Consider the following 72,089-nt stretch of genomic DNA (forward strand, 5'->3'; position numbering starts at 1 on the left):
AACATTCAACAAATGTCAAAAGGGAAGGATTGAAAAAATGAATGGATCAAAAAAACAGTCAATGATAAGAAGAGGCCATATGTGGATAACTCCGCCGGGTTCTTTCAATTGTAGTGCCGATGTACGTTTCTGTGACCGACCTATTACAGGTCTCACATTCCTCTGGGCACAAGTCTCCGTAAAGAACAAGGTGGGGAAGATCTGAAAATATTATGAAGTTCGAAGGTGAATTTTACCAACAAGTCAATGGAGTCAGCATGGGGGCAGCATGTGCCCCCAGTGTGGCATGCCTCTATATGGGCCATTTGTGGAGAAGCGTGGCTCAGTGGTTAGAGGCGGCAGACCCGGAAGCTGAGATCGACCATGGACCAGGGTTCAATTCCCCGCCTCGGCGGGTCTCGGGCTCAAAATTCCACGGACTCGACAATTCTCGCTCCGGTGCCTACTCGAATCACGGGGTCACACTCTGCAACTCTGGGCAATAGCTTGCTTAATCTCCACTACGGCCCCTCGCGGCGGGATGCCTGGCTTTCACCTTGTGGACACCCTGCCGGGGTTTCTCACAGGGGAATACCAGGACGGGTTCCCTAAGCAAGCGCCAGGATGCCCTTTGGGTGACAGGTTTGCGCTATATAAGTACACCTACATTTACATTTACATTTCGAATCTGTCAACATCTACAATGAACTGGCACCATTTAGCTAGAATGTTTTTTTATGGTCACGCTTCATAGACAATAGTTTTTTTGTCTGGAAGGGTGACCAGGAAGCCCTTAACAAATTCATTTTAAGGATTAATCTAGCAGACTCTAACCTAAAGTTTACTGCACACATCAGCAACCTTAAACTGGAGTTTCTAGATGTCTGGATTGGACACCAAGACCATCAACTAACAGTGTCCCTTTTTACTAAACCAATGGCAAGAAATACATTACTTCACTACAGTAGTTTTCCTCCCAGACATCAGAAAGATGGCATCGCTTTTAGCCAGTTTTTGCGACTGTGCAGAAACTGCACGTCTGTCCAAGATTTCATTACTCACTCCGAAATCTTGAAGAAAAAACTCTCGTTGAGAGGGTAACCCCCAAGAATCATTAAGCAGTCATTCAAACAAGCGAGATATTTCAATTGTGAAAGTATGTTCCAACCTCGACCTAGGGAGCAAGCTGATCAATTATTTTGTGTACTCAAACACTCCACATTCGATCAGAAGATCAGACAAATAATAACCTCCCAATGGCACTTACTGTATCTTGAAACCCAGGCACAGACTATAGGCAGACCCTTTTTTGCCTTCAAAAGGAACAAAAACCTAAAAAATTATCTGGTTAGAGCTAAGAACACCATGGAGAATCGGCTGTCCCAAAGATCCATCACTGGCTCCAATCCCATCACCGGAAACCAGAGGTGTGGGACTTGTCAGGCGTGCCCTAATGCCATGGTCATTGATCAGGTCTCCATCAACTACCATACGGTTGTACTAAAACAGATGACAAACTGCAGGAAGGCTAATGTGATCTATGCCATTTGCTGCCCTTGTGGCGTAGCATATGTTGGAGAAACAGGCAAGGAGGTCAGGTTTCGAATGAGTGAACATCATCGAACATTAGGACTGGAAAACAGCCCCCCTGGTCTCCCACTGGCATGATAAAACACACAGTGAATCACATCTTCGTTGGACTATTCTTGAAAAAATCCATAACCCTAAGGGCAATGACACACTAGCTATAAGGAGAAAGAGAGACGTGTTTTGGATTTACACTCTGAATACCGTGTTTTGGATTTATACTCTGAATACCGAAGATGAGGGCCTCAATGAGCACCTTCCCTGGGAGAATGCCATCCATTAAAAAACCTCCCCTAATCCTTCCTTGTCTGACCTTATCCTTGAATGGACTCCATGGCGTCCTTATTGGTCCCCTTTTTACCTTCGATGCCTATCTGTTCCAGCATTCCCCTCCTTTCATTCGTGACTTCGTATGGACTCTCTTTGCCTTAATTTGAACGTTTGCCCGCCCCCTTTTTCCCATTAAGCACTTCGTTCTCGTGTTTCCTTGGGGCCACATTTTTATTGAGTGCTCTTAGTGTAATTCACAGTCCGGGCCCACTCTATATCGGGTTACTTTCCTTATTACCTTTTAATTGTTTACTTCAAGTATGTTTGTCGATTCGGTTTTGTATTTTGAGGAGACCCCTTGCCGTGTTCTCCCTGTTTCCCCTGGTACCGTAATTTTTAGAGGATCCCTTTTCACTCTGGACGTCCTGGTCCAGCGCGTCTTTGCGTCCTCTCACGTAGCGTCCCAGCGTTTTGACTCTTCCTATTGGCTGGCCTATATATTGCCCTTCAGCCCCTGAGCGGCTTGGTAGCCTCCTAACGCCCGCGCTGGGACGCCGTTATCCCGTTTATCCTGTTTGAAGCCGCCACCATTGGTAAGTTTTTGCTCGCACTCTCATGACCCCATATCTGCTTAGTCTAGCCGCCTCCCCGGATTGACTGTTTTTTTCCTCATTATCTTTTTGTTTGCCTTCCTTGATCCTTAGAACTGACGCCCATGAGTATTTGCGTTTGAAGGATTTCCTTTGAGGCCCTGACTGCCTTGTTATCCTGTTGCTTATATCCAGTTAGACCCCTTCCTGCTATTTGTTTTGACGTTGGACCCACTCTCGACCGCTGGTAATTATCCGCGTAGCCTCATTTTGCATTTTGGCCATCGGTATTTTTTCCAACAGTTAGTCATTTATTTTCTTTGTCCAATCGTGTATTTTTGTGATTTACCGGTATCTTCCTTTCGAAGAGGTCTCACTGTTCTTGTTACCTTCTCGAGAAACCCTCTTTCACTGTACATATTTGGCTACGCTAGACCTCCTAGCCATTTCTGAATCATTTCCCGTGCGTTACCACCCGGGACTCAATTTTTTCCGTTCAGTTGAGCCAGTGGCTTGTTATCGTGGGGATCAGTTAGTGTACTTAAATATTTCTCTCTTTATTCATTTCTCGATTAACTTATATCACTATATTGTTCCATCTAGATCATGGGTACTCACAAACTTTCTCTAGGGGGCCAAATTTACAGTGTGGTTTGTGTCCGAGGGCCACATCGGTTGGGGAGGGGGCGGGGCTAGAGCAACAAAAAAAACTGTGACCATGAGGTTTAACACAGCTCCCTGCAGCAGACGCCTTCGTCCACTGAGCTACCAGACCCGGCATACACACCTCTCTCTCCTTTTCTCTCTCTCTCTCTCTCTCTCTCTCTCTCTCTCCCTCTCTCTGTGACCCGTCCTCTATCTCTCTCTGCCTCCCTCCCTCTATCTCCCTCTCTCCCTCCCCGGTCTCCCTCTGTCTCACTCACTCTGACTGTCTCACTCACTCTCACTCCCCCTCTCTCCCTATCTCTCCCTCATTCTGACTGTCTCACTTCCTCTCTCCTTCCCTCTTCCTCCCTCTCCTTCCCTCTACCTCCCTCTCCTTCCTTCTCCCTCCCTCTTCCTCCCTCTCCTTCCCTCTCCTTCCCTCCCTCACCCTCGCTCCCCTTCCCTCTCTCCCTCCCTCACTCCCCTTCCCTCTTTCCCTCTCTCACTCCCCTTCCCTCACTCCCCTTCCCTCACTCCCTCACTCCCTTCCCTCACTCCCTTCCCTCACTCCGTCTCCCTTACTCTCTTCCCTCACTCTGTCTCCCTCTGTCGCCCTCCTCCCTCTGGCTGTGTCACTTTCTCTGTCTCCATTTCTCGGTCTCCCTTTCCCTCCCTCTCCCTCTGGCTCTGTCTTCCCTCCCTTTCCCTCCCTCCCTCTGTCTCTGTCCCTCTATGTCCCTCTGTCATCTCACCCTGCCTGTGTGTCACCGGGCTGAGACAGCTTTCCCAGCCAGATTCCCCAGCGCGCACAGACACACAGCCCCCACCCGAGCACTTCACAGGTCTTTAAAAAGACCATTTGCATATGAATGGGGCTTTGTTGTATTTCACCTTCTCCTCGCTGGAATGAATCGCCCGGCCCCCACACAGCAGCAGAGTGTTTGCAGACACTCTTTGAAAACACAGTACGATGTCTCATGGTCCACGGGCCGCCACGGAAGGCTTGCCGGGTCACTGCCGGCCCGCGGGCGTTACTATGAGTACCAGTGATCTAGATAATCATGTGCCCCTAGGATATCGCTGTTTGGCATATTGCCTCTGTTTGTAAACCAGTATTTGTATTCCTAGGTAACCCTTGTATATTCTGTCGATTATCTTTTCATTGTCTGTCTACCTGTTTTTCATTTCTCATTAAGGCTATTCTAAGTTGCCACCTCGGGTATGATGGATTTTTACTTTTATCCACATTATTTCATTTTTCTTCCAAACACTATGGGGCCGATTAGGATGGCGGACGGACTTGCGTCCGTCCGCCACCCTTGAGGAGGAGGGAACGTCCGCAGGGGCTGCGGCGTTCCCTCCGTGCTGATTAGGATGTGACCGCCAGGGTGGCGGTCACATCCTCTATATTTAACATTGCGGCGGGTGCAGCTTCAAGCTGCACCCGCCGCAATGTTAAAAAAGCATGTGTTACATTTACATGCACAAAGCAGCAGGCACCGCACGGTGCCTGCTGCTTTGTGCACGCAAATGCAGGGGGGTACCATAGGTACCCCCCATGTGCACCCCCCACCCCCCATTCACCCAGGGGGCCCGCAACGGGCCCCCAAAGTGAATATCCGTATGCTTTTCCATGGCGGAAAAGCCGCCGTGGAAAAGCAGTTTTACACAAACATCATAATATGGCGGACGGTGTCTCATAGACACCGCCTGCCATGTTATAGCTTTTCCGCCGCGGTCGGAAGCCGACCGCAGCGGAAAAGCGGCGGACGGAATTCCAGACCCACCAGCCATCCTAATTTGGCGGTGGGTCTTTGGAGTCTCCGCCGCGGTTTTTCCGCATCCTCCGGCCCGGCGGAAGTGTCCGCCGGCCCGGAGGATGCGGAAAAACCGCCATCCTAATCGGCCCCTATGTCTGTCCTTCTGCAACTTGGTTTTTGTCACCTGCTTTGATTCTATTTCCCTATTGTGTATTGCCACAGGTCTTTTGGCTCTGTCACTATTTCTTTGGAGGATTATTTGTTAATCCTTTGTTTCTATCTTCTTCTTCACTCAGTACATTGGTCCCATTTTTATCCCTCTTGAATTATCCTTAATTTTGAACCCTCCCTCCCTTTCAGAATGCTTTGATACACTGATCAGATTTGGCACAACATTGTTCTGATTGACTTTTTTGAATAAAAACATATATCATGTATTCTTATGTTGCATTATCCATAATATTTTCAGATCTCCCCCACCTTGTTCTTTACGGAGACTTGTGCCCTGAGGAAGGTGAGACCTGTAATAGGTCAGACACTGAAACGTACGTCGGCACTACAATTGAAAGAACCCGGCGGAGTCAACCACATATGGCCTCTTCTTATCATTGACTGTATTTTTGATCCATTCATTTTTTCAATCCTTCCCTTTTGACATTTGTTGAATGTTTTGACATTACTGACTAATCTTTATAATATTCATTGGGGAAAAGCTTTGGACATTATTACCTGTGTCCCTGGAAGACTATTTTGCTTTTTTGGCCGTTCATTGATTTATGTGGTTATCGCCTGCAGTATAAAAATGCTTTATATTTAAACTTGAATGACTGGATCCCTTAGGATCAGGACGAGTGTGATTGTATGAATGTGGAATATGTGCTGTATGTCTGTTTAAACGCCTGAATGAACCTTGTGTGGGGAATTGTATTTTTGCTTCTATGCTTCTTTGATGCTAACTAAAGTGTATATACAATAATACGGATTAAAGAGTTCATTTATGGATTTATACCAAAGAAATTTTGTGCTTTGATTGTTTCCTATAGGGGGGAGTTTGTATCCTTGGTGACTTTATCAGCACCTTATTGATTTAATGTGGTTGGAGACACTTTTGTGTATTGTATTGCTTTACTCCACAGCGTCTCCACCTTTATCCTACCTCTGGGGCCCCCTTGCTGTACTGGAAATCTTTCTTGAAGCTCCCATGTCAGGCCATATCCTCCCAACTCCTGAAGTAATCCACACGAAACTCTGATGACCTCGCCAACTACTGGTCCTTCATTCACTTACCATTGTTATGTTATGTTAAACAATTTATACCGCGCACGTACACCGAGACGGTTTCTTGGCGCTCATAACAGACCTGGCGAGCCGGGGCGGAAGACATTACTCAAGAGCCAACTTAAAGAGGTGAGTTTTCAGGGTTTTACGAAACAGTTCGTAGGTGGGACAATGGCGAAAGGAAGAAGGGAGGGAATTCCAGAAAGTGGGGCCTAAAAAAGAGAAGCGAAGGCCGCCGTGTTTTTTGCGGCGGATCAGTGGAATGCAAAGAAGATTATCGGCAGAGGATCGAAGATTACGAGATGGGAGGTAGCACTTGAGTTTAGAGGAGATGAACTCAGGAGCGAGTTTGTGAAGGGACTTGAATAGGGTGCAGCCGAGTTTGAAGAAACACCGTTTAGCCACCGGGAGCCAGTGGAGGCTCCTCAGGAGGGGGGAAACATGCTGGTGTTTGGGTTGGTGAAACACCAGGCGGGCCGCCTGGTTCTGAATCAGCTGAAGTTTTTGAAGCTGGTAGGCAGGGATCCCCACATACAGGACGTTACCATTCATTGGCTAAATCATAAAAAACAGTCTACACACAACTTCAAATCACATCAACATCAAATATCACCTGCATGACCATCAACTAGCTTCATGTCACTCTGTAGCACAGAGAAATCTTAGACATAGCCATCCTAACCACAGATAAACACGAACCCTGCCTCCCAGTGTCAATGGATGCCTCTGCTGCTTTTGGCGCTGCTGACAACTCTGCCCTTATCCACACCTTAAGTCTCAAATGGTATTCACTGGAAACATCCTTCATCGGTTCTCCTTCTACCTATCCACCTGACACCACTTTGTTCATATGGGGCACTCTAGATCCTAGAATATGTTGATCACCTGCGGCGGAGTTCCCCCGGTTTTCACCTTGTAACCATCTTCACATTTTACCCGGAGCCCGAAAGACACATAAAAAATTCACCAACATGCCAGTGACACAAAAGTATATTTTAACGTCTCCTCTACTCCAAACATCCAGTGATTCAAGCACTGCCTGCACCTAATCAGGCCTGGATGTACAGAAACTTCTTGAAACTTAACCCCCAACAAAACAGAATTACTACTATTCGCCAAGAATAACAATCATCCTTGATGTTGCATTTTTAATCTTTTCGAAGGATTTTGCTTGACTTCGTGAAAGCCTTTTTTAGCCAAAGGATGTTCCCTTTTTTTAAAACTTTTATTATAATATTTATCAATTTGGAACTATGATGAGAGTTGGATTGGTGGATTGCATTTGTTAAAATAAGCCTGCTTTCTAAGAACAATGAAATAAAAATGAATTTGCATTTTTTATTGTATCTTTTATTAAATGTTTTACATTGTATCTTTTATAGTTCTATGGAACCTAAATAAAGGAAACATGATGATGATGATGATGAATAACATGTAACAGCTAGTCCAACTGTAGATCAATGACATTAATATGGATGAATTCAAGCCCGGATTTTGACAGAATGAAAAGTCACTCAGACTCCCCCTGGACACCAATCTCTCCATTAATCGCTAATCAAAAGAGGATGGCCCAGTACCAGCTGTCTCTACATAAATAAAGTGAAACCATTCCTACCAAAATGTAACTTCAGAGCTTGAGTCCTCAAGCACTTGAATTTGGGCGGTGGTAATGATCTGCACCACTTTTTACCAGGTTCCACATTGGCAACCTTATGAGCACGCTCCATGCTGCTGCATGGCTCATTAACTCCTTGGCCGCGGGAGTAATTCCCCCGCTGTGCTGGGGGCACGCAGAGCTCCTCGGTGCTCATGACAAGCTGAGCTCGTCACGGCCACACCAGTTTCTTTGGAAGGCTCAGCACAGCGGGGAAATTAGCCCCGCGTGCGAGTGTTGGAGCCGTTATGACGAGCTCAGCTCGTCATGAGCACACGGCAACCGTGGCTCATGACGATCTCAGCTCGTCATGAGTATGGGAGGGGTTAAGGATATGGCGAAATATGACCATATCATCCTCATCCTGATGGAACGGCCTTGACCCTTTTTGCTGGCATGCACTATCTTAAAATACACAGAAATCAGCCCCAGAACCATCAACACCAACCCTCCATCCAGCCCTACTGACAGGTGCATCATCTCTGGTGGTTCTCGGTACACCCGCAGTAAATAAAAAAGATAAGACAAAGCAACAGGCCTTCTTCATTTTTGCACCGTAAATCTAGGACAATATTCCTGTATCTATTAGGATTGCCCTAAACTTGCCTTGGGAGGCGCTGTGATTTGTTTGGTCCAGGAGGAGTATTTTATAGTCAAGATAAACAGTGGTGGTGGCAGGGCTGCTTTAGGGCGGTGAGACCGTACTGGGCACTGACCCGAAGCGGGGGGCACTAACCTGGGGGGGGAGGGCTGGGTTTAGCATTAACTTATAATTTAAAAGCACCCGCTTGACAGTTCCTTGTGCAACCAACTTTCAGCAGCAATAAAAATGTCAAGATAACTTTTGTGATTAATGCCCGTGCTAGAGAGAGATTGGAGTTTTCTCTAGTGGCAGTTTGGGCTCACCATAAAGTAGCGCGGAGGGTTAATATGTCTGTTGCAAAGAACAGATCTGTATTTTATGGGGATAGTTGAGTGGATTTGTAAAGTCGGCCTTTACCAACACTTTAAAACAAATAAAATATATATAAGAGAGGGGCTTTGGAGAGATGAGGGGCACTTTAGCTGTGTGGTAGTGAGGGAGTCTAAGGAGGAGTTCGTGGGGAGGGGTGCCCAAAAAGATTATCACACCAGGTGGAGTGGTGTGGCTCACTGGTTAGAGGCGGCAGACCCAGAAGCAGAGAACAGCCCGGGACCAGGGTTCAATTCCTGATGCGGCAGGATCGTGGACCAGCGTCAGCGGACTCGACAATTCTCTCCTCGGTGCCTACTCTAACCAGGGATCACACTCGGCAACTCTGGGCATTAAGCTTGCCTCATCTCTACAACGGCCCCCCACAGACGCCGGGGATGCCTGGTTTCACCTTGGAGATACCCAGAAGGTACCATCTCACAGGGAAAGCCAGGACGGGTTCCCCAGCAGTCTCCAGCGCCGGGACGCTTACGGGCAGCCATGTGCTTTACAAGTCCAACACATTTTCAGGAGCCACCAGTGTTAAAGCTGTTCCTGCGCGGTAGCCTACAGAAACAATGACTAAACACACTTTTATTTGGAGCCAGTTAGCTTCGTTGGAGGGACTCTGTTGCATGTCAGACCCCGAGCATGGGCTCAGCTTGCCCATGCTAAAGGAATGATCATTAAAACTTCTTGAAAGTTCAGGATTGACTACCCATTAAACCAGTGCTTAATTTGAGCCGGTGATACCGGCACTTTACTTGCAACACCTGCACATGGCGGCGTTGTTTGTTTTATTTTACATGGTGCACAACAACAGTTGCTTAATAATTAAATATATATTAAAACCACTAAAACCTGCCACCCAAAGCTATACGAATAGCTTGGGCTGCATGAATTAGTCATTTTTACTGTATATTTAAAGTCTGAATTGTCACACTTGTATGAGTGCGATGAATAGTTGTGTTGGTACTGTTGTTGGCAGCGCTAGTGTGGGCAGGGGCTTTACATTTTGAACTGTATGATAAATGCACCAGGAAGGGGTTTAGTACATATACCCTTTCTATAAGATGCATGTCAGTGTATTCGTTGAATCTTCCTAAAATGTCTGATGGGTCTGGTCTTTCTAGGCAGAAATGTCATGGTCATCATGTTTATCTATATTCATGTTAAACTCAACAGACGTGCATTATTGAATATTTAATGTGGCATCGCAGACAATAGCACTCTCATAGTGCACGATTTGACAAAGTCTGTGGTCTTAATCTTATTTTGTGAAAAGCCTCATGTTGTCCAATAGACCCATATAGCACCATTGATGTTTTATAAGCATTAAAGCCTGTTGGTGTGTGAGTTACCACATGGTACCTCAGAAAAAAGAAGCAGATTACATTTACATAGGTAGTAGCCCCCAGTGGTATTTATTTAAGGTACTTGAATTGCCCCCTTTTTAATGTGTGAGGTTGCTAAATGAGGGATTCCATTTTGTAATTACCTGGAATCATGCCCATATTTGTCAGTTTGAGGATAGCATTAATTTTATTGTGTGCATTAAGGTAAGTTTGTTTCCCTTTTAAAGGAAAAGCATAGTTGGGCATTGATGCATTATGTGTTATTTTCTGTCTTGCCTTGTTCTGACTTTCTAGCCCTCAAGACCTCCCTGGGTCAGCCTTGGACTGTTCTATCTCAATACCCTGAGAGTCAGGTACTATATTATGAACTCTTTGATAAATGCACTAAGAAGGGGGTTTACAATATGAACTCTCTAACAAATGAAGAAGGAAAGGGCTTTACTTTGAGAACTTTGTGACAACTGCAATAGGAAGATTTTCTCGCTGTGAACTCCTCGACAAACAACGCAGTGAGAGGTTATACATTGTTTAACATTAAGAGGTGCTGGGTAACAGATCTCTAATTCAGATGGTACTGGATATGTCTCATTTTCGTTGTGTAGATTTATAAATGTATGTTTAATATTTAGTTGTGTGTGATTTAAAGTACTTTTTATAAGTAACAACACTGGACATTGATTTATTAGTAATTATTGTCTACTTTGTTAAGTTTTTTAAAATGTATTAATCCCTGGCTTTACATTGTTTCACTAAACTGTTGTTATAAAATTCCTGATACAACAAAGTGGAAGCAACTCCCACGTTTCCCCTAAATTTCAGGAATGTATTGGTTCAGTTGCATGGTTGACAACCAACCTTTTTAAGTAGAATGCAGATAAAGCATATAAAACAGAGAGGCTAGTTATAGGGAATTACCGGACCTTCTTTTGGTCGCCACTGGCTTGTGTCCCAACCCCAGCCCCTGCTTCTATGACAAAAAATATTGATGTTACTATCAGAACAGATTTTACTTTCTGCCTGCATGGCAACAAGATTTGTAAATGTCAATGCCTATTGAGAGGTATAAGGAAAATTCTTACTTTCCTTTGAGTTTTAGGGAGAAGGTTGATGATCCAGGCAGCCGTCTCATCCTGTATGGATTAGAGGAATGCTGTCTTGCATAGCTGCTTAAACGTCTTATCTGTAGGGGTGGGTGAAGAATTCTGCTACGCTGGTGGAGTTTGTGGAGTTTTGTGCGCTCCGCATACGAAAAACTCTGCAAAGCGACGTGGAGTTTTTTCTCTCGTGTGGCTCGCCGACATTAAGTTGGAGAGTGTGAGAAATCGCATGCTAGATCACCTCCAGAAGAGATTTTTTCAGCAATTCACAGAGTTCAGTGTAGTGTGACTCCACAAACTCCGCCCAGGCCTACTTATCTGTCACCTTCAGACTGTGCAAATTTCAGCTGCCATGTCTGTTACTTACATTTTTTTAGGGTGCTTCTCTTAAATCACAGTTCGACTTCTTCCACAGGCTACCAGTGAATAATTTATAATGTCTGAAACAGAGCCCAAGTGGATTTTTAATTTAAAAAAAGTATTCTTAGGTTTCAATGCTATTTCCTGGTGAAATAAATACATAATTTTACACTAAGAAGTAGATATTATGTGGCAAAAAAGATATCCAGTACAGATTTTACCTTGATTTTTTCCTTTGCATTTTCTTCAAAGCTTTAAATATTTTGACAGGATCTCTGGGATACGTTTTATAAGATATCATCATCTTGGGGCATACTACCTTTGAAATAGAGTCAGAGAGGTATAACCGCTAGAATGCGATTTCTGGAAGAATATTTTTGATTAAGATCCATGGGATACAGTTTATTAGATTTGATTTCTTGCCAAATATATTGGGGCCAATGTCTTGGTGATATAATTTCAGGAACAATATCTATAAGAGCACAAACATAGGATCTAGTGGAAGAGTTCTTATTGCCTTGCTCCCCTTTATAAACCTTCTTAGGTAAGATCTCTGGTAAAAGAATTCATGAAAGATCTCGGCAGTAAGAGCTTGTAGATAAGATCTCTGGGACAAGACAACAGAGATAACCTCCGTACAATAATATCACTGTTTATGGTCTCTGAGATAAAATCCCTGGGAGATGATCCTGCAAAAATATCTGTATGAAAAGATTTCATGGATAAGATCTAAAAGGGGGTATGATCTCAGCGGTATCATTGTAGGATAAGATCTCCCACACAAAATCTTGTAGGGTAAAACTGTGGAACAAGATCTGAGATATGGTGTGTAGGATAATATTGCATTATGTTCTCAGGGATAGGGTATTGTGAACAAGATCTCTCTTTAAGACCCCTGGGACTAAAATCTCAGGGAGAGGACTTCTGGGATAACATGTCTTGAATTAAATTTTCGAGTTATGATTTCAGGAGAAAGGTCTTTAGAAATGACTAATAATTTTTGGACTCTGCTCTGATGCCAGATTCAAACAGATACCTGTCTTAGATTCCTGTACCTGGTGATCACCTTACTTCTCGGAAATACACTAATTAAGGAAAGTTCACCTGCAACATCCAGTTTAACATTCAGTCCATGTGATTGTGTTCATTATTTTGGCTCAACATTAAGAAAACACTCCAATTCACAACTATTCGTTTGTAAATATGTCAATATTTAATGTAGAAATTAATTCATTCATTTTGAAATGTACAGTGACGTGAGAAAGCAACATGATGGGTTATATCCGTCCCTCACGACACCAAAGTTAAATCCATCTTTCAGTGTTAGTTATTGTCATTGTGATCAGAGTCCTGCTTAGTAGCAGTGACCAGAAGGCACTGTTTACACACAGAATTTACTGAATGCCAGTGCCTGACCTCTAGAATTGTTCACGAAGATTGCACACTCCATCAGCATTGACCGGCACATGTAAGCAGTTACACATGTGCTTAACTCCATGGAGAGAACTCAGTCACCGTCTGATGTTACGTTCCTGGAGTGGTGTAACAATTTCAAGTTTGTGCATGGTCTCCAAGGTTTCGAAATGATGAAAAGGACTGATACCAAGTTCCTAGAGTGAGGTGAAACAGTGATGCCACTTTCCAGTAAAAATGGCAGATGTCAGGTTCTTGAAGTGATGCCAGAGGCTGACATTAACTTGCCGGACTAATGTCAGGTTGAGAGAGATTGTACAGATTTGAGTTTGTGTTATTGGAGTTTTGGGAGGCTGCTTCTATTCATGTGTAAGGAAAGGAATAAGGGAGTTAGAGGGTTTTATAGCTTGGCTCGCCCTCCAGTCATTAAAGTCAGAAAAAAAGGTTTCTGTTTCCAGATACCTGAGAGCCTAGCTAAAGAAAAGGACAGCCACTGCTCAATGTGGTTGGCTGTTGGAAGTAGTGTCTAGTGTATAACAAAGGAAAAATTGTTCCTTTTTTAGGTGTCCCCTCACTCACCGGGGTTGCCCCACGGTGACATGCTTCATCATTGGGGCCATCCCAGTCCTCTACGGGCTGGGGCGTGCTACGACTTGCGAAATTACGTAGGAGCACTTAATGGACTATGTGTGGTGCATGTGTATTTGTGGGGAGTGGACTATGTGATGAAATTAAAAGTTACCTGCCCAGTAGGTTCCTAATAAACTTTATTCTGGCCTCCAGGTGGTAGTATTAAAAACGGGGTAGGGAGATAGGCTATCCTAAACTTAATGTGTCCAGATGTTCCTATCCACTCCTAAGTCGACATGTTTCGTGCATACCCCAAGCACTTCTTCGGGACTACACAGGGACCAGCCCTGTGTTCGCCACTCCTTACTCTATCAATGAGATATTCGTAAAAAGTTATAAACTGCAGCAGACTCTATTAAGTGCATGCATTTATACCTACGTATTTTGTTCCCAAAAACACGTGGTTCTTTCTTATGAGACCTAACTGGGCCCCATGGAGTCGGAGGGGTATCGGTATCCTCGCAACTTTGTGCTCCGGTTACCTCCCGCTTTTAGGCACCTACTGTTTCCCCCATCCGGACCGGAGGGAGAAACAGTAGGTGCCTAAAAGCGGGAGGTAACCGGAGCACAAAGTTGCGAGGATACCGATACCCCTCCGACTCCATGGGGCCCAGTTAGGTCTCATAAGAAAGAACCACGTGTTTTTGGGAACAAAATACGTAGGTATAAATGCATGCACTTAATAGAGTCTGCTGCAGTTTATAACTTTTTACGAATATCTCATTGATAGAGTAAGGAGTGGCGAACACAGGGCTGGTCCCTGTGTAGTCCCGAAGAAGTGCTTGGGGTATGCACGAAACATGTCGACTTAGGAGTGGATAGGAACATCTGGACACATTAAGTTTAGGATAGCCTATCTCCCTACCCCGTTTTTAATACTACCACCTGGAGGCCAGAATAAAGTTTATTAGGAACCTACTGGGCAGGTAACTTTTAATTTCATCACATAGTCCACTCCCCACAAATACACATGCACCACACATAGTCCATTAAGTGCTCCTACGTAATTTCGCAAGTCGTAGCACGCCCCAGCCCGTAGAGGACTGGGATGGCCCCAATGATGAAGCATGTCACCGTGGGGCAACCCCGGTGAGTGAGGGGACACCTAAAAAAGGAACAATTTTTCCTTTGTTATACACTAGACACTACTTCCAACAGCCAACCACATTGAGCAGTGGCTGTCCTTTTCTTTAGCTAGGCTCTCAGGTATCTGGAAACAGAAACCTTTTTTTCTGTCTATTCATGTGTACACAGGAGGTACTGATTGTCTGGAGGTGGTGGTAGGGGCATGGACAGTTAAGGGATCCAGCTAGACTCAGAGTTCTGTCTTCGGTATTTTGTCGTCGGAATCAGCACTCTCTTCCTTCTGAAATTACCATCAAACAAAAACATAAATTAAATGAGGCAGTGTCTTATGTCCTCCTAACTGAGGCTCTACTTGAGTGAATGAGGATGGTCATGGTCATGAGCAAGACTTCACTGAAGCAGCTGATTGTCAGAATATTGAGAACAAAAATATCCTCCTGCATAAATATCATGCCCTAAACATACTTTTCAGAAAATATCACTCCTTTGAGTGCAGCCTTTGACTATTATCTCCAAACAGGCTATATTTTTGTGAACGATATTTAGACACTACATCTTTGTCAGACGATCTTTAGACTACGATATTTTGATACCATACCACTGAGGCGCATGAGGCCTGGGGGCAGAGGAGATGAGTGACACACCAGTGAAGCGAGTTATGCTATTGATGGAGAATGAGTGAGGTCTCAATGAAATGTGTGGGGATGGTGCTTTTAGAATGAGTGAGTCAACAGCTAAATGTGGGGAGGCCTCTTGATGTAGAGAGACTCCTTACAGTCGCTAGTGTTGAATAATAGAGGTGAATTTTCTTAAGATTAGTAAAATACAATAAGGCCCACAAGAGAGACACAGAGGCGTACTGGAGCTGTGCCTCTGATGAAGATCCAAAGCCTCTGCCCAAACATTCCATAGCACTAGTGTAAATAAGCTTTCCTAGCGTTCTACATTCTAAATTCTATAAATCATACGTAGTCAGCCAAGCAACAACTTTACTGTATATACAATACCTCTGACGGGGAATGGGTGAGATGCCACTGAAGCATGTGAGACAAAAGGCTGTAGAAAAGGAGAGGCTTACGCTGTTTTTCCCATCCAAGAAGCGCTGGCTGAAGTCTACTAGTCGCTCAGCCAACATTTCCTTGCTGTCCATCACTTGCTGCTTTTCAGTGTCCACATGAAAAATGGCGGCTGCTGGAAGCTGAGCCCGTGTCACATGGAAGTACGCCATCACTCGCTGGTTCCCCTTGACGGTGATGTCTACCAGTACACACAAGACCTGGCAGCAGGATGAGGGAGGTAAGAAAGGACTATTAGTTGGAAGCTGTAGAGCTGTGGAGGTGTAGAAGACTTGGGAACTAGGGAGAGGAGGGGCCAGACCAAATATACACAGAGGTGCATGCCAACATTTTGAAATTAGAAAGAGAGATTTTGAAAAATAAATCGGGGTCTGTATTTTCCCCATAGACTTTCATTGAAGCAGAGGAAAGTTCAGGCAGGTGACTTGAAATACAGCTGTTTTTAGCTTTAAAAATCAGGAGTCTCCCGCCTGAATACGGTCTGTTGGCATGTATGAGAGATATCTTTATTACCATTTATCACACAAATTACGGCACTTGTCATGTGACTTGTTTTCACTACATTGATTTAAGCATTGAATGCCATGTTTTACCATTTCAATGTAAGAGCTTAAGAGGAAGAAACAGTATGGTGAATGCTGTGAATATTGGGCAATATCTGTCTTTTTTTGGGGTTCTATGTAGGGATAAGTGTCTGGGGATTTACGCATACAAATTGCAGCAATGCTGATGTTATTAGGATTAGGTGTTTTTGATATTAAGCACCAATGTTTAGAAATGTACATTCCTTAACTTCTACCACATCTGGAATTTGCAATTTCTTGGAACACAAACCTGCTCGTATTTTCATGTTTGTGTTTTTTAGCAAGTAACATTCACAAATCAAACAAGAGGGCTCTCTTGCGAGCCCTAAAAACGACTTTTGGTGCCAGGGAAGTGTCTGTGAAATTGTGATTTTTTTCCCCACTTAATTTTCACAAAATGTACTTGCCCGTATCTCACTGGAAATTTGAACACAAGGGCATACCTCCAACTGAAAGCTGCACGCGAGAAACCAGCAGGTGACTTTTGGCTGTGGTTGTACTGTTCCTGCATGGCGTTTTCCTCTTAAACACGTCTCCCGAGGGCCAAGATCATGCAAACTTTTGCATCTGAGAAATTTCGTGAAAATCATGTTGTACGATTTTGTACGATTTAAAAAATAATAATTTCACTCAGGCTTAGTACCAGGGGCTGTATGGATGGGTCTTTGCACATGAATGGAGGTGTCACTGAACATGGATGCTGGTACCTTAAAATGATTTCCCCTCTACCCAAATCTACATTTGTACCCTTTACCCTGCCTTCTCTAATGCCCACTTAGTCATTCACTGACAAAGCTTAGTCCACCACTGGTTTACAGAGGTGGGTGGTGCCAGATTTAAAGAAATCCATATGCGATCAATTTACACAGTGTAATAATGCACCTACTCTGTGGTTATCCTGAAAATCTGACATGGCTCTGATGCACGAGGATGTTGGGCACGATTACCCTAACATCTACTTTTGCCAGACTCTTTTTCGTGACATTGAAATGCAGGAATAGCATTTATGCAATGGTGCTTTCCAGCCCTATCAACTTTAATATTTTGTCTGTGTCCCTGTCCCTTGAAACTAGCCGTGTCTCTCTGGCACTCTGAGCCCGGTGGAAGAAAGAGGGTATGGCTTTGCTGATAGCTCCAGTTGCCTTATGGTTCTGGACATAAGCCTGGTGCCTGAATGTAATGGCAAAGAGTGGCCTCCATACTGTGCAGTATAAAAATGTGTATCTTGAGCCACCAATTGTTTTACTCCATCAAATGGTGTAACGCATTACCCTTTATCAAAATTGTTCGCCTTCAAACACGGTACAAAAACCACTCTCATCAGCGTGCAAAGCACCAAAATGCACCTCAAATAGGACACACTATAAATACACATCCTTCCAACCAAGGGCAACTATTTTGTCTCATCAGGAGTATGAACTACTATATACATTTTACTATAACACAATATAGAAACTAAAATGTTGGCTGCCATCAAAGTTTAAATGATTTCAAACATGGACCCTTATTAGCAATCTCAATCAGGGCACTTAAGAAAATGCAAATATTTTATTTATAAGCAAAGAAATTATTTTCATGAACGTTTAAGTGCTTCGTATATATTTATGCTTTGGAATGTGAACAGCATATGCTGGCAACGGTTTATGTAACTAGCCAACGTCTGCCTTATTGAGAGTACAAACTTAATGATAAGTACAGAAAGGCCCTAAATTAAACTGACATGACTACATATTCCCAAAGTTAATTTACATAGTTTGCAAGATTGAGCATTAGAAACACAAGTCCATGTCTCTCAAAGACCCCACTAACATGCTCAACTTCTTCTAAACCAGCTCCTATGAATATGATGCCTTACCCCCATCCTTTATCAGACCCTCTCTGAGAAGCTTTCTCACCCCTACTAACCATCGTCAATGTCTCCTTCACTCAAGGCATCTTTCTTGAAGCTCCCATGTCAGGCCATATCCTCCCAACTCCTGAAGTAATCCACACGAAACTCTGATGACCTCGCCAACTACTGATCCTTCCTTCATTTACCATTCATTGGCTAAATCATAAAAAACAGTCTATACACAACTTCAAAATCACGTCAACACCAAATATCACCTGCATGACCATCAACTAGCTTCATGTCACTCTGTAGCACAGGCATACCATCCTAACCACAGATAAACATGAACCCTGCCTCCCAGTGTCAATGGATGCCTCTGCTGCCTTTGGCGCTGCTGACAACTCTACCCTTATCCACACCTTAAGTCTCAAATGGTATTCACTGGAAACATCCTTCATTGGTTCTCCTTCTACCTATCCACCTGACACCACTTTGTTCAAATGGGGCGCTCTAGACCCTAGAATATGTTGATCACCTGCGGCGGAGTTCCCCCGGTTTTCACCTTGTAACCATCTTCACATTTTACCCGGAGCCCGAAAGACTCATAAAAAATTCACCAACATGCCAGTGACACAAAAGTATATTTTAACGTCTCCTCTACTCCAAACATCCAGTGCTTCAAGCACTGCCTGCACCTAATCAGACCTGGATGTACAGCAACTTCTTGAAACTTAACCCCCAACAAAACAGAATTGCTGCTATTCGCCAAGAATAACAAGCATCCTTGATGTTGCATTTTTAATCTTTTCGAAGGATTTTGCTTGACTTCGTGAAAGTCTTTTTTAGCCAAAGGATGTTCCCTTTTTTTTAAACTTTTATTATAATATTTATCAAATTGGAACTATGATGAGAGTTGGATTGGTGGTCTGCATTTGTTAAAATAAGACTGATTTCTAAGAACAATGAAATAAAAAATGAATTTGCATTTTTTATTGTATCTTTTATTAAATGTTTTACATTGTATCTTTTATAGTTCTATGGAATCTAAATAAAGGAAACATGACGATGATGATGATGAATAACATGTAACAGCTAGTCCAACTGTAGATCAATGACATTAATCTGGATGAATTCAAGCCCGGATTTTGACAGAATGAGAAGTCACTCAGACTCCCCCTGGACACCAATCTCTCCATCAATCGCTAATCAAAAGAGAATGGCCCGGTACCAGCTGTCTCTACATAAATAAAGTGAAACCATTCCTACCTAAATGTAACTTCAGAGCTACAGTTTGTGTCCTCATACACTTGAATTTGGGTGGTGGCAATGATCTGCACTACGTTTTACCAGGTTCCACATTGGCAGCCTTATGAGCACGATCCATGCTGCTGCATGGCTCATTAACTCCTTGGCCGCTGTGCTGGGGGCGGGGGGGCGTGCACAGTTCCCCGGTGCTCTTGACGAGCTGAGCTCGTCACGGCCACACCCGTTTCTTTGGAACGCTCAGCACAGCGGGGAAATTAGCCCCGCGTGCGAGCGTTGGAGCGGTTATGACGAGCTTAGCTCGTCATGAGTATGGGAGGGGTTAAGGATATGGCGAAATATGACCATATCATCCTCATCCTGATGGAACGGCCTTGACCCTTTTTGCTGGCATGCACTATCTTAAAATACACAGAAATCAGCCCTAGAACCACCAACGCCAACCCTTCCTCCAGCCCTACTGACAAGTGCATCATCTCTGGTGGTCCTCGGTACACCCGCAGTAAATAAAAAAGAAAAGACAAAGCAACAGGCCTTCTTCATTATTGCACCGTAAATCTAGGACAATATTCCTGTATCTATTAGGATTGCCCCAAACTTGCCTTGGGAGGCGCTGTGATTTGTTTGGTCCAGGAGGAGTATTTTATAGTCAAGATAAACAGGGGTGGTGGCAGGGCTGCTTTAGGGCGGTGAGACCGTACTGGGCACTGACCAGAAGCGGGGGGCACTAACCTTGGGGGGGCGGGGGCTGTGTTTGGCATTAACTTATAATTTAAAAACTCCCACTTGACAGTTCCTTGTGCAACCAACTTTCAGGCAGCAATAAAAATGTTGAGATAACTTTTGTGATTAATGCCCCTGCTAGAGAGAGATTGGAGTTTTGTCTAGTGGCAGTTTGGACTCACCATAAAGTAGCACAGAGGGTTAATATGTCTGTTGCAAAGAACAGATCTGTATTTTATGGGGATAGTTGAGTGGATTTGTAAAGTCGGCCTTTACCAACACTTTAAAACAAATGAAATATATGTAAGAGAGGGGCTTTGGAGAGATGAGGGGCACTTTAGCTGTGTGGTAGTGAGGGAATCTAAGGAGGAGGTCGTGGGGAGGGGTGCCAAATAAGATTATCACACCAGGTGCCACCAGTGCTAAAGCTGTTCCAGCGCGGCAGCCTATAGAAACAATGACTAAACACACTTTTATTTGGAGCCAGCCAGCTTCGTTGGAGGGACTCTGTTGCATGTCAGAACCCGAGCATGGGCTCAGCTTGCCCATGCTAAAGGAATGATCTTTAAAACTTCTTGACAGTTCAGGATTGACTACCCATCAGACCAGTGCTTAATTTGAGCCTGTGATACCGGTACTTTACTTGCAACACCTGCACATGGCGGCGCTGTTTGTTTTATTTTACATGGTGCACAACAACAGTTGCTTAATAATTAAATATATATTAAAACCACTAATACCTGCCACTCAAAGCTATAGGAATAGCTTGCGCTGCATGAATTAGTCATGTTTAATGTATATTTAAAGTCTGAATTGTCACACTTGTATGAGTGTGGTGAATAGTTGTGTTGGTACTGTTGTTGGCAGCGCTAGTGTGGGCAATGGGTGGTGCACGTTTTAATGGCCTTCTGACAAGGGAACCAGAACTTATTTTTTTTACAAATTCAGAAATGCATCAGACACCCCTCCTACGTATGAAAATGGCGCCCACAGATACGCTGCTTCCAGGATATCGTTTATTGCTTCGAAAGAAGGGGATGTTTGTCCTGACAAGAATATATTTTGCATAACGTGGCGCAAACCCCCCACGTTTGTGAGTGAGGACAGGAAAGATGATCGGAGAGGGGACAGAAATGGAGAAAGTACTCCGGGGTCTCTTGCTCTACTCACTTTCCCCTTCAGGTGTTCCGCAGCTTCTCGAAAGGGCTTCAAGGCGTCTCGCTGAGTTTGGGAGGACTTGTCCATGAACATCAGAAGATGGACCCGCACCGAACTGTTAAAAAGACCGATGGCCGACTGCAAGAGACAGTGCAAGACGTGAGCAGTGACAATAGACACGGACTGCAACACACTGGAGGCCTGAGAGAAATATTCAGAAAACTATTAATACACAAAATTAACCATGGCTCCGAAGAGACGGTGCAAGAGTAAAACAGAGATAGACAAGAACAATCATAAAGAGACAGCTCCAGATGTGGGAGAGGACATATACATAAAATAAACCCACAGACACCAAGAGACCGTGCAAGTGAGAGAATAAGAGAAAGCCAGTGATTGGGTACTGCAAGACGAGAGACACACAATGGCAATTACAAACAGCAAAAGATAGCACAACATGTGAGAGAGAAACACACATATTAACAGGTGAGATGTAAACACTACACAGGCCACAGGTATGAAGAGGCAAACTTAGAAGTGACAGTTCTCAGGTCGCCACTGACGGCCCATCGCTCACTAGGTGACAAGTAGTTGTATAGTCCTGTGGGTGACAGCGGACACTTAACCAGCCCCAATAGTGTTCCTGCTTGGTGCATTTGCTGACACTTACGTGACACTTGGGGTAACGGCTGATCTACACAGCCGGCGCAGTAACCAACTAGGCTATCTGGCCAGATCTGATTACTCTACACTTCCATGTCCCTACCCGTAGCGCGGTCTCCATTTCTGGCAGTTATCTAAAACTCTGCAGATACTCAGACAGGAGCAATCGAGGGCTGGGCTTGGTGTCGCTGAGTTTGACTGCCCTGTACTTGCCTACCCCTGGGAGCATAGGCTAGTACGTGTCCAAACCACACCTCCCACTAGCCCCGGTGTGACCATCTGGCAGAATCTGTCCCATAATTGACATCCCTTGAGGTTTGGGTACAGACACAAAGGCCATACTGTATCTCTGAACTCTTATGTGAAGCAAGGACAAGATTATTTATTTGTTTACTTGCAGTTTTTTATAGCGCGAAAACGACCCGAAAGGATTGAAGCGCTTTACATGTACATGAGCACGAGTTACATTTCACCACAATCCCATTCATTTTTTTATTTTAGAGTTTTTAGCCACGGGGAAATGAAGTGGTATGCCCAGAATCACAGGCTGTTGAGCAGACAGACGGCGATACTGGAAGAAACCGATACCCCAGTTCCAAAGTCAGCAGCTCTGTCGAGTAGCACAAGACCGCCCCCTAGCGTGACCGAGGGAGATGTTCTCCACTTGTCACTGATGATTTACGACTGGCAATTTATAATCTGGGCCTGGCCGGAGGGGGTGAAGCAATTAACAAGAACCCGCGGAAGCCCATCCACTACTTATGTTGTTGTTTGGGAGGGGATACCAGGCGGTATTAGAAGTAACACCTGACCCGCCCCAGGGCATCAAGTGCTTGAGAACAATAAAGTCGTCAGCATTTCCCTGGGAGTGACAATCTCCCTGGCTTCCTTGGGTTAAGGCCCTATGAGGTAAAGTTCGACTCCATGTGAAGATTCCCTGCCTTAAGCCTGTATGGGCCCATCCTTTAAATGGGCCGTACTGTCCGGTACTGAATACCGGCACTTTTCTATTTTGAGAGGGACAGTACCTGCAGAAAAACATAATACTTTTAATTGGAGAGTACCGGCACTTTTCAGAAACAATCAGGCACTCTGGGACAGCGTATCTATTCTGCACTTCTGTTTCCATTTCAAGCACTGGTAAGGACCTTGGACAAAACCCCTCAAGTGCTCAGAGCTCTGTTACCTGTAGGACACCAGATAACACCACAACCTGCATGGAAAATTGGACCCGAACTTGTATGCTGTGTTGCAGGCAGCTACGGCACTCATCCCCATCCATCTTGCTAGTGCACAATGGGAGGAGCTTAAAATGTTCCCGTAAGTTAGCTCTTCCCTCACGTGCAGTGCCCTCTCCCCCACAACCCCACACCACAAGCCAAAACAAAGCCCCACACCCAGGGCACACGTCCTAAAAAACCGAAGTGGGGGACGCTGACGTCACAACAGGAAGTGTTGTCACAAAAGGTGGCTTGCACTCAGTTGCAGTTTATAGTTATCTAGCTCCCGGTAAAATAAGTGGGGGGGGACGCCGTCCACCCGCGTGGTACCCCGACTCGAGCCCTGCTCACCCAATTGCCACCTGCTCATTTTTGCACAGAATGGAAAGAACACAGAGAAATGGACCCTGTATTCTTGGTCCATGTGCTATTTCCAAACCAAGAAAAATAACATGTAATCCTGTTTTAGGATCACGGTCACTGGAATTATGCGGCAAGAGAGGACCAAATTATGCAGCAGTGGTGACTTCATTTTGCAGCAAGAAAAACCAAATTATGTGATGTACTGTGGCACATATATTGATAGTATTATTTCATTACTTTGTCATTTTTACACATGTAAGCACTGTCTGAACAAAGATTTCACCCCATTAGTACCAATTTTGCACCCAAATACAGCAATAAGCAACAGGCAGGTGGCCAGTCAACCTTTACAAAGGGCTTTCCACTGCGCGGCGACACATGATACTTTCTGTTTTAGCAACTTTTGACCTGTGCGAGCTGGAAACAAGCTTTTTTTGTTCAACTCTGTAGATTACACAGCAGATGATGTATTATGTGTAGGGCTTCCGGTTTTATGGTATTTATTTTTTCGACATTTCCGTCTGAATTTATCCATATTTATTTTTTGCTAATATTTACTGTATTTATACATTTTTATTTTGTGTTTTCTGTATAAATGAAGCTTCAATGGGTATTTTTCCACATTTATTTTAGTAATAAATGTATACCCACATTTGTATGCCCAAAAAGGTTTCAGCAGTATACAGTGCAATAGCGTTATCTGAAAACACTTGCATTGTAGAATAGCATAATTAACTGTAGATCTGCACTTAATTGGGAAATTTATGGCCTTTTTTTCATTTCCCCTACCTCTCAATCTGTACTCCTACTGACCTAGCACTCATGATCGACAGTAGAAAAAGTAATCCAAAGAAGACCTATTTTCCATATTATTCTGTATTTAAAAATAAATATAGAGAGGAAAAGAAATAGTTTTCTGTCTGTATTTATCTGTAAAAATCAGTAAAAACGGAAAACTGGGAGCCCTAATTATGTGGCATTTGAGCGAATCCACAATTATGAGGAAAACACCACAGCTGTAAAATCACATAATTCCAGTGGCCCGGATAGAGATGCAGAATTACTGACTGTAATCAGTGATTTTGGTCCCCTGTAACATTTCACCAAAGCACAGGAACTCATCAGAAGGGCTTTAAAATCCAACCCAAGCCAAGAAACAAACAACCGTCAGACACGTACATGCATATAATACTCAGACCCGCATATAACAATTTCATAATTGAACAATACATTAGTCTATTCCAATCTTGCTGCCAACATCCTATATGATTTGCATCTAAAGTGGAAAACCCCCTTTTTAGGTTTCGCCTACGCAGCGCGTATGCGCTGCTTAGGAATGGACCTTTTACCATCGATCAGCATTTTGGCTAAAAGCGAGCACGTTTTGCATTGCTTTCTATTGCAACCCGTGCACGTTTTGCATTTCCCTTGCGGGAGTGAGCAGTGGTGCCATCTGTTAGCAATTATTGCGCCTTGCTGCTCGCTCCCGCAAGGGAAACGCCAGCAGCACGCAGTGAGAGCTGCGCTGCTTAGGAGGGGACCTTTTGCAATCGACCAGCATTTTGGCTAAAAACGTGTACATTTTGCATTGCTTTCTATTGCAACCCGTGCACGTTTGGCGTTTCCCTTGCGGGAGAGAGCAGCGGCACCATCTGTTAGCAATTATCGCGCCATGCTGCTCCCTCCCGCAAGGGAAACCCCAGCAGTAGGCACTGAGCGTTTGTCATTTGGTGAACGTTTGCGGTCCATTTAATTATACAGGCATGGCTGCTTTTATCTTATCACTCGCAGGCTGTAATTCTGAGTTTCTTCGTATGTAATTATTCTGAACATTTCTCGTGCTAAAACGGGCCGGCTCCATGGAGGAGGGCAATGCTGCCATCTGAGCTCTGCGAAATACAAAGGACGAAGACTAGAGCTGCTGCGGCGACCTGGTTCGAGCGAGGAGTCCAAGTGGTGTTCGGCATTCTCGGGGGTGGTAAATGCGCTTTGTGGATTTGCTCACCCCACTTTACAAGAAACAGAACCATATGCTATTACCTAGGGGGACTGAGCTTGGTTAGAGGATCATGTCTTGTATGTAATTACCGGTCCCCAGCAGTGGGAGTGCCCAGCTGCAGTTCAGGACTATAACGGTTTATCAGCCTGCATGCGGCCTCGCTTGTTCCTCAGACACCGGTATGATCATGCGCACACAGCTATACCATTTCAAAAACTAAGGAACTCACGCGTTATTTACAAAGCCTGCCACACTGCGATAAAAGGTCACTGCTCCAACACATCATTAGTTTGTGAAAAGTTACAGCCTTGGCAAAATTGAATATTCAGTTGTATTGTCTGCCTTTGTTATTGATGTCAGAGCGCCTTTGGTGCATGTGGTTTCCAAGTATGGGTCTGCCCATGTCTCCCTTTCCCGCGCTTCCCGTCATCTCCATGTGTGCCCACAGCTCATCCACCTTTTACCTAATCTTTTCTGCCTTACAATGAAGCCTAATAGACGAACGTCCTTCTCAATACTGCGCCTAGGCCCCGCCAGGGCTCCCCCCACATAAAATACCCCTATCCCATCATGCTTTTCCCAAAATTAGCCGTACCGTTTCAACTGCGATCAGCCACCCGCCCCCTTGCACTTCAGCATGTAACCCTTTTGGAATCCTTTGCACTTCATTTTGCAGCCCCCCCCCCTTCTCCAGCTTGTCTTCCTTTAAAATGCTTTCTAAAATTAGCCATTGCCGTTCAATGTTACATTTGACCCCCTTAAAGCAGTGACCGCATGCCACCTCAAAAAGCAATCTGGAACTGTAGCACACTCGCCTATACTGCCATTAATTCAGCATTTATTTGTTTCACAAACCTAATGTTTTCTTGGAATCTAAATAGTATCTTGCTGTTCTGCAAATTAATAGAACTCATTTTATTACACTAACATGATCGGTAGTGCTAATTGGTAGTAAGTAGCTTACTTACCCCAAGTGATGGTCCTAGGGGTAGAGGGTGGGCACTTGGACTAAGGCGCTAATTGGTTCAGAGGTTAATGATTGGCTATGAGGGAGGGAACGGCAGGGGATCATCAGATAGATACAGATTCCCCAATACCATTAGAATGGATACATTTAAAGGAGAACAAATGTTTTACTGTTTTCTGTTTGTTTTCATTTTGCAATTTTTATGTAGTACCAACTCGACCTAAAGATATTGGAGCGCTTTACGTGAGCACCAGTTACGTTTCAAAATGATACATTCATTTTGGGAAGGCAGGAAGAGATTACGGGGCATATGTCTCAAGCCCTTTTCCCGTTCGCAAACGGGCCGATTCTCAGAATCGGCCCGTTTGCGAACGGGAAAAGGCCTTTTGGGATGCATCATCCCAAAAGGGCATAGTAAATTAGAGAATCACTAAATTTGCGATTCTCTATTTAAGGAATCGCACATTGCGATTCCTTAAATGCAATGTATGAAGCACAGAAAAAGTGTGAATTGGCCTTAAGGAATCGCAAATTACCACCAACTTCAAGTTGGTGGTAATTTGCGTTTTCTTTGAAAAATGCACTTTTTTGCACGTTTCAAAGTGCCACATGTGCACACATACATATTTCAGGGGTGCAACCGGGTGTCCTTTTGACACCCTGGCACTCCTGAAATTGCATTCTCAATTTGCGATTCTCTAATTGCGAATCACAAATTGAGAATGTCTTCCCATTCATTCCTATGGGCGTCCTAGCCCAAAGGAATGAATGGGAAGGTAGTCCTTGATTGCGATTCGCAATTTGCTAATCGCAATTAAGGAATGCCAAGGAATCACAAAATATTTGTGAATTTTTTATTACACCCCATTTTGCAATTCCCAAATAGCGATTCTCTAAAAATCGCTATTTGAGAATCGCAATAATGGTATTTGCTACATATGCCCCTACGTGATTTGCTCAGAATCACACGAAGCGTTTTTGTTTTTTGGCAGATTTATATAGTGCGAACACGCCCCAAAGGTATTGGAGCGCTTTACATGAGCACCAGTTACGTTAGACAAAGACAGATGTTGAGCAGACGCCGAGACTCAAACGGGTTCCCTCAGTTCCAAAGTGGGCGGCTCTGGCCATTACGCCTGCTTGGTGACAGATTATCAGGGGGCGCACCACTGCCATGCCAGCCGCACCCTAGGGGGCTGTATGTGTCTAGCACGGTTCGTCAAAGGAGCTCACAACCAGAAAATAAAAGGCTCCAAGAGAGACACAATCTTGCGGTCATTTCAAACATGCACAAACGGTCCATCAATCCAGAGACTGCTGAAGCTTGATTAACCAGGATACACATGACTGTCAAGTAGGTTGTGAGTGACAACTTCAGGCTGTCTTTTTAGTCAACCGTGGGTTGCGTTCGGGGACTTGTTATTTCACTTTTGTCCGCCACAAGAATGAGCTAAAAATCCAACAAATCATAGCGCTATTTGGCGGAAAAACGTGACTTTCAATCAATCAACTAACTGCACTTTTATAGCTGCAACCTGTGGTTCTACTGTAAAACTCTACAGTAATTGGTAAGCAGTAGACTCCTCAGGGCCTGGTGTCACTACACCTGCTGCTACACCCTAACTTGACTGTATGGCATGAGAAATGCACGGTGCATTCTGGTATGTTCTCCATGATGAGGGCTAATCCCGAATTAAAGCCATTACAAACATATACAACTTTGGGTAATTTACATAAATTCAGTTTCTTTGTTTATGGTGCATAGGCTAGTTAGTCGAACAAGTCCCTTATTTGAAGAAGCAAACGGTAGCCGTTAGGAGCGGGGAAATGTGGTCGGTCGGGAAACATCACTTACAACGAAACTTTTACAACGCACTACCATTACAACGCGGTCATTACAACGCAAACTATTACAACGCAATGCGCTGGGGGGCGCTCTAGGATAGGGAATAGGTTAATTTACTATCCAATAACCTTCCCTAGTGTCCACGGGGACTGGAGTTGGAATAGTAAATTAAACTATTCACTATCCAACACCCAAAAGCGCTATGCGTTGTAATGGTATGCGATGTAAAAACCGCGTTGTAAAAGCATGCGTGGTAAAAGCATGCGTTGTAACGTCATACATCCGGGTCGGACACAGAAGATATGAATCCGGTTCACCTCAGATTTTCCACATTGATATCTCCGTAGTCCAAACCTTTGACTTTTGTTTTGCCACTTCGATACCTTTCATTGATCCACGAGAACGTGTGGCATTATATATTGACGCGCACGTGTCAACCAACATTTTCAAAGTAGAAATAGGGAGATTTTGAAAAAAATAAATCAACATACATCGTAAATTACCCTAAATAAATAGATAAACCTGCCAAATCAAAGGGGTGGATTTCCCCCATTGACTTAAATAAAAGGAGACCGCCAGAATAAAGCCTTTTTGACTTTAAAAATCGGGACTCTCCCGCCTCAGTCATGCTTGATTGCATGTATGTTGTGAAGGTATTTATACAGCTTTTCTGTGTGCTCTGCCATGCCTAAAGCGCTTCAGACTGCACCATTTATATCGCTTTAAACCTCTCTCTCGAGATGGAGTAACTTCCGAATTGAGTCGGGGTCATAGCGCCATTCACAGCGCTTGGTTGAAAGAGTGATTGTTATTCCAATTTGGTCTATAAGAGACATGTTGGAGGTGCTGTTTAAATATTTGTCACTGTGCATACACATTAACTGTTACGTGCTGGGGATTGTGGGTCCTGTGATGGTGAAATGCTGACCTAATATATCTTTTCGGTAAAAATACCCCGTGGTCGGTGAATAGTTTTGATTGGGGTAGTTGTCAGCGTACCTACTTTTGTCCAAAATTGGCCGTATGTACAACGAGGGTCAGATCACCTGAACGTGGGTCGTTGCAGTAGTTCCTTTCACCAAAAATATTATTGTGGCAGAAACAACACCAACATACGTTTTGTCCTCGCACTAAGTGACATCACATTAAGTGATATCCCAATCTTTGTCCCCCAAAAATGGGCATTGAGTAATTTCTGGTGTTAGCCAAAACTTTTTATTTTATTAAAATTATGAAAATATTAGATTTATTTTTAAGGAATTTCGGCCCCTTGGTCTGTTGTGTTGTTCACATTTTTCTTTCTCCCACTAAAGTATACAGCAAGGGTTCATGGGTCTTGCCATTTTAGTCATTTACTCACTGTGAGTGGGGCCATTTTTACCCCATCACAAGGAACACTTCCGCACGCAAAGTTGTTCCTTTCATTGCCAGGGGCTACTGTGACAATGCTTTTTAAGACTCACATTTTTTTTTCTCAGTTTCTCAAGTTCTGGCCGCTCCCACAACAATGCTTTATAAAAGTCATGGCAAAAACAAAAAAGTATTGCAAACCCTAAAGGCAGACGTCCAATGCCTGAGCAATTGTCTTTGCCAATACTTTTTTAACAGATTCATTTTTAACTTGTATTTAACCCATCAATAGTCTGTTTCGAATGCCCATTTGCTTTCTTGTACAAATTCAAAAAAAGAAAACTCAAAATGAGGATCCACCTTCCCAAAAGCCTCTCTTGTCTTTACAGAAGAGCTGCTATCGATTTAGATAGCTTGAGGGTCGTGTCCATTGCCTGGAGCATAACCTTTTTACTATATATCTACTTTGCTGGCTTCTATCCTTCCACTGATCACTTTTAGAGAACTAAGCTTAAGTACTCCAAGAAAGTGCATGCGTTTTCCAGCTACCTCCCTCTTGTGCTTCTCCCACTGACAAATACCTGCCCATGCACTCTGTGCTGCTATCTCCCTTGAGTTGTAAGCTCTCTTGTGTGCTTCTACCATGCCAAATTTACTCCCTCACCGGTACTTTTTTTGCCAGTTTGCTGTTTCCCTGGCTGCTTTGTTGCTGGCTCTCATGTTCTGCTTTTCCCCTACCCCTACCTACTTCCTCTACTTCCTATTGTTTCTGAACCTATTCCTATGTTGCCCCTGACACCCACTATCTTAAAAAAAAAGATGACATGTATTTATTTATTTGTGGAGGATCAGGCAGCCCATTGCTGCTGGCATCTCTATCTTAAACAAGCATTGGCATAACCAATAGGTCTCGCCTTTGGGACCTTATAAGTGTTTAGCCATGCAACAGTTGATGTTGTTGCACCAAGGATATTGTGCTGCATAACTAAATACTTATAAGGTCCCAAAGGTGAGACCTATTATCTATGCCAATGTTTGTTTATGTTACTTGTTAGGAAACTTTACAGAGCACACTTACACCAAAGGGTTTCTTGATGCTGTGACAACCAGGAGGGAAAGAGATGGCTCAGGGTACTCAAAAGTTTGCTTAAACAGCCAGGCCTACGAAAGCTTCTTGAACCTCAGGAAGAAAGGTTCCAGTGTGACCGATAAAGGAAGAGAGTGCCATAAGATGGGGGCCATCATGGAAAAGTTCCTGCCCCTGCTCTCGGAACTTAAAAAGAGGGAACCTCAACTGGTTGGCAAGAGAGGATCTGAGAGCTCGAGTAGAAACATATCTCTCAATTTTGCTTGCTACAAAGGCTGCAAGTCCTGTGCATGAGACCGCTTTGTGAGGTGTGAGGTGAAAGGGTATCTATGCCATAATGCGTAACTCACCTGCATCCTGCAGACACCAGAGAGCTGCCCTTTCCTGTAGCCCTAGCAAGTCACTCACTTTCCTCCAAACTTAAGGTACTGTTTCTGCCACTCTGTGTGATCTTGGAATAGTGTGGCACTACTTGGTTGATGGAGAATTATAACATTCTTAGAGCTGGCTAACTGCAAGATTTCTGATAGAACCCCACCTATTACAGGAGAGCTGTTGCAAGCAGTCTGCTAATGGATCTGTGACAAAATATTGTGTGGAAAAATAACGGAATACAAATATATCTTGTCAAAAATATAATTGTCGAAATATTGTGGCCCTTTACTAGTATTGCAAATTACAAAAATATTGTTTTTAAGAATATCAACTAAAACCAGACAAAAAGATTGTTTTTTTAAAATAAATAACGACTTTAAAGTAGTGTACTTAAAACCTTTCACTCTTTAAATTTAATTACATTTTTCTTTAACATTTTAAAGTGTATTTTTTAATTACATATATCTATATTTAAAGATTTTAACAATAAACAAACCATTTTAAAAATGTAAGATTTTGACATAAATAAAAAAATTAAAAAAGATAAATGTAAATTAACAAAATATTTAACCTAAATAAAATATTAAAATAAACATATTTAAATGTATTTACTTATGTTGTCCACAAAATAAAAAAACGTTTTATTTCACATATATTACACATGCTAAAATATATTTAAGTTAAAATAAGTGATATAATAAACACATGAAAACGAAATATAATAAAAAACATTTATGTACAAATAACAAGAATTTCTAAGCACAAAAAAATGGAAAATATAATAACGGTAAAATACAATATAAAAATATATCAAATCCACTGTAATCAACTTTAGGAAAAAGGTTGGCTATTCAGAGGGCTTAGATTTACTATTAACACTCAATGTAAGCAACAGTAGAGAAAGCGTTGGACTTCGGACAGGTTAGATTTACTATTCCCACTCCAGTCTAAGCAACAGTAGGGAATGTGTTGGACTTCGGACAGGTTAGATTTACTATTCTCACTCCAGTCTAAGCAACAGTAGGGAATGTGTTGGACTTCGGACATGTTAGATTTACTATTCCTACTCCAGTCTAACCAACAGTAGGAAAAGTGGTGGACTTCGGACTGGTTACAGTAACACATCCCAGTCCAGTCTAATCAACTGTAGGGAAAGCGTTGGACTTCGGACATGTTACATTTTCTAGTCCTTCTCCAGTCTAAGCAACAGTAGGGAAAGCAATGGACTTGGGAGGCAGCCGCGGGCCGTGGAGGGAGTTACGGTGGGGCAGGGAGGCGGGGAGGGGGAGGGGCAGGGTGGAGGGACCTAAAAACCGGCATATGGATAATTACAGGTAAGTACACAATTTAATTATTAAAACGAATTTCGTAGCGAGCACTGCATCGCAAAATGCGATGCTGTACGCGCTACGAATTTCGTTTTATTAATTAAATTGTGTACTTACCTGCAATTATCCATATGCCAGTTTTTAGGTCCCTCCAACCTGCCCCTCCCCCTCCCCGCCTCCCTGCCCCACCGTAACTCCCTCCACGGCCCGCGGCTGTTGGGAGGGGTTAGATTTACTGTTTCCACTCCACTCTAATCAACAGTAGGGAAAGTATTGGACGATGGAAAAGTTAGGTTTTTTATTCCCACTCCAGTCTAAGCAATAGTATGGAGAGCGTTGGACTTCAATGGTAGTTTGATTTTTTATATCCACTCCAGCCTAAGCAACAGAAGGGAAAGCGCTGCACTTTGAAAGAAATACCTATAACAATAAAAGTTCTAAATCATTTAGTAAAACTATTTCAAGACATATTAAAGAATAATAAATCATAGCATATTGAAACTATTAATACTATATTAGTTAACAAAATTCAAAGCAAAAACATTTCTTTTAAAATGTATGAAAAATAATTGGAAATAAAAACTAAAATATACAATTAAATTAAAATAAATTCAACAATATAATCTCACAATTAAACAATTAGCACTATTTATAATCAATGTAATAATTTATTTTGCACTAAATATTTACTTACCAATAAAATAAAATTAATTAAATAATTTCATTAATTTCCCACCTTATTTCACTTTACACCCAGCAATCTGATACTAAAATATAACATACTAATAATAATATTATAATTAAAGTTTGCATTACAATTAACATAACAAAATAAAGAAATATTTAAACGAACAATTAAACAATTAATATAATTAATAATAAAAGGAATAATTTATTTACAATAAACAACACGTACCATTATATTTAAATTGATTCTAAATTATTGTCCCACCTTAGTCCCTTACAAACCCAGCAACTCTCTGCTAAAATATGTCACAAATATGACATGGTATTATTATTATTAATAAAGCTAATGTATACCTTACAATTAACAACAAAAATAAACTAACAAGTAATCAATTAAATAATTAATTAAAAATCAGTACTTAAACCATTACATTTAAATTCATTGTAATTTAATTGACTACCCTCCATATTCCCCTACAAACCCAACAACACACTGCCAAACTAAAACTCTTAAAATTACAAACTATATTTTAAAAAATGAATAACAATTATACTAACAATATTACAACCTAAAACAAATACATTAACTAAAACACATTAAGGTAATTAAAAAACGATATTTTCAAACTATATTAATGAAAATGATATTAAAAACAACAATATTCTTGAAAACAACATTCATTAAAAAAAACGATATTCTTGACAATGATATTCTGTATTACAATATTTTTGTGGTAACAAAGTTTTCAATGAAATTTCTGTAGTACGACATTTTTAAATATTTTGCCCAAATACCCTGCTAATGGGAGGCATATATGTTCTCAGTGCACAAGGGCACAATATTACCATGGGGTTGTACTCCGTCACTAGCCGAATCTCGTTGATCTTCAAGAAGCGAAAGAGTTTGGTAGCATCAATTTCTTTGCTGTCCTTGATCTCCAGGAAGTCACGCCTGTTGTCAACCTAATGTAAATAAATAAAACTGTAGTCAAGGGCGAGAGGAGGAGAGGGGTTTATTCTAGGCAGGGTCATAACACAGACCCCTGCAACACCTGTGGTGCAGGGGGATCCCCACCATCTTCAATGGGGCCCCATTCTGCCAAAAGCCATTGAATATCTCTTCACTTTCTGCAATGGGCATCGGCATTTTAATTTACACCATGGATTATAGGGGATAGCCTCAGCTTGAAAGCACTGAGAAAACTCCTAAAGCCACAAGTTATGTGAACCCTGAAACAAATGCATCCTGTCAAAGATCATGGGATTCTCAGAGCAAGGAGAGATATATAGCTGGGCAGACCATGGGGCTTGTGCATCCAGCAAGGAATAAGAGAAAACATAGACAAAGTCTCCCCACCCCAGGGCTCACCCCATGGGCGGTCCGTATTGCCATCCTGCCTCCAGGATGCGCGCCCTGCCTGCTCTTTGACGGGCTATCTCACTTGGCAAGATGATCTTAGGAAGGAGAGATTGATGGTATCTGTACTTGGAAGCAGTGTCTTTGAGGTCTGGGATTGGTGGCGATTGGACTCTGGCTGGGGTTGTCTTGGCCTTATGGTGTCTCTTACCTGCCTGAACAGCGCCACAGTGCTGCAGTTGATGTTGAAGTGTTTCAGCACCTCGGAGCTTGTGCTGAGCCCACACCCCCAGTGTGAAAGGTCTTTAACCACAGACAGGTAATCCTTGGCCTCTGTAGCATTCAAATCCTGAAAGGAGGAGCAAGATGGAGGTTGAGAGGAGGAGAGGGCCTACAAAGGGCGATGAGAGTAGGGAGGTCATGGAACAGAGAGATAACAAAGGGTTAAGGTGAGAAGAGGAGAGAAGGCAAGGATCAGAGAGAAAGGATAAGGGTCCGAGATGGCCTAGCCAGGGAGGGTTGAGAGGAAGATGATGAACAGTTTAGGGGAGAGGTGCAGAGAGACAGGGGGAGAGAGTTAAATATTTCGAGGGAGAGATAAAGGGGGAGGCGAAAAACATTTCAAAGTAATTGTGTCATAGAATGAAGAGTATGCCGAGATAGCTAAACGATGAATCAAAATGAGAGCTGTGGCTTAGCAATAGTGGACCTATAATTTTGTAGCACATCTTGTCCCAAGGGAACAGCTTTGAAGAGCTGTGAATATCAGGGGGCATATTTATGAAGACATTACGCAGAAATTCACCTTGCTGTGCTGTGCTGTGTGATAGGGAAAGGGCAGGAATGTACTGTATCTAAATTATATGGTGCATTCCTGTCTTTTTCCTGCGTTGGCACACAATGTGCTGCCTAGCACCAATGTAGGCACCCTTGCACGATGGTGCAAGGGTGCCTGTGTTGTGGGCAGGATTGTTTTTGTGTAGGAAGGGACACTTCATGCACAAAAGCAATCCCCTGAGGCATTTTCTTCTTTCTATGTGTGCTGCAGAATACGGCACACTTAGAAAGCGGAAGTGACAATGAGAAATGATGATATTTCTCCTCATTGCACCTCCCCTGGGGAGGCATAGCATTTTGAAGCATTACCAGGTCTACCAGTGTTGGTAAATCTGGGAATGATTCAAAACCCATGGGTGGATGCATGGGAACACTCACGCTCCACCCATGGAATGCCTCCTGTTGGCAGAGTAACACAACGCAGCGATGTGCGCTTTGTTGCGTTACTCTATCAAGCCACACAGGCACAAGCAAGGAAGCCATGCGTCGCTTGACAAATCTAACTTAAGAGTTGCGTTGCTTTTGTGCCCCATTGATTGGTGCAAAGGTTCTAAATGTTGGCATTTCTTTAACAAGCATTGGCAAAAAAGAAGAATGAAAGAAATGTAGCAAATGAAAAAGGAAAAGCTGGTCTATCAGCCCTTGCATCAAAGCACACTCATTTGCATGTGGATGTGCATGTGTTATTAGATAACGTGCTGTCACTCACAGGGCAATAGGACCAGGGGCTGAAGTGGGCTCTCTCACTGTCCCAGTGTAGGACTCGCCATCAAAGACTCCTTCAGGTACGGTATCTTCCCAGATGACTGGAAGCGGGCAGAGATTAAGCCCCTCCTCAAAAAAAACACTGCCGTCCCAAGTGACCTGAAAAACTACAGCCCCATCTCTCTCCTCCCCTTCATGGCCAAAGTCACCGAGAGACTTGTGAACGCCCAGCTGACCACCTTCATCGAAGATACCTCCATCCTAGAAGCCTCCCAGTCTGGATTCTGCAGCAACCACAGCACCGAGACCGCCCTCCTCACCACAACGGATGACATACGCAGGCTACTAGACCAGGGACACACTGCAGCCCTCATCCTTCTAGACCTCTCCGCAGCCGTGACAGCCGTGTTGTCAAACCAGACTTTAAAAGTTAGTATTTTTTTACCATATCCAATTATTTTGCACAAAATGCCGTAGAACGCAGACCCATAACCACTTGGCACTGAAATTCCATGGCCTTGGGCTGCCAGGAAGAATTAAGTCATAGGTTCACTACTGAATCCTGTATTTTTATACTTGGCTCCCTGTGCTCTCCATGGGTTCACTATTAAATCAAATGTAGTCAGACTTGGCCATCAGCACGGGGCTAGCACCGGGATGTGAACAGTGAAGCACTAATTGGATGCTGGAAACTCTTCAAAGACTCTGGACTGTATCATGATTCCATATTCTGTGCTGTACCAGTGCTTCTTTTTGGCATCTTGAGTACAATTGTAATTGATCACAAAGGAGGGGCAAAAGGAGCGTCATGCTGAAAACGGTGCCGTGTTTTACTGAAAAGAAAAACAGAGTGGCAGTGAGTGAGCCACTCTGCAATTAACCGTCATTACATCTTTTGTGACTCATGCCCTATTTGTGAGTATTTGTAAAAGGGTCAGGGGGCTCCAAATAACCTTTCAAGTCTCCCTCATTTTTGATAAAGGATCACTTTTGTGGGTAATTATAAAGACCAGGCTACCCATAGCATGTTCATGATCATGTATTTGATAGCGTTTTCAAAATTAATAACTGAAGTTGAGTGCAATGTTCAAACTGTTAAATATTTTTAGACCTGTCAAATGTATAGAATACGTAAGTCTGAGGAGACCCAGTGAAATCTATTTACACGTGGGGATGTCGCTACTTAAAAGTTTGAAGACCATTGCTGTACACAGAGAGACTGCTACCAGGTAAGCAATGAAAGAATAAAAAAAGTGGCATACCATGTGGACTTCCTAAAGCCTGTTTTGCCACCCGATGGTAGGCATTTTGAACATCACCACTGTTGATTATAAAAGGCAGTGTTTTGCTTACAAACAGTTCTAAATGTTGGCATTTCTTTAACAAGCAGTGGCAAAGCCAATAGGTCTCGCCTATGCAAGAGCTATTGACTTTGCCACTATGTTTTAGCCATGTTGTACACGAATGTGGCTGCTGTTCAGCAATGCTAAACGTTAATGGGGTAAAAGAGAGAGGTGTGGCTAAAAGTGCAGTAGAGAGGAGTGTTATGGAGTGGCGTAGAGAGTCGTGGAGTGGTGTAGAGTTGGTGGAGTGAAGTGCAGTGGAGTGCAGTGGAGTGCAGTTGAGTTTAGTATCATGGAGTGACATAGCGTGGGCTGGTGTAGAGTTTTGTTGAATGGCATGGAGAGAGTAGAATGTTGTAGAGTGGAAGGGCGTAGCATGGAGCATGGAGCAGACATGAGTGGTGAAGAACGGAATAGAGTGTAGTAGTGGAGTAGAGTGGAAGGGCAGAGAGTATCATAGAGTCAAGTGGCTTTGAGTGGGGAAGTTGAATGGAGCAGAGAGGAGTAGTGTCATAGAATAGAGTGGAGTAAAGTGGCATAGAGAGAGTTGTGGAGAGTGGTGCAGAGGAGAGTAAGGTGGCATATAGTGCAGTGGCGCAAGGTAGAGTGGCGAAGAGTAGACTGGTGAAGAGCTCAGTGGTGTAGAGTGCAGTTGGAGAGAGTGCAGCATTGTAGAGTAGAGTGTCGTAGCGTGCAGTAGTGTTGAGTAGAGTGGCATAGAATGCATTGGTGTAGAGTGCAGTGGCATAGAGTATTGCAGAGTAGAGTATAGTGGCGCACAGTGCAGTGGTCCAGAGCAGATTGGCATAGAATTCATTGGTTTTGAGTAAAGTGGTGTAGAGTGCATTGCCGTAGAGTGCAGCGGCGTAGAGTGCAGAGGTGTAGTATATAGTGACGTAGAATGGAGTGTAGTAGAGTGGCGCTGGGTAGATTGCAGTAACATAGAGTGGAATGGGGTAGAGTGGAATGGCGCAGAGTGAAACAGAGTAACGTAGAGTGCAGTGGCCTAGACTAGAGTGTCATAGAGTGCAATGGTGTAGAGTATATTAGAGTGGCTTAGGGTAGATTGGTGTAGAGTGCAGTGGTATAGAGTGGAGGGGTGTAGAGTGTAGTGGCATACAATATATTAGCATTGAGTGACGCAGAGTGCATTGCCGTGGGGTGCAGTGATGTAGAATAGAGTGGTGTATAGAGAGCAGTGGGGTAGAGAGCAATGATATAGAGTGCAGTTGGTTAGATTTCAGTGGTGTAGAGTGTTGCAGATTAGAGTAGAGTGGTGCAGAGGTGAGTGTTGTGGCACCGTGTGCAGTGGAGTAGAGTGCTTCATAATAGAGTGGATTGGAGCACCGTAGATTACAGTGGCATACAGTGCACTGGTGCAGAGTAGACAAGAGTGATGTATCATGGTTTGGCACAGAATGCACTGGCGTAGAGTGGAGTGGTACAGAGTAGAGAGAATTGGCGTACTGTGCAGTGTTGCAGAGTAGAGTGGCATAGAGTGGAGAGGCACAGAGTGAAGAGGTGTAGGCTGCAGTGGGGAAGAGTGCAGTGGTGCATAGAAGAGTAGTGTGGGGTAGAGTGCAATGGAATGGAGTAGAGTGGTTTATAGTTAGGAAGCATAGAGTAGCGTGGTGCAGACTAGAGTACAGTGATGCACTGTGGAGTGGTGTGGAGTGAGGTAGTATGGAGTGGTGCCGAGTAGCGTGCAGTGGAGCGATGCAGAGTAGAATGGAGTCAGGTAAAGTGGAGTATGCATGGTGTGGTAGCATACTGCCATTATATACAACTCATCTTCAATTGAAATGACCATTAGATTTGCACAGATGTACAGTTTTACTGATGAATGTATATAGCGCACAAACGAGTGGAAATGTCATCACCTAGTGTATTGATATTTTTGATCATACTAAAATATTTAATTCCATCACACTTCAAAATTACCCACAAATCTGCTTCATTTGTGCTGTCCTAATTCTGATATTTTAAATTTTGGCACATTTCATTTAAAGACATTTACATTTTATTGTGTGCTCGAAGAAAAACAACATTGTACAGCCCTCCGAGCAGCACATCTACAGTACCCAGAATGATTTCCACATAAATCTTCACACTTTAAAGTCAGAGAAAGAACTGTAAACACCAAGCTCCCTGGAAGATGGAACCTGCCATTTGACCTCTGTCTTTGATTGCTCAGCAAATGAGACAAGATAAGAACAAGATGTAAAGGCCTGTTTACAAAAATCTGAATTGGTAGAAGAATACAGTAAGTAAGGTTTGCGTAAGGGAAGGGAAAAGCTCAAGCTGGACAACCTAAAACAAATATAGACAATAAATGGAAAGGAAGCAAATGTAAATTACAAAGCACAAAACCAATGGTAAGCAACAGGCGTAATGCATTCCCCAGGAAGCTCTCTGAATGTCCCCAAGATGCCGTTAGCAAACCAGACAACGGTGCTGTGTGATAGGGTTAGAATTAAAAAAAGATTTGTGTGCTTGCAGATGGAAAAATGTGGCTTACTGATTGCTTTTCAAGCTCGGCGATCCTCCTTTTATACTTTTAATATCAACCTCATCACTTTCTTTGATGAACTCAACATTGTCATTGGAGCATTTAGGTCTTCCCTCATACTCATCCTTCATGGATATTTGAACATGCAGTGGTCCAGAGGAGATTGGATATTTGAACATTAATAATCATCTACAACAGATTATCTCCCAGCATTCTTGAACCAAATCCCCAATGACCTCATTCTATGACAAAGTACTTTCTCTTTTGACCAATGTACAAGTGATGCACCGAAACAGGCCTTTGACTTATACAGTCCTGTGGGTACTTTCTGAGGCTTCCCTGTATTTCGTTGAGGACCTGGCCTGGCATTTCAGCCTGGACTGTTCCCATTGGGCGCAGGGTCACAAATGATTTGCATATGGCTGGGTTCAAACTGGAATGGCATGGGGAGCAACAAAACGACGGAGTTAGGTCCAGACTTCTGTACTGGGGCGGATGTATGGCATTGTTCTGCATTCTGGCCATCAATTTTTCTTTTTGCATTTGTCACCCCGACTGGGGCAGGTTTGCCCAGATGTGGGTCCCGTGCTCTCTATGCCACTGGAGTCAAGCTAGTCTGGCTGATGAGGGGTGAAACCCCGAAACCGCTCCTAGGATGCTTGTTTCCAGTCCAGGGAGGACCTGGCAGGTCAGGCTGGACTGTTTCCATAAGGAGCAGGGTCAGGAATGGTTTGCTAATGGCTGGGTTCAAACTGGAATGGCATGGGGAGCAAAAAATGTATATATTTAGGCCCAGATCTCTGTACTGGGGTGAATGTATGACATTGTTTTGCAATCTGTCCATCAATTGTTCTTCTTGCTTTTGCACAAAATACAGAGGTATGAAAAACTCGTATTTCACGAAGAACTGTGAAACATGGAAAATGTTCCATGTTTCACTGTGAAATATGGAGTTCATCCTCATAATGACTCCCCTAAACCACATTACAGAGCTTAACCATTATCAGGGCTACTAGGATTATACTACAGGGACGACTGAGTTATGCTGCAAAGTTATCTAAATATAGAGCAAAATATGCAAATTATCTGATACATTTTCCAGTAATATTATTTTTGATTTGTAGACATTTTACATGGGGCAAACACATACAAACTTTCAATGCCAGCGTTTACCCCACAGTAATAGCTGTTTTTGTTTTGTTTACAGTGGTGCCCCTCCTCCTCTCACCTCTCTGTCCCCAGCCATTTTGTCACCTCCAACTGCAGCACTGTTTAATTAGGCACTGCAGTGCAGGTGGCAAAATGTCCTTTGGTAAAAGAAATGCATCACAAAATCAGCATAACATTATTCATCTCTTTTAGCTTGAAACAGTTTTTATGAAATCTGCAGTCAATCAAATGTTGTGGTAACTGCAGTAAATCCATATTTATACGAGAAATAATGCAGCCATAGAATCAGATAAATTCACGGCCCAACCCGTTATCCATTGTTTTATCAACAATATGTTCATGAAAGGTAAACAAAAACGAAACCCGGCCCAATGGGATGAGGTCCTGGGGCCCTAAATGGACCAGGAAGGGGGGACCCTACTGACGCCCCCTCCTCATATATCTATATTAAAAAAATAGTGGCCGCCATTTTTTATTATTATTTTTGCCGCGATTCCGTGGGATCACAGAAACATTTACCAATTTTTTACAATTTTGGCCCATTGGGGGGACCCCTCTGGGTTCCTCCATAGGGCATATATCATTTTTATTTTTTACATTCCGGACAGGGAACAAAGTCCCTAAATCCTGTAATGGCTGCCAGTAACATTTTTCTCATGTTGCTGGCAGCCAATCAGGGCACTCGGAGGCGAGATGGTCCAAGGAAAAAAAAAGCTCCCTGGGCACGAAATCACCAACACAGGCACACAGCTTGTTTTCACTTCACATGTACTTTAGAGAAATTATGATTTGGATGCAGGTTTTTGACTTTGTTCAACGTCCCAAGTAATAAAAGTGCATGCAATCTAAGAATGCCAGATGTATCTGTGTGTATGAGTAATCACACAAATAATTTAAATGGCACATACTAATTTATTTTATATAATTCTTTTATAAATCCACTCATTCTAATTCAGGGTATTTGAGCATTTTAAATTACACACACAGATTATACCTTGACAATAAATCATAAAAGTGTGTAAACCAATGTGCATGATGTTACATAAGACACATTGTCTTTACTGGTAGAGATTATGTGTTAAGAGTGCTTGGCTGGGAGAAACACAAACTCAGGATGTTAGAATTGGGGTTTCTAGATGGCTAAGTTATACACCCAAGCCAGGTAGAACCCACCACTCTAGTCAAGGTAAGCTAGCTACACAAATGAAATAACCTGTGCTCAACCTCTGGTAGCTTGGCACAGCAGGGAGGTTTAACTAAAGAGGCAATGTGAGAACTATTTGTGCAACACACAGACACACTGTAACACAATGACTACACCACAAAAACACTCCACGCAGGTTTAAGAAAAAAAGCTTTTGTATTATCAGTAAATCAAAACCAAAACAATAGATATCGGATAAGTACTTTTCAAGTTATATGAATCTGGTCCAATCAGTCAGGTCAATATTGTGCTAGTAGCACTTACGATCAAGGGGTGACTGATGTCTACTTTTTCCTCGTTGTTGCAGGAAAAGTAGTGCTCAATGTGACACTCATGAAATGGTTTTGAACGGGTACCCCAGGCCCGGGGGAGACCACCAAAGACAGGACACCCGTGAGGGTCCGGGTCGGTGTCTGGGACCTCGGGGACCCGACTCCCAATTACAGTACCTCTCCGGCCGGAGTTGCTGGGGATAGACAGACCATGTGGGACTGACCTTGCTTAGTTGAGGCAGTTGCTGTAGTTTCTACCGTGGTGGCGGCCACAGTAGGAAGCAGCATGTGCGTAGAAGGCCGACAATTCTTGTGCCTCTGGCCATGCCCCTCGTCACCAGGGCAACACGTCATGATGAGGTCACACGGTTGAAGTCGTCCCACACAGAAGTTGGAGGTTGACGAGTGAGTCGGACTGACTGGAGCACTGATTTTGGGCAAAATAAAAGCAGCCTTTTCCACAACCAAACAGCGCGCTAGTCGAGGAATAAAGTAAGTGTGTGAACCAGCACGCTCCGCTCCGTCTCAGAGCTCGGCCACCAGACTCATGGTGGCGCAGAAGACTTTGATGACCCTGAGACTTCCATGAACAGGGGGAAAACCAACAAGCCCTTGGAGAGCGCTGGAAGTTAGCCACAAGGCAGAGGTAGCAGGCAGCAGACCAGCACGACAAAGCAGGTAGCAAAGTGGCAGTACCTCCTCGCAGCACAGCAGTCCTTCTGGCAATGTGGAGGTGTAGAGCCAGCCAAGTCTGGTTATAAGTCCAAACATGTCTGAATTTAGGGGATCAGAGCCCCAGTACTTATACCCCAAAGTGCCTTTGATGTAGTGGTTGACTGCTATTGATTTTTCTGAAGTGCACAAGGGTCCCAAACAACTCAGACCTGTCTACCAGGTTATCAGTGGGGGTTTATCAGTATCTTTTGTGTGGGCAGGACACTACTTATACAAGTAGAGTGTGAGCCCCTCCCACCCTTTCTCAGACCAGGAAGACCCAACAGAATCCAGAAAAATGCAGATGCAGTTGAGTGACCTGTGTTGTGGCTGTCTAGAGGGAATGCACAAATGTGGCTGTCACCCAGCTCAACCCAGATGTGTATTGTAGACAGGCTGTCAGGCACTCAGAGCAGTAAGTGCAGAGAAATGTTCAATTTCTAAAAAGTTGCGTATTTGGGGATCAGGCCTTTTAACCAGCTGGGTTGGGCCTCTTTTGAAGTATATATAACCATGTACCCTAGTTGGAATTATTAAAAAACAATTTAAATTCTAGGACAACTAAATGAATTGGCTTGACCTGTGGATTTATTTCCAATTATTTGGTTTTTTGTCCCTTTTTTTTTAAAACATACACTTAAACACTTAAACATGTCCGTTTGACCACATTCAGGATACATTGCTTTAACAAAACTTATACCAAGGATACATAATAACACAAAAATATATTTCAAATCGTGCTTGGATAACCAGTCTTATAATGTATGAAAAAGCAGCTAAGACACTCACCTCACCAGTAAGTTGGATTTATCAATACCATTCCAAACATATGAAACATCAAAAATCTACTCCTCTCTGATCAGGGATTACCACTTAGAAAGGAATAAGGAATTCCCAATGCTACCCTATGAGAGGGGTAGGCCTCACAGTAGTGAAAAATGAAACATGCATGTTGTCACTACCAGGACATGCAAACCACAACAGTACATGTCCTACCTTTTACTTAACCCCTCCGCTGCGCCGAACGTTCCGCGCTGGTGCGAAATGTTCTATTGCGCGGGTGGGGCCGGAACGTTCAGCGGACGTGCGCAGCACTACCGAGGTAGTGCACGTGACGTCCGCTGAACGTGCGCCGCACGGAAGGGGTTAAATAGCACCCTGCCCTTACGGCTACCCAGGGCCAACGATAGAGGTCACTTATATGTATTAAAAAGAGAGTTTAAGGCTTGGCAAGTGGTTTTAAATGCACACACAGGCAATGCAGTGGCAGGTTTGAGACAGGTTTGAAAGGCAACTTCTTGGGGTGGCACAATCAGTGCTGCAGCCCACTAGTGGCATTTAACTTACAGGCCCTGTTTATATGGTGTACCACTTTAAAGGGACTTTACAAGTAAATGAAGTTTGTCAATCATGTATACACCAATTACACACTTTTATGGAAGAAGCACATGCTCTTTAGCACTGATTAGCAGTGATAAAGTGCTCAGAATCTCTTTGGCCACAAAGAGATACAGCAAAACATGGAGGTAAAAAGCAAAGAGATTGTGGGAAGACCATCCTAAGGATGCAATGTTTAGCACAGGATTAAAGACATAGGGGCTCATTATGATAGCGGATAATCCGCATACTCCGGGCCGGCGGAAGCCACCGCCGGCCCGGAGTATGCGGATTATCCGCCGCAGTGACTTGGAAGACCCACCGCCAGATCAGGATGGCGGTGGGAGTGCGTGTGGACCAGCGGCGGATGGCAGGTCCGTCCGCCGCTGATCCGCGGTGTAAGGAGGGATATTTGGTGACAGTGTCTGCAAGACACCGTCAACCAAATCAGGATTTGCACAAACACATGCTTTTCCGCGGCGGCTTTTCCGCCGTGGAAAAGCATGTGGACTTTGGCTTTTGGGGGCCCGTTGCGGGCCCCCAGGGTGTCGGGGGTGGGGGGTGCACATGGGGGGTACCTATGGTACCCCCCAACATTTACATGCACAAAGCGGCAGGCACCGCGCGGTGCCTGCCGCTTTGTGCATGTAAATGTAAAACATGCAGTTTTAACATTGCGGCGGGCGCTGCTTCAAGCACCACCCGCCGCAATGTTAAAACATACAGGATGTGACCGCCAGGGTGGCGGTCACATCCTGATTTGCACGGAGGGACCGCCGCTGCCCCTGCGGACGGTCCCTCCACCTCTGGGGTGGCGGACGGACGCAAGTCCGTCCGCCATCCTAATCGGCCCCATAGTACAGTGCTCTGGGTTGTCTGCACTAATAAGAGTATTTCTGTTTCAAAAGTAATAACTCACTTGCATATCTACATTTTCTCTATACACTAATAGAATTGAGGTCGCACTCACATTGAGATCTAAAGACACCCCATATGTGTGGAAACTCGCCCCCTACCAATACTTCTCTAAGCGGACGACGAAGTCCTAATGGCTAGAACTGGGAGGGTACTGCAAGGGTTGATTGATGAGTACTTCAATTTTGTGTGAGCCTTGATTTACAGGTAAATGAAAGCAAACCTTTACAATGATCTGTAGGAAGAGCCCGAGAAGAAATTAGTCCACTGTGAACAGCATTAGGGTTGAGGAAACTGTTTATTTTGCCTATTTGGGAGTACTGTTTGAAAGTAAACATATATGGTAAGACATTTTATCAAATAGAAGTGCCATATTGGAAAAATCTACCATGGGGCTACATAGTTTTTGTAAAAAACTAGACACCAAACTGGTTAAAGAGCTCCTGACTATTTATGCTGCTAAAGCAATGGCGATGCCCTTACAGGACAGGCATCTGGGAAATGGTGGATACCTCCTATGATATTCAAATAGTGGAAAACACCTTTCTTAAAAAGTTTTTAGCGGTTCCGTGTAGCTGCCCAAATTCCATGGGCCATTGGTGCTTCCCATATGGGGGACAAAATTAAACTAGCCCCACCTTGGTTTTGCATTCTACTTGGGTGACGGAGTCCACCTCACTAAATCGACCCATTATAGAGGACTGCTTGAAGCTGCATCCGGCTGATGACATTCCCTGGTTGACGTACATGAAAGCAGCTTTGGAGGAGACTGGGTTTGTGGATCTATTCACCTCCCCAATCACCTGCAAGGACTGCTCCAAGATGAAGCTGAAACAAGTGTTTATAGATAATGCTGCGGTAAAAAGAGCGATCGCTGATGGATCTAAAGTGGTTGTTTCTTTTTCTTTTGTTTCTTTTTATAATTTGCTCTCCCTCCAAGAAGGTCTGCAACCCTATCTCTAATTCAAAATCAACAACATTGATTTGTCTTAACTAGATTTCTTTTAACTATTCACCCCTTAACGTGTGCCACCCCTCAAACTATTATACGCTGTCAGACTTAAATCCACGTCCGTGTGATGGAGTGCAATCAAATCTGCACATTGTGTCTTTCTGCTCATTTTATGAGGTACCTAGGAAAAATCTGATTTTACCATTGTTTATGGTTTTTAAATGTCTTCAGTGTAGACCTGCTTTACTCTTTCTACAGCAACTACACTGCCCTCTGGTCTGTTACTCTATGATGCTCTATATTTGGCAGATCATGAAAGTAAGTAAGTGCATAGTAGGTGACAGGGAGGTAACCACCTTCTGATTGATTTGCACTGTATATTTTTTCATTCCCCTGTATCAATTTGGAGATGTAATTTTAGAATTGTGTTTTAATATGATCCTTTATTGTACTGACCTTTGGGAGTCGATTTTATCATGTTTTTGAATGTTTTATTTGTATATATGTATGCTTTTATGCTGCAGAAATGCAGCGAATAAAGATATTTCTGATCTGATCGATCTACATAAAATGAACAGGCACACCCGAACCATCCACAAATGTGATTCATTTAGAAAAGGATGCCACAATCAATGTATTTCACCTTCAAAAGCCTTGCTCTCTATAACATTAGCATTTTTCCATACAGCAGATAGGCAAGTAATGTGTCTGCTCATAGTTATGAGACATCTTCAGTGTTATTTTACCTAGCTGCATAAAGTGTACCCCTTACATCCTGGTTTTGTTAAATAAGTTTGTTTTCAAACAATTACTTAAGAAAAGCGCTATAGCGTAACCAATATGCAGATGTGTCAACTGTAATATGCAGTTAATTACCATTGCTGTAGGGGGGCAGGGGAATCATAATCCACTCAATGCTTCGCCTCTGTGAATGACAGCCCCTCCTCACAGCCAATAGCGGTAATAAATAGAATACACTCCACGCATCTGTATGTGTATTTGCACCAGAGGCTCTTGACCTCACTCTTGATGTGACAGATGCAATTATACAAATGTCGTAAATAATCTTAAACATGAGATCTCATTTCATATTACCCTTAAGACTATGAAAGAGATAACTATGAATGAAGGATTATATATTGGTTTGTGTATGTATTGTTATTTAATTGCATAGTGCTTTTAGATTTTGCAACGTACTGGGATAAATATTGTGAAGTCATAAGTACAGCATTTGGTTTTTCAGGGATTTTTTTTTATCATACCACATGGAAAAGCTCCCAGCGACCAACCAATCATGAGCAGCCAGTGTCCGCTGCGAGTGGCCTGTGGCCATGTGTAGTGGGTTTGGCCACATGCTGCAGCCAAGGCCTGAGCCCAGCTATCTGCGGGCAGTCAAATCTCACTGCAGACAGTTTTTGGCCATGCACAACAGGGGTGAACCACAACAATTCGCCTTCAGCCAACAAAGCGCACAACCCTCTGTAGTAGGTCCAACCCCGCTACACTCTGGCTTCAGCTGTGCACGGCAGGGTTTGGCTGCAGGTGTCCAGGCGGTTGTACGGCTTTACAGCGCGTGCTTTTACACCGCGTGCCATTACAATGCGGTTTTTTCAACGCAAGTCGTTACCACGACTTGCGTTGGAGGGGGTGCGGACTTAATTTACTATTCCAACACCAGCCTACGTACAGTAGGGAAGGTGTTGGATAGTAAATTAAAAAATTTCTTGTCCTGCAGCGCCCTCCAGCGCAAGTCGTGGTAACGACTTGCATTGAAAAAAACGCGTTGTAACGGCACGCGGTGTAACAGCCGCGTCGTAAAGGCTGTTCCCCGTCCAGGCAGAGCACCTAGCCCGAAGGGTTTAGCCAACTCTGGCTTCTCAAGGCCTTCATCTGTGCATAGCAAGAGTTGGCTGCAGGGCCCCGTGCGGGGGGGCATTTGATATCCACACAACAGCACCAATGGATATTTACCACCATAGCTCACTTTGATCTGAGATAACCACCTCATCTCCATTGTAAGGATCTAAATATCAATATACTAAAAATCACCAGATCTTTACTGTGATACTGGACAAACCCAGGGGTGTAGCTTCAGGGGGCGTCTTTGGGGAGAAAACCCCCCATATACATTTTTTGGGGGATAAATAGTTGGGTACAGGTGCTTTCATCGGGTATTGTGAGATGTCAGTCGGATTTCTCCAGGGATTTTACATTCACACAGACAAAAATGCACACACACACTCTCTCCCTCTCTGTTTTGAAAGTTCCCAAATATTGGTTCTGTTACAAAATACTGTGTTTTCTCTCTTAGTACTCCTACAAACCTCATTCCTCTCCCTTTCCATTGCCCCTGAGGCCCCTCTCAAACACGCTACCTGTCGTATAATGTATTGTAACTTTATATGCAAGTCTAACTGTAAAAAAATCTGAAGCGCACATCCCCCCAATCTTACTGACCAAGTTATGTCCCTGGACATACCACTTTATCACGCTGGAACCAGATCCCTCATTTGCCAATTAGAGACCGGCTAACAATATTAACTATTTTCTGAGAAAAAGTTAAAATGTTTGCCCTTGCAGTAGTTGGAGCTGAGTTGAAGTGTTAGTTGGGAAATTTCAGTCCTGAGTCTTGCGCCCCTTGGGCTGACAAAAACGTATGATAAGGAAGCGATGGACGCACCTTGAAGAATCCGATGACGGCGATTTCCGATGAATCGATAAGTGCCTGTGCGGCCTTGACTTCTTCTAGTGCCACAGGCTTCTTTTCAGCACCTGGAAGAGAAAAGCAGGCATCTGGGAATGGAAGGACAGGCTGGAAAAGTAACTACAATTGCATCAACCTGAATTAGTAATCTATAGTGGATTCCATTTCTGGGGTCTAACTACTAATCTGTAATTGGTTCCTTCTCTGAGATGGAACTAGCAAATTGAAACTGATTCTTTCTCTTGGATGAAACTAGTAATCTGTAAATGATTCCTTCTCTGAGATGTTGTTATTAAACTGTAACTGATTCCTCCCTGAGTTAGACTCAGTAATGGTAATCGATTCCCAATCAATCATTAATCTGAAATGTATGACTTTTCAGAGACGTATTTAGTAACTCTGACAATTCCTTCTCTGAGATGCAGTTTGAAAACTACTCGTTTCTTGTTAGATTGAAACAGTAATCCCTAGTTCTTTTATTCTTAGAGATGTAATCAGTAGCATGTAAGTAGTTATTTCCAGAATCAGTCAGTAATCTGGCCCAATTACTTTTCTGGAATGTAATTAGTGATCTGGAAATAATTCCTTCTCAGTGATATTGGTAATCAGTAGGAGATTGCTTCTCTGAGATGTTATCAGTAATCCGCAGCCAGTTCCTTCTGGACATAATCAGTAATTTGTAACCAATTTCGTCAGGTGTAACCAGAAACCAATTTAATTTCAGAATAATGAGCTACTAATTCACTCTCTGCAATATAATCAGTTATCTGTTAATAGATTCCCTCATCAAGATGCAAGTGTTACAATCTAACTGATTCCTTCTCTGAGATGCAATCTGTCACTGTTGTTTTCACTCTGAAATGTAATCAAACTATCAGCAATCAATTATCTTTCATTCATTTAACTAGTTGTCTGTGACTGATTACTTCCAGCTTAAAACAGTAATTTGAACTGAATATTTCTCAGATTGAAACTTGTGCCCAGCAGGTAAGACAATGATTTGCTATAGCAGAAATATTAAACTGCTGAATTGTATCACAGGCATCGGAACCAGCAGGTTACACGCAGATTTCTGCAGGAAATTCACTGACCCACTCACTTACCTTCTCAGACTGTCTCTGTTTACAGATATGTTTGGTTTTTATCCGTATTTTTTTTTAAATTTTGGTTTTTGATCGATCAAGAAACTGGTTGCTTATTAAAATATCGAGGTCAATAATATTGACCCATGCATATAACTTCGAACACATTGTCATGGTATTCCTATATATAGAAGTATAGATTCACTGTTCTTTACTCCACACCTGCTATACTTGACTATATGTTCATAGTAGATAATCTGGAGTTGATATAAGTGCTGCTAGATATTACAAATTAATTAGTTTGGTAGAACACCGTCAGAGTTTGCCACCGCTGAGGCCACTGATGGTGGAAGTGATTTCCACATGGTTCTCAGATAGAAATTTTCCAACCACTGTAGAAGTGTGTGGGCAGGTGCTGATTACAGCGCCCCCTCCTGAAGACAGGGTACATCATTCTTATCATGTCTGACTCGGCAGCCCATTCTGCGCCTTGTGCAGTTATTTTTATAGAGAAGGTATATGTGGCGGTATATTAAGGAGCTTCCCCTGAGTTACACGGTTTCAGGCAGAAGAGCTATATTGCAGCAAACGTTTTCTTAAATTATGAATATCGCACATGCTAAACTGCAAACCAGTAAATCATGTTATAAATCACTTACAACCCTTGGACTGCAGAACTATCCTTCAGATTCCATACAATTTTCAGACTCGGACATCAGAACGATCCCTCTGGTTACCTAGGGACAGGCAGCAATGCTATGCAGTGCTTAATTTGAACCGACTGTTTCCGGTGCTGGGCACCAGCACTTAATTGTCAACACCGGCGTTTGTGGCAGTCTCCCACAAGGAGGTGCTATCCAGCTAATTTACAGATTACCTAAACAGGTAAATATTAAATCAATGTACATTAAAAATGACTATTATAGAACACAAGTCATTCTAACAGCTTTGGAGGCCTGAAATAGTCCGAATTGTCACACTTGTAGGAGTGTGATGGTTAGTAGTTGCGCTTCACATTACACATATTGTACCTCCGACACTTATGCATATCTTAAATGCGGAGGCAACGAAGCTCTCCATCATATAGGCAGATCTGACCTACACAGCAGATCTTTCCTTTGAGTTTACACGTCTCACGGGCTGGCAGCAGCGCTTTCTATAAAATAAGACAGATCTTCGGATCCCAGAGAGCAGAGTTATCCTTCAGGTTACCCATGATCAGGCAAGGAAACGCTATCTCTCACATTATATATCTTACCCAGGCCCGGCTCCAGGAATTTTATTTAGGTGGGCCAAGGGTGCATTTGGGTGGGCCACTGGGGCTCGATTTGTTGCATATGTTTCTGGGAAGGCCTGCTTCAGGGCCCTCCTTTATCTCTTCCTAGTCTTGCAAGGCCCAGTAAAACACACTCTTTTCCAAATGTCTTTCTAAATGTTATCACTCTCAAAAAGTGTTTTTTCCATGTAATGTTCCTTTGATGGGAAGAGTAGGTTTCTGAGGTGGCAGTATCAGGCAAGTGACACTTCTCGGGCTCCCTCTGTGCGAGCCTTCAGGGAGAATCCCTCTTCATTACTACCTCCACCTGACCCCAGACTCTGCAACGCACTCCCTTACAGGCTTGAATATCCACTATTCCTCTCCAGTGCACCTTATCTCACAGCTGACCTTGGGCCCCAGCCCCATATCAGGCACCATCGGGCTCCACTTTCATTTTGCCCGGTAAAAACATTAAAAAAATCACCTTCAAACGTAAAACATTAAATATAGCAGTAAATATAATTAGCACGCACTTTAAAAAAATGTTCCACAGTTGTCCTTATGGCCCGACTGCTAAATAAATAAACAAAAACAGAAAGGCCATGACAGGACCGGCTTTAGCGCCGATACGAAAGTCTTTTTTGGCGCCATACCAATAACCTCTTTCTCCCTAAATACCTTTACTACCACCTTCCAACAGTGCCCATCATCCCTCCATTACCCCCCTATTGACCTCCTCCTCGGATTTCCTCACTGCCTCACGCCACAAGTGCCTCTCATATCCCATAGCCCCTCCCCCTCATGACCTCCTCCTCGGAGACCAGTACCCCTTATCTCTCTGTAGCCCCTCCCCCTCATGACCTCCTCATCTGAATCCCTCATTACCACCCTCCACCAGTGCCCCTCATCTCTCCCTAGCTCACCCTCCAAACTGTCATCCTCCACCAGTGCCCCTCATCCCTCCATAGCCCCTCCCACCACCTCCTCCTCAGATTCCCTCACTGCCACCCTCTAACAGAGCCCCTCATCTTTACGTAGCCCCTTTCTCATATGCATTTCATTTGTTGTTTAGCGCTACTCATATCAGTGTAGTGTGTGTCAGTACTTTACACCACACACACATTATACAGAGACAATGAATCATACAAGTATGTAAATCAGCCTATAGGGAATGTCACATAGGCCAATGAGGATTACAAGGTGTATGAATCACGTCATCCATACTGGTGGGTGGTATATTTTAAAAGGGTTTGGTATGGGGAAACACAACCTTAGCATTTACCCATGGGGGTCAGCTTTACTGATAAAAAATGTATATCTGCCCAAACATACTCATGTTAGCAACATTAGAATAATGAAAGACTGAGGAAGTTCTAACTATATCACAAAACAAAAAAAAGCGAAGTTCTAACTATACCATTCGTTTGTATGCAGCCCTTCGATGACAGTTCATAGATCACTGTCATATGATACGAGCGTAACTTCTGAACTCCGAGTAACACAAGGATCTCTGTGACTGTGTGACTGTGACACCATAGCCCCCCTCAAGAAAAACAACAATACCCGTGCCAAGAAAGCCAGATGGTTTACCACCGAACTTCGAGAATCCAGGCGCACATACCGCCGCCTCGAAAAGGCCTGGAGAAACACCAAATCCACAGAAGCCCACAACAACTTCAGAGCCGCCACCAACGCCCACCATCAACTCATCGGAGAAACGAGGAAAAAAGCGATTGAAGACAGATTCTCCACCCACGCACACAACAGTAAGGAACTCTTCAGCATCATCAAGGAGTTCGCCCAACCGACCAGCGAGTCTACCGACATCCCTCCCTCACAAGACCTCTGCGACAAACTCAGCACCTTTTTCCACCACAAAATCAAGAGCATCTACGACAACTTCGACGAAGACAACCAACACACTGAACCCTCACCAACCACCCCCGACACCCGGAAACCAGCGATTGATGACTGGACATCCCTCACCACCGAAGACACACTGAAGACAATGAAGTCAATCCACTCAGGGGCCCCCACGGACCCCTGCCCCCACCACATCTTCAACAGAGCCGCCGACACCATCGCACCCATGCTCCGCCACACCATCAACCGCTCCCTGGCGACTGCCTCGTTCCCCGACGACTGGAAACACGCCGAGGTGAACCCCCTCCTAAAGAAACCCTCAGCGCACACCATCAACCGCTCCCTGGCGACTGCCTCGTTCCCCGACGACTGGAAACACGCCGAGGTGAACCCCCTCCTAAAGAAACCCTCAGCGGACCCCACCGACCTCAAAAACTACAGACCCATCTCCCTGCTCCCGTTCCCAGCGAAAGTCATCGAGAAAGCCATCAACAGCCAACTCGCCACATTCATTGAAGAACACAACATCCTCGACTCCTCCCAATCCGGCTTCAGAAAAAAACACAGTACGGAAACCGCCCTCCTCGCCGCAACAGACGACATCCGCACCCTACTGGACAAAGGAGAAACAGTAGCCCTCATCCTCCTCGACCTATCAGCGGCGTTCGACACAGTCTCCCACCGCACCCTAATACGCAGACTCTATGACGCAGGAATCCAGGACAAGGCCCTCGACTGGATCTGCTCCTTCCTCTCCGGCAGGACGCAGCGGGTCAGACTCCCCCCTTTCCTCTCGGACCCCACACCTACCACCTGCGGAGTCCCCCAGGGCTCCTCCCTCAGCCCGACACTCTTCAACGTCTACATGGCTCCACTTGCCCCCATCGTCAGAACCTACGGACTTAACATCGTGTCATACACCGACGACACCCAGCTCATCCTCTCCCTATCCAACGAGCCCAACACCGCCAGACGCAACTTTCGAGAAGGCATGGAAGCCGTCGCCAAATGGATGAAAAACAGCTGCCTACAACTAAACACCAACAAAACAGAAGTACTCATCATGGGCCCAAACCCTGACGCCTGGAGCGACACCTGGTGGCCCACCGCCCTCGGAAACCCGCCAACCCCCACAGACCACGCACGCAACCTGGGAATCATCCTGGACTCCGAGCTCAAAATGGACCGCCAGATCAACTCTGTCTCCTCTTCCTGCTTCCACACCCTCCGCCTCCTTCGTAAGACCTTCAAATGGATCCCCCTCGAACACCGAAAGACAGTCACTCACGCCCTGGTCACCAGCAGACTCGACTACGGCAACGCACTCTACGCCGGAATAAACAAAAACCTCATCCGCAAGCTACAGAACATCCAGAACGCCGCCGCAAGACTGGTCCTCAACCTGCCAAAACACTGCCACATCTGCCAGCACCTGCGCACACTCCACTGGCTCCCCGTCGAGGCGAGAATCACCTTTAAGATGCTCACCCACGCACACAAGGCCCTCCACGGCACCGGACCAGCATACCTGAACAGCCGACTCAAATTCCATGCACCCCAAAGGACCCTACGATCAACCCAGCTCTCCTACGCCGTGGTCCCCCGCACCAGAAAGACCAGATCGGGAGGCCGCTCCTTCTCCTTCCTAGCTGCCAAAGCATGGAACGCCCTTCCGCTCCACCTCAGACAGACAACATCGCTCCCCATCTTCGTAAGAAACCTCAAAACCTGGCTCTTCGACAGACCCCCTCCTTGATGGAATGGAACATGCACCCCCCCCCCCACCCCTAGTGCCTTGAGACCCTTACAGGTGAGTAGTCACGCTTTAACAAACCCCTGATTGATTGATTGATTGACAAAGGCAGTAACCCACTGAGCTATCCACATAAAATACAGTTCATCTGCATTTAAAAACTACTAACAGACAAATGATTGCTCTCCAGCAGGATCATTAATCATCAGGGTTATCTGGGCATTTTGTATTGTCTAATTGCTGTCCTGCAACAGCCATGATAATGATAAAAACTGTTCAAATGAAGCACACACAATGTATGTGTCCTGCTGGGCCTGTGCAGATTTTAAAAAGAAATAACACATTCTCTTACCTACTCCATTAGTCAAACTTTGTGGCACAGTCTGATGTGATAAGCCACTGCAGGGGTTAGGAAAGGTGACTAAGAATAAACAAACTTCTTTTCTCCTGTGCTGCATAGAAAAAGAAATATCAATGCAGCAGGGCAGTAGGCAAAGGTTACCAAAGGTTACCAAGGTCAAAGAAAGGATTTGTCACCTTTCACCAAGCAGAGATGAAGGGGTGAAAAAATAAACAAAGCCTTCTTAACATGTTAATGGTCTTTAAAGACCTGTGAAGTGGGGGGGCTGCGATAATCTCTAAACTGTCTCTGTGTGCACGCCCGGGAATCTGTCTCGGCCAGGGCTGACACACACGACCTGTGCATTGCACGCCTGCCTTCCAGCCCTCTCTGCTGAGGGCCAAGGCTCCTGTTTGGGTGGGCCAGGCTCATGTTTGGGTGGGCCTGGCCCACCCGGCCCACCTTCTAGAACCGGGCCTGATCTTACCCCTCATGTTTATACATATCCTGCATGCTTAGACAGCTGAATAACAGATTTATCCGTCTGGTTTACATGTGTCACGGGCTGACAGCAGAGCTATGATATGGTGTGACAGATCTTAGAAACTAAGATAGAACAGCCATCCCCTGTGTTACTCAAATCGTACATGCTCCGATGACAGGGATATCACCCAGGTTGCACAGTTCATACAGACTCCGACAGCCGTCACAAGGTACAGGAGTGTTTCTGACTCATCCCTCGTCGGCCAGAATCCTCACAGTCAGTCGGTGTCTGCAAAGTGCAAACGTGCCCTTTCCAAACTTCAACGCTCCTCCCGCTCTCGGCCGGCAAGCACCTGCTCCTCATACTGTCTGCCCACGTGCCCCGAGCTCTTCTTCGTGCTCTGCCCGCATGCCCCAAGCTCTTCGTGCTCTGCCCGCGTGCCCCAAGCTCTTCTTCGTGCTCTATCCACGTGCCCCAAGCTCTTCATGCGCTGCCCAAGTGTCCCTGTGCTCTAGCACCTCATAGTGCCGGCCAAAGCGCCCAACCACCTGCAACTGTCTGCTCGCGCCATGGGCCCCAGGCTGAACGCCATCTTTTCCCACATGCTCAGGCTCCTCATATTGTCAGTCATGGGCTCCAAACACCTCATAATGTTTACCTGCGCGCGCAGGCTCCTAGCGCTACCCTCCCATGCGTCCCAACTCCCAAGGCCCTCATACTCTCAGACAAAGTGCCAAGGCTCCTCACACTATCCACCACACGTCCCAAACTCTGCAGCCGCTCTCCCCACGTGCCCCCGCTACTCACGCTGTCTGCACCGCACCCTACTCTCCCCATGCTCAAATGGGAGCTAAGCGACGCGTGTTTCCCTCCCCCGCGCTCCTGGGCCCCTGTCCTAGGGACCCCTGGAACAGGCAGCTTGGGACTCTCCCACCTGACTCTGGGCCTCTAGGGCTAGCCATGGTCCTACTGAGAGTACACACCTGCCTCTCTCGGGGCCCCTCCTCCATCGCTCTCAGCGGCCCTCGCGGTGGCCAGCAGGAGCACCAATAGTCCGGACAGCAGCCCCTCGGTGCGTGGACGCATGCTTGGGTTCCCTCTGGCCTCTGGAGCCGCTGGGCCTTCGCCCGGGGACTCAGGCAGGCGAGGATGACGTGGCACGTGCGAGCGTGGGAGCGGTCCCAGGTGTACGCGAGCCTTGGGGCTGGGAGATTATGAGCCTCGAGATAAGGGTGATGGGTAGGTGACATTGTGCTCAAGTACAAAAGAGGGTCCATGATATACCCTTGTCTTGATTTTGTTTATGTATGTTCTGAAATTAGGTGGAGCTCAGCTCACAAAATCTATGTACATATATATTTTATTGGATACAAAAAATATTTTTCTAATACAAAATACAAATATTTATTGATGAAAAATAAACTATGAATTGAACTGGTCTGACTTATGGTTCCTTAATATTGTAAGGGATTGTTCTTATATTTATTTAACTGGAGAAGTTTACGTTTGTTTTAAAGTGATATTGTGCAGCATATGTCCTTACCCGTAACTGAGTCTGCCCCCACCTTAGGCTCTTCCCCCATCAGTGACAGACTCTCCCCCACACCACTTACCTGATGTAAAAGATTAAGGGCCATATGTACGACGAAGTGGCGGAGCGTGCCGTTAGCCTCCTGGGCAACCCTTGCACCAGAGTGCAAGGGTGTCTGTGTGCAGGGGAGGATTGTTTATGTGTAGGAAGGTGTCCTTTCCTGCACATAAACAATCCTAAAATGGCATTTTGTAACTTTCATGTGTGCTGCTTCATGCAGCACACATAGAAGTTACAAAATGGCATTTTTAAAAAGGTTTGTTTATGTGCAGGAAGGGACACCTTCACGTACATAAACAAACCATGGCATTTTGCTTTATCCACGTGTGCTGCACAAGGCAGCACACATGGAAAAAGCAAAACCGAGAAATAATGCATTTCTTCCCGTTTCGCCACCTTAAGACCAGGGTTTTCCTGGTCTTAATTTTGGCGCTGCCTCCTATGTACGCCACCCTTGTACATAGGGGGCAGCGTCAAATACAATGGGTGTTGCGGTGGAATGCCCACTACAGCAAACACTGCACGCCCCTTTCACTCTAAACATAGCGTGAAAGGGTGCCTTATGTACAAGGCAGTGTTAAGCCACGTTAACGCTGCCTTGTACATAAGGCAAGGCCCCTATCGCCACGGGAACGTATGTTTCCACCTCCCTGACTTTTCGGAGGCAGAGGTCTGGCCTTAACTGACTGTGCACTATTCTTGCTGGCCCTTCACAAAAGCCAGCTCAATGTTTAGCACACTCTGTCCTACCAGCCTGTGTAGCTGACCCTGGCCCTGCGGCGGATTCTGACTGAGGGCATCGTGGCTCCGCCCCCATTACTTTAACACCCCGATCCCCAGGGTCAGCAAAGTATTTGTCTAGTTAAAAAAAAGAAAAATACTCTCACCTCTTGCTTGGGGCCGGGGCTTGTGGTGTGATGACGTGATGAGTCACGTGACACACAGTAATGCATCAGCATTCCCTCTGGACTTGCCCTGAGTCAATAGTATTTGCCGGACTGACAAGCTCACTGCCCTGAGGCCTGTGAGGTCATCCGCTCGGCAAATACCTAGCCTCGAGGACCAGTCTCCACCCCAAATGACATGAGAGTAAAGTTTGCCCCGGGCGCTTCAGGTTGAAGCCCTGTAGCACCAGGGGCTTAACGCAAGTCAGGGAGTGGAGAGGATGCTTATCCCACCCTTTCCCAACTCGTCACAGGGGAGGGGCGGGGGGGTGTACATCCCTGTGACGAGTTGGGAAAGGGTGGGGTAGAGGCTGCAGGCAGCGCGGGAAATTGAAAAATTGAGTCTGCGCAGTTTGTCTTCAGGACTTTTGAAGACTCACTGCACCGACTCAAGGTGTGTTTCCTGCACTGCTATTTGCAGAACTGTGTCGTGTCTGGATTCCATCAGCTGAGGACGAAGCAGAGAAAGTGGTGGGCACCCTCAGGTGCTTGTGGTCATTAACAGCCTCTCTCATCGGACTGTTCATCACAAAGTCGACAGAGAACAGTAACTGAAAGAGACGGTATAGAGTCAAAATATCGAGTTTTTAATATCGACTAGACATAATATAGAGTAAAAAATATAGAATGGACATAATATCGAGTAGACATAATATAGACTACCAAAATATCGACTAGAAAATTTTAATATCGAATAAAATGGACATAATATCGAATCAAAAATATAGAATGGACATAATATCGACTAGACATAATATAGACAACAAAAATATCGAATTTTAGGTAAGTTAATATTAATTTATCTTTTTGTGTAATATAATTCTGTAGCGGGTTGTGGGTTTATAGGGTAATAGGGTGGGAAGTAATTTAATTATAATTAAATAAATATGTTATTTTATTTTTTGTTATTTATTTAGAATTAATTGTTAATTAATTATTAATTGGTAATTAATTAAAATATAATTGGTATTTAATTTTAATTGATTAATTGATGAATATTTTAATTTTAGTAATTTATTTTCTGTAGCGGGTTGTGGGTTTATAGGGTAATAGGGTGGAAAGTAATTTAATTATAATTAAATAAATATGTTATTTTATTTTTTGTTATTTATTTAGAATTAATTGTTAATTAATTATTAATTGGTAATTAATTAAAATATAATTGGTATTTAATTTTAATTGATTAATTGATAAATATTTTAATTTTAGTAATTTATTTTCTGTAGCGGGTTGTGGGTTTATAGGGGAATAAGGTGGGAAGTAATTTAATTATAAATAATGAAATATGTTAATTAATTAATTTGTATTTCTTTTGAATTAATTGTTAATTAATTTTTAATTGATAAATAATTAATTCTTAATTGATAATTAATTTTAATTAATTGTTTAACCACTTGGATGCTAGAGCATCATCACCAATTTACTGTAATTTCCATTGAAATGAATGGGCACTCCATGACGAGCTGAGCTCGTCATGAGCGTCCAAGGGGTTAATTGATAAATATGTGAATAATATTATTTTATTTTCTGTAGTGGGTTGTGGGTTTATAGGGGAATAGGGTGGGTAGTAAATACATTTTAATTAATTAAATATGTTAATTAATTAATTGATTGGAATTTATTTTGAATAAATTGTCAATTAATTTTTAATCGGTAATTATTTAATTGTTAATTGATAATTAATTTTTATTAATTGATTATTAATAATTATGTGAATAATATTATTTTATTTGTAGTAGCGGGTTGGTGGTTTATAGGGGAATAGGGTGGGAAGTAATTTAATATAATTAATTAAACATGATAATGAATTAATTGGTATTTATTTTAAATAAATTGTTAAATAATTTTTAATTGGTAATTAATTAATTCTTAATTGGTAATTAAAATGTATTAATTGATTCATTTATAATTATGTGACTTAGATTAATTTATTTTCACTAGAGTGGGGATATTAAAATTTACCCCTATGCTATCCAACGCTTTCCTTACTGTTGCACTCTCTGGAGTTGGAATAGTAATTTTTACCCCTACGCTATCCAACGTCTTCCCTACTGTTGCACTCTCTGGAGTGGGAATAGTAATTTTTACCCCTACGCTATCCAACGCTTTCCCTACTGTTGCACACGCTGGAGTGGGAATATTAATTTTTACCCCTACGCTATCCAATGCTTTCCCTACTGTTGCACTCGCTGGAGTTGGAATAGTAATTTTTACCCCTACGCTATCCAACGTCTTCCCTACTGTTGCACTCTCTGGAGTGGGAATAGTAATTTTTACCCCTACGCTATCCAACGCTTTCCCTACTATTGGACTCTCTGGAGTGAGAATAGTAATTTTTACCCCTACGCTATCCAACGCTTTTCCTACTGTTGTACTCTCTGGAGTGGGAATATTATTTTTTACCCCTACTCTATCCAACGCTTTCCCTACTGTTGCACTCGTTGGAGTTGGAATAGTAATTTTTACCCCTACGCTATCCAACGCTTTCCCTACTGTTGCACTCTTTGGAGTGGGAATAGTAATTTTTACTCCTACGCTATCCAACGCTTTCCCTACTCTTGCACTCTCTTGAGTGGGAATAGTAATATTTACCCCTACGCTATCCAACGCTTTCTCCACTGTTGCACTCTCTGGAGTGGGAATAGTAATTTTTACCCCTACGCTATCCAACGCTTTCCCTACTGTTGCACTTACTGGAGTGGGAATAGTAATTTATACCCCTACGCTATCCAACGTCTTCCCTACTGTTGCACTCCCTGGAGTGGGAATAGTAATTTTTATCCCTACGCTATCCAACGCTTTCCCTACTGTTGCACTCTCTGGAGTGGGAATAGTCATTTCTACCCCTACGCTATCCAACGCTTTCCCTACTGTTGCACTCGCTGGAGTTGGAATAGTTATTTTTACCCCTACGCCATCAAACGCTTTCTCTACTGCTGCACTCTCTGGAGTGGGAATATTAATTTTTACCCCTACGCAATCCAACGCTTTCCCTACTGTTGCATACGCTGGAGTGGGAATAGTAATTTTTACCCCTACGCTATCCAACGCTTTCCCTACTGTTGCACTCTCTGGAGTTGGAATAGTAATTTTTACCCCTACGCTATCCAATGTCTTCCCTACTGTTGCACTCTCTGGAGTGGGAATAGTAATTTTTACCCCTACGCTATCCAACGCTTTCCCTACTGTTGCACTTGCTGGAGTTGGAATAGTTATTTTTACCCCTACGCCATCCAATGCTTTCCCTACTGTTGCACTCTCTGGAGTGGGAATAGTAATTTTTACCCCTATGCTATCCTAAGCTTTCCCTACTGTTGCACTCGCTGGAGTGGGAATAGTCATTTTTACCCCTACGCTATCCAACACTTTCTCTACTGTTGCACTCGCTGGAGTTGGAATAGTAAATTTTACCCCTACGCTATCCAACGCTTTCCCTACTGTTGCACTCTTTGGAGTGGGAATAGTAATTTTTACCCCTACGCTATCCAACGCTTTCCCTACTGTTGCACTCGCTGGAGTTGGAATAGTAATTTTCATCCCTACGCTATCCAACGCTTTCCCTACTGTTGCACTCTTTGGAGTGGGAATAGTAATTTTTACCCCTACGCTATCCAACGCTTTCCCTACTGTTGCACTCACTGGAGTTGGAATAGTAAATTTAAACCTCTCGCTATCTTACGGAAAAAATATTGTATATGTTTTGTTAATAATATGTCCATCTCCAAGCCCATTGCTCCTGCCTTGGATATTTACGCTGCATAAGCTGTGGGCAGGGCCCTCTATGGTGCAGAGTTGTGGGGCTTCGAATGTGTCAACAGCTTGATCGCCTCTGAGAATAAGTTCCTTAGGGAGCTGGTATCCCTCCCAAGGGGCACCCCGATAAAACCATTATTGAGTGTTCTGGGTCGTCATTCTATTAAGGACCTAGCCAGGCTACGGCCTCTTTTATACTGGGCTAGGTTATGGCGGACCCCAGAGCTCTCAAAGTACTTAGATGGTTTGAAAGAGGTCATGAATCTTAATGGCGCCCATAAAATTAATTGGATCCGCAATATAAAGAAGCTTCTGCACGAAATTGGCTTGCCAATTGATTAGGAGCTCGGAGTTCCTTTATCCAAGGCCGAAACTAAGCGAGTTTTCTGGAATTGGGTTGATGAACAAGATCTAAGGGACTCAGCCCAAGGAAGGTTGGCTGAAGCGTTTAAACAGCACAAAGTTAACCTGCGCTTGGAGCTTTACCTGGATTTTATCAAGAAACCGCGAGACAGATCTTTATTTAACCAGTTCAGGTTGGGAAACCTCCCCCTCCACGAGTATACCTGTAAGTGGAAGCCCCCGTACCAAACCTCACCTGATTGCCCAATTTGTGAAGGTGTCATTGAAAGTATCGCTCACGTCTTCTTTGTATGCCCAGCCTATGTAAAACCCAGAAAGAAATGGCTTAAACCAGTGTGTTTATTGCTAGGAACCAGGGATCATTCCTCCGCACTCAGAATACTCAAGGCTGATACTAGCACAAGCCTAGTGTGTGGGGTCGCCAAATTCCTGAGCTGGGCTTGGCTGATTAGATTAAAGGCTATGAGATGACCCTAGTTTTAGCATAATTTTTAATACTCACAAAGCAGCTAATGTTTAATATGCCTTTTAAACTATTTATTGTACTACGAATGTTTTTATTGTGCCCTAAATTGTAAAATGTAACATTTATGAATTGTGGCTTTTATGTTTTGTATGTGCTTTTATGATATCTTGTATATCGAAATAAAGCTATGATGATATATATATATATATATATATATATATATATATATATATATGCAAAAAAGAAGGAGAGAACTCTGGGTAGGTCTCAGTTTAGGTGGAAAGCAGCTCCTGTTGGTGCACTCTCAACACCAGCGACACTCTAGATCTGCTCACCTCAAATGTCTGTTTTTCTATCAAAGTTTTTAAGCATAGGATTAGACAGTGCTATCCATGCCGAGATAGAAAATGACAAAGTCTTTCGCCATTTAAACAGCAAAGTCTTTAAGCATAGGACTAGTACAGTGCAGTCCTTGCCGAGCTGTCAAATAACAAAAGCCATTTATCACTCCAGGCACAATATTACAGCTTTGAATTGGTAAAATACCAACTCAAGCCAACCTGAAATGATTAAAAGCAACCCCTGACACAGTGTTACGCTCTAATTAGAGCTCTTCAGAGAGGTATAGCTTTGTCCAGACACAAGGGAGCACCCAGTATTAAGTCAAAACAAAACCCTTTCAGGCATAGAGTGACGCATAAATTATGCAAAAAAGAAGGAGAGAACTCTGGGTAGGTCTCAGTTTAGGTGGAAAGCAGCTCCTGTTGGAGCACTCTCAACACCAGCGACACTCTAGATCTGCTCACCTCAAATGTCTGTTTTTCTATCAAAGTTTTTAAGCATAGGATTAGACAGTGCTATCCATGCCGAGATAGAAAATGACAAAGTCTTTCGCCATTTAAACAGCAAAGTCTTTAAGCATAGGACTAGTACAGTGCAGTCCTTGCCGAGCTGTCAAATAACAAAAGCCATTTATCACTCCAGGCACAATATTACAGCTTTGAATTGGTAAAATACCAACTCAAGCCAACCTGAAATGATTAAAAGCAACCCCTGACACAGTGTTTCGCTCTAATTAGAGCTCTTCAGAGAGGTATAGCTTTGTCCAGACACAAGGGAGCACCCAGTATCAAGTCAAAACAAAACCCTTTCAGGCATAGAGTGACGCATAAATTATGCAAAAAAGAAGGAGAGAACTCTGGGTAGGTCTCAGTTTAGGTGGAAAGCAGCTCCTGTTGGAGCACTCTCAACACCAGCGACACTCTAGATCTGCTCACCTCAAATGTCTGTTTTTCTATCAAAGTTTTTAAGCATAGGATTAGACAGTGCTATCCATGCCGAGATAGAAAATGACAAAGTCTTTCGCCATTTAAACAGCAAAGTCTTTAAGCATAGGACTAGTACAGTGCAGTCCTTGCCGAGCTGTCAAATAACAAAAGCCATTTATCACTCCAGGCACAATATTACAGCTTTGAATTGGTAAAATACCAACTCAAGCCAACCTGAAATGATTAAAAGCAACCCCTGACACAGTGTTTCGCTCTAATTAGAGCTCTTCAGAGAGGTATAGCTTTGTCCAGACACAAGGGAGCACCCAGTATTAAGTCAAAACAAAACCCTTTCAGGCATAGAGTGACGCATAAATTATGCAAAAAAGAAGGAGAGAACTCTGGGTAGGTCTCAGTTTAGGTGGAAAGCAGCTCCTGTTGGAGCACTCTCAACACCAGCGACACTCTAGATCTGCTCACCTCAAATGTCTGTTTTTCTATCAAAGTTTTTAAGCATAGGATTAGACAGTGCTATCCATGCCGAGATAGAAAATGACAAAGTCTTTCGCCATTTAAACAGCAAAGTCTTTAAGCATAGGACTAGTACAGTGCAGTCCTTGCCGAGCTGTCAAATAACAAAAGCCATTTATCACTCCAGGCACAATATTACAGCTTTGAATTGGTAAAATACCAACTCAAGCCAACCTGAAATGATTAAAAGCAACCCCTGACACAGTGTTTCGCTCTAATTAGAGCTCTTCAGAGAGGTATAGCTTTGTCCAGACACAAGGGAGCACCCAGTATTAAGTCAAAACAAAACCCTTTCAGGCATAGAGTGACGCATAAATTATGCAAAAAAGAAGGAGAGAACTCTGGGTAGGTCTCAGTTTAGGTGGAAAGCAGCTCCTGTTGGAGCACTCTCAACACCAGCGACACTCTAGATCTGCTCACCTCAAATGTCTGTTTTTCTATCAAAGTTTTTAAGCATAGGATTAGACAGTGCTATCCATGCCGAGATAGAAAATGACAAAGTCTTTCGCCATTTAAACAGCAAAGTCTTTAAGCATAGGACTAGTACAGTGCAGTCCTTGCCGAGCTGTCAAATAACAAAAGCCATTTATCACTCCAGGCACAATATTACAGCTTTGAATTGGTAAAATACCAACTCAAGCCAACCTGAAATGATTAAAAGCAACCCCTGACACAGTGTTTCGCTCTAATTAGAGCTCTTCAGAGAGGTATAGCTTTGTCCAGACACAAGGGAGCACCCAGTATTAAGTCAAAACAAAACCCTTTCAGGCATAGAGTGACGCATAAATTATGCAAAAAAGAAGGAGAGAACTGTGGGTAGGTCTCAGTTTAGGTGGAAAGCAGCTCCTGTTGGAGCACTCTCAACACCAGCGACACTCTAGATCTGCTCACCTCAAATGTCTGTTTTTCTATCAAAGTTTTTAAGCATAGGATTAGACAGTGCTATCCATGCCGAGATAGAAAATGACAAAGTCTTTCGCCATTTAAACAGCAAAGTCTTTAAGCATAGGACTAGTACAGTGCAGTCCTTGCCGAGCTGTCAAATAACAAAAGCCATTTATCACTCCAGGCACAATATTACAGCTTTGAATTGGTAAAATACCAACTCAAGCCAACCTGAAATGATTAAAAGCAACCCCTGACACAGTGTTTCGCTCTAATTAGAGCTCTTCAGAGAGGTATAGCTTTGTCCAGACACAAGGGAGCACCCAGTATTAAGTCAAAACAAAACCCTTTCAGGCATAGAGTGACGCATAAATTATGCAAAAAAGAAGGAGAGAACTCTGGGTAGGTCTCAGTTTAGGTGGAAAGCAGCTCCTGTTGGAGCACTCTCAACACCAGCGACACTCTAGATCTGCTCACCTCAAATGTCTGTTTTTCTATCAAAGTTTTTAAGCATAGGATTAGACAGTGCTATCCATGCAGAGATAGAAAATGACAAAGTCTTTCGCCATTTAAACAGCAAAGTCTTTAAGCATAGGACTAGTACAGTGCAGTCCTTGCCGAGCTGTCAAATAACAAAAGCCATTTATCACTCCAGGCACAATATTACAGCTTTGAATTGGTAAAATACCAACTCAAGCCAACCTGAAATGATTAAAAGCAACCCCTGACACAGTGTTTCGCTCTAATTAGAGCTCTTCAGAGAGGTATAGCTTTGTCCAGACACAAGGGAGCACCCAGTATTAAGTCAAAACAAAACCCTTTCAGGCATAGAGTGACGCATAAATTATGCAAAAAAGAAGGAGAGAACTGTGGGTAGGTCTCAGTTTAGGTGGAAAGCAGCTCCTGTTGGAGCACTCTCAACACCAGCGACACTCTAGATCTGCTCACCTCAAATGTCTGTTTTTCTATCAAAGTTTTTAAGCATAGGATTAGACAGTGCTATCCATGCCGAGATAGAAAATGACAAAGTCTTTCGCCATTTAAACAGCAAAGTCTTTAAGCATAGGACTAGTACAGTGCAGTCCTTGCCGAGCTGTCAAATAACAAAAGCCATTTATCACTCCAGGCACAATATTACAGCTTTGAATTGGTAAAATACCAACTCAAGCCAACCTGAAATGATTAAAAGCAACCCCTGACACAGTGTTTCGCTCTAATTAGAGCTCTTCAGAGAGGTATAGCTTTGTCCAGACACAAGGGAGCACCCAGTATTAAGTCAAAACAAAACCCTTTCAGGCATAGAGTGACGCATAAATTATGCAAAAAAGAAGGAGAGAACTCTGGGTAGGTCTCAGTTTAGGTGGAAAGCAGCTCCTGTTGGAGCACTCTCAACACCAGCGACACTCTAGATCTGCTCACCTCAAATGTCTGTTTTTCTATCAAAGTTTTTAAGCATAGGATTAGACAGTGCTATCCATGCCGAGATAGAAAATGACAAAGTCTTTCGCCATTTAAACAGCAAAGTCTTTAAGCATAGGACTAGTACAGTGCAGTCCTTGCCGAGCTGTCAAATAACAAAAGCCATTTATCACTCCAGGCACAATATTACAGCTTTGAATTGGTAAAATACCAACTCAAGCCAACCTGAAATGATTAAAAGCAACCCCTGACACAGTGTTTCGCTCTAATTAGAGCTCTTCAGAGAGGTATAGCTTTGTCCAGACACAAGGGAGCACCCAGTATTAAGTCAAAACAAAACCCTTTCAGGCATAGAGTGACGCATAAATTATGCAAAAAAGAAGGAGAGAACTCTGGGTAGGTCTCAGTTTAGGTGGAAAGCAGCTCCTGTTGGAGCACTCTCAACACCAGCGACACTCTAGATCTGCTCACCTCAAATGTCTGTTTTTCTATCAAAGTTTTTAAGCATAGGATTAGACAGTGCTATCCATGCAGAGATAGAAAATGACAAAGTCTTTCGCCATTTAAACAGCAAAGTCTTTAAGCATAGGACTAGTACAGTGCAGTCCTTGCCGAGCTGTCAAATAACAAAAGCCATTTATCACTCCAGGCACAATATTACAGCTTTGAATTGGTAAAATACCAACTCAAGCCAACCTGAAATGATTAAAAGCAACCCCTGACACAGTGTTTCGCTCTAATTAGAGCTCTTCAGAGAGGTATAGCTTTGTCCAGACACAAGGGAGCACCCAGTATTAAGTCAAAACAAAACCCTTTCAGGCATAGAGTGACGCATAAATTATGCAAAAAAGAAGGAGAGAACTCTGGGTAGGTCTCAGTTTAGGTGGAAAGCAGCTCCTGTTGGAGCACTCTCAACACCAGCGACACTCTAGATCTGCTCACCTCAAATGTCTGTTTTTCTATCAAAGTTTTTAAGCATAGGATTAGACAGTGCTATCCATGCCGAGATAGAAAATGACAAAGTCTTTCGCCATTTAAACAGCAAAGTCTTTAAGCATAGGACTAGTACAGTGCAGTCCTTGCCGAGCTGTCAAATAACAAAAGCCATTTATCACTCCAGGCACAATATTACAGCTTTGAATTGGTAAAATACCAACTCAAGCCAACCTGAAATGATTAAAAGCAACCCCTGACACAGTGTTTCGCTCTAATTAGAGCTCTTCAGAGAGGTATAGCTTTGTCCAGACACAAGGGAGCACCCAGTATTAAGTCAAAACAAAACCCTTTCAGGCATAGAGTGACGCATAAATTATGCAAAAAAGAAGGAGAGAACTCTGGGTAGGTCTCAGTTTAGGTGGAAAGCAGCTCCTGTTGGAGCACTCTCAACACCAGCGACACTCTAGATCTGCTCACCTCAAATGTCTGTTTTTCTATCAAAGTTTTTAAGCATAGGATTAGACAGTGCTATCCATGCCGAGATAGAAAATGACAAAGTCTTTCGCCATTTAAACAGCAAAGTCTTTAAGCATAGGACTAGTACAGTGCAGTCCTTGCCGAGCTGTCAAATAACAAAAGCCATTTATCACTCCAGGCACAATATTACAGCTTTGAATTGGTAAAATACCAACTCAAGCCAACCTGAAATGATTAAAAGCAACCCCTGACACAGTGTTTCGCTCTAATTAGAGCTCTTCAGAGAGGTATAGCTTTGTCCAGACACAAGGGAGCACCCAGTATTAAGTCAAAACAAAACCCTTTCAGGCATAGAGTGACGCATAAATTATGCAAAAAAGAAGGAGAGAACTCTGGGTAGGTCTCAGTTTAGGTGGAAAGCAGCTCCTGTTGGAGCACTCTCAACACCAGCGACACTCTAGATCTGCTCACCTCAAATGTCTGTTTTTCTATCAAAGTTTTTAAGCATAGGATTAGACAGTGCTATCCATGCCGAGATAGAAAATGACAAAGTCTTTCGCCATTTAAACAGCAAAGTCTTTAAGCATAGGACTAGTACAGTGCAGTCCTTGCCGAGCTGTCAAATAACAAAAGCCATTTATCACTCCAGGCACAATATTACAGCTTTGAATTGGTAAAATACCAACTCAAGCCAACCTGAAATGATTAAAAGCAACCCCTGACACAGTGTTTCGCTCTAATTAGAGCTCTTCAGAGAGGTATAGCTTTGTCCAGACACAAGGGAGCACCCAGTATTAAGTCAAAACAAAACCCTTTCAGGCATAGAGTGACGCATAAATTATGCAAAAAAGAAGGAGAGAACTCTGGGTAGGTCTCAGTTTAGGTGGAAAGCAGCTCCTGTTGGAGCACTCTCAACACCAGCGACACTCTAGATCTGCTCACCTCAAATGTCTGTTTTTCTATCAAAGTTTTTAAGCATAGGATTAGACAGTGCTATCCATGCCATATATATATGTTTAAAACATTTTTTAAGTTATAATAATTATTTATTAATTTTAAGTTTATTTAAGTATTTTAAGTATGTTTAAAATAGTTATATTTATTATTATAGTACTTTTAAATTACTTTTAAGATATTTAAAAAAATCGATATTTTGACTGTCTATATTTTTTCCTATCGATATTTTGGAGTCAATATTTTTGCACTTACCTGTTTGTAGATAGGAGGTCGATATTCTGGCAATCTATATTTTTACCTTGATATTTTGACTGTCGATATTTTGACTGTCGATATTCTGTCAGTGATCCGAAAGAGACAGCACAGCCAAGGTATGGGAAGACAGTTCAGTGAGGCAAAAAGCAGGCAAGAAAAAGTGTGCATATTTTTTTTGCCTCTGATTATTTTGCACTATGTATGCGCGCACTTACTAGTGCATTCTCACTGCTGCCCACGTAATAGGGACTCAGATTATGGCTATAGTGGGTGCTTTGCCTGTCTTTTTTACCTACCTAAAATTCTGGTGCACTGTGGGTGATTAGCACGCGCATTAACTTTATACCTGGGCCCATAGTTTGAATCAGACGGCAGAACGCTAGATCCCTCTTTATTTTCTGAAAAAGGGAGCTTAAAAGTAGTACTGGGCACCTAGGGCCTCATTTATGAGGCCTTGCGTGAGTTTTGCGCTTCCGATGCGTCACTTTTTGTGACGCATCGACGGCGTAAAACATGCCTCCTGATGCGCACTATTTACAAAGTGACGCATCTAAGCAGATGCGTCACTTTGTAAACCCCTGCGCTACATTATACCTGCGTCAGGTTCACCCGCAAAAAGCCTTGTAATAGTGACGCAGTGAAATCTATGAGATTTCACTGCGTCACTTTTAGGACGCTGTTGCGTCAAAATCTTGCGCCTGCCTCACAGCAGGCGTAAGACTGACACAAGCCCTTTCACATTGGGCTTTCCCCATGTGAAAGGAAGCATTACTGGAGTTGCGTCACTTTTGTGACACACTCCAGCAATGCGTCACTTTTGCGCCTACAGATATGTCAGAAATACTGACGTATCTGTAACTCCTTGCGACATAATGCGTCAAATTATAAATATGACGCATCAATCATGTCGCAGGGAGAGCGCAGTGAAAAGTGACGCATCGCTGTTTTCACGCAGCGATGCGTCACTTTTCATAAATGAGGCCCCTAGTTTCAAGTCACTGTAGAAAATGAAAGACTTGAAGGGCCAGTCTGAGGAATATAACACATTAGATTCTTGCTGCACCTCTAAAATTATTTGAAACACTTTAGGACTACTTGCATGATGGACTACTTGTTTGATGCCAATGTGGGCAGATTTTAGTGTCTGCAGTCTTTATTTTCAGATAGCTGAGTGCTTATTGTCATTACGAGCATTTACATGTCTGTGGGGTCACACCACACTGGAGTGTGTCATAATTTACTAATTGAACGTTGAAAAAATGGGATACATTTCAATTTAAATTTAGGCTAATAATATCGCCTATACTTACAGACATTTTAGCACCAAGGTAGATACTTGGCTGACCTGACAAAGCAAGGTATGTATAGAGAGATGTATTGCTCACATACTTAGTTTTCTTTCTGTGTAGTTAGTAGCCTGAGATCTGGCATCCAACATCTGGCCAAATTATGGTGTCTGTTCCATTCGAAACAGGGCATTGGCATAACTCCACATGCACCACGCTTCTAGAGCTATGTACTTGCGTGCATCCTGCAGTCGTTTCCATAGCTGTGCTTCTGGATGGGTTTCGCACACTCATGGGGTGCTGCAGGAGTTGTGCACTTCAGAGCATCCATCCAACCCCTCCCCCCGGCCTCCTAGAGCTCCTGACAGGCCTACATACTCCTGTGTACCTTTGCCATTCTAAGATTTGCACAACTTAGAACCATTTTCAGAGTTGTGCTCCATAGCACCTTGGAGCCATTTCAATACATGTGCTTCTGTGCACTTGCAGGACTACTGCTAGGCTGCGGTGCATTTCTCAGTCCCTTGAGACCATTTCCACTGTTCTCCTTCAGAAGTGCGCTGCTCAAGCTGCATGTTCCTTTGTACATTGGAACCATTTTAATGAACGGATCAATAGTTCAGTTGGGTGGACAGAAGATCTGACGAGGGCCCTGTACAGCTGCTGAGCCAGTCCAACCAGGGCTGTGTGATTTTGTAGACTCCAAAGTTGCATCTAAAGCGATCTGCGGAATTGTTGCTCCACAAAGTAAATCTTTTAAAGTTTGTTTTTGCCTCTTAAATGTTCTTGAAGCAGTTTCTTCTGTCATTGCTCCTATACCAAATTAATTCTCTTAAATCGCTGTATGTACTCCGAGGAGCAGGAAAGTCAGTAGAAGCAGCGATTCCTACTCAATGGCCTCTCATTGCTCAGTTCTTTTTGTTCTCATTACTTTGTTTTTCTA

The 72,089-nt window shown here is 43.5% G+C and overlaps 1 protein-coding gene across 1 annotated transcript; it reads right to left on the reverse strand.

Moving 5' to 3' along the window:
* Positions 1-12,717: 12,717 nt before the first annotated feature.
* Positions 12,718-57,118, reverse strand: ERP27 (endoplasmic reticulum protein 27). The gene is made up of 8 exons (XM_078659201.1): positions 56,999-57,118; positions 49,212-49,303; positions 34,745-34,882; positions 34,023-34,139; positions 21,304-21,429; positions 15,735-15,932; positions 14,806-14,936; positions 12,718-13,298 (listed from the first exon to the last, which is right to left on the reverse strand). The coding sequence occupies exons 1-7, from the start codon at positions 57,099-57,101 to the stop codon at positions 14,886-14,888; spliced, it is 825 nt and encodes a 274-aa protein (XP_078515327.1). The 5' UTR covers positions 57,102-57,118; the 3' UTR covers positions 12,718-13,298; positions 14,806-14,885.
* Between the last annotated feature and the right edge of the window lie 14,971 nt (positions 57,119-72,089).

Source organism: Lissotriton helveticus, chromosome 1_1 (genome assembly GCF_964261635.1).
Source record: "Lissotriton helveticus chromosome 1_1, aLisHel1.1, whole genome shotgun sequence".
In the NCBI taxonomy this organism is placed as follows: Eukaryota; Metazoa; Chordata; class Amphibia; order Caudata; family Salamandridae; genus Lissotriton; species Lissotriton helveticus.

Excerpts from the sequence above, each read along its gene's own strand:
- ERP27 (XM_078659201.1), bottom strand. The coding sequence starts at position 57,101 with ATGCGTCCACGCACCGAGGGGCTGCTGTCCGGACTATTGGTGCTCCTG. Across the intron at positions 34,883-49,211 it reads CCGTCATCGGATTCTTCAAG|GATTTGAATGCTACAGAGGC; the intron begins GTGCGTCCATCG and ends TCCTCCTTTCAG. Across the intron at positions 15,933-21,303 it reads CGGAACACCTGAAGGGGAAA|GTCTTGTGTGTACTGGTAGA; the intron begins GTGAGTAGAGCA and ends TCCTGCTGCCAG.